Genomic DNA, 72,089 nt, shown 5'->3' on the forward strand with positions numbered 1-72,089 from the left:
TACAACCGATCAAGTACCGAACGCACGGCACCTCCGCGATCTGCACACGTTCAGCTTAGTGACGTCCCTCGAACTCTTGATCCAGCTGAGACCAAGGGAGAGTTTCACCAGCATAACGGCGTGATGATGGTGATGATGAAGTTACCGATGCAGGGCTTCGCCTAAGCACTACAACGGTATGACCGAGGTGTACATATGTGGAGGGGGCACCGCACACGGCTAAAACAATAACTTGTGTGTCTATGGGGTGCCCCCCTCCCCCGTATATAAAGGAGGGGAGGACGGGGCCGGCCGGCCTCATGGTGCGCCCCCAAAGGGGGGAATCCTACTCCTACTAGGAGTAGGTTCCCCCCTTTCCTAGTCATACTAGGAGGAGGAAGGAAGGGGAAGAGGAGAGGAAGGAAAGGGAGGCCAGCCCCCCTCCCAATTTGGATTGGGCTTGGGGGGGCGCCCCTCCTCTTGGCCTTCTCCTCTCTCTTCCACTAAAGCCCATGTAGGCTCATTAAGCCCCCGGGGGGTTCCGGTAACCCCCCGATACTCCGGAAAATGCCCGAACTCATCCGAAACCTTTCCGGTGTCCAAACATAGCCTTCCAACATATCGATCTTTACCTCTCGGTCATTTGGAGACTCCTCGTCATGTCCGTGATCACATCTAGGACTCCAAACTACCTTCGGTACATCAAAACACATAAACTCATAATACCGATCGTCATCGAACGTTAAGCGTGCGGACCCTACGGATTCGAGAACTATGTAGACATGACCGAGACTCATCTCCGGTCAATAACCAATAGCGGAACCTGGATGCTCATATTGGCTCCCACATATTCTACGAAGATCTTTATCGGTCAAACCGCATAACAACATACGTTGTTCCCTTTGTCATCGGTATGTTACTTGCCCGAGATTCGATCGTTCAATACCTAGTTCAATCTCGTTACCGGCAAGTCTCTTTACTCGTTCCGTAATGCATCATCCCGTAACTAACTCATTAGTCACATTGCTTGCAAGGCTTATAGTGATGTGCATTACCGAGAGGGCCCAGAGATACCTCTCCGACAGTCGGAGTGAAAAATCCTAATCTCGATCTATCCCAACTCAACAAACACCATCGGAGACACCTATAGAGCATCTTTATAGTCACTCAGTTACGTTGTGACGTTTGGTAGCACACTAAGTGTTCCTCCGGTATTCGGGAGTTACATAATGTCATAGTCATAGGAACATGTATAAGTCATGAAGAAAGCAATAGCAACAAACTAAACCATCATAGTGCTAAGCTAACGGATGGGTCATGTCAATCACATCATTCTCTAATGATGTGATACCGTTAATCAAATGAGAACTCATGTCTATGGCTAGGAAACTTAACCATCTTTGATTAACGAGCTAGTCAAGTAGAGGCATACTAGTGACACTATGTTTGTCTATGTATTAACACATGTACTAAGTTTCCGGTGAATACAATTCTAGCATGAATAATAAACATTTATCATGATATAAGGAAATATAAATAACAACTTTATTATTGCCTATAGGGCATATTTCCTTAAGTCTCCCACTTGCACTAGAGTCAATAATCTAGTTCACATCGCCATGTGATTTAACACCAATAGTTCACATCACCATGTGATTAACATCCATAGTTCACATCGTCATGTGACCAACACTCAAAGGGTTTACTAGAGTCAATAATCTAGTTCACATCACTGTGTGATTAACATCCAAGAGTAATAAAGTGTGATCATGTTTTGCTTGTGAGAGAAGTTTTAGTCTACGGGTCTGCCACATTCAGATCCGTATGTATTTTTGCAAATTTCTATGTCTACAATGCTCTGCACAAAGCTACTCTAGCTAATTGCTCCCACTTTCAATATGTATCCAGATTGAGACTTAGAGTCATCTGGATCAGTATCAAAGCTTGCATCGACGTAACCCTTTACGATGAACTTTTTGTCACCTCCATAATCGAGAAACACATCCTTATTCCACTAAGGGTAATTTTGACCGCTGTCCAGTGATCCATTCCTGGATCACTATTGTACCCTCTTGCCAAACTCATGGTGAGGTAAACAATAGGTCTGGTACACAAGGAATGACCTTTCATTCTCTTTCTATTTTCTGTCGTGGGTTTTTGAGTCTTTACTCAACTTCACACCTTGCAACACAGGCAAGAACTCCTTCTTTGATTGTTCCATTTTGAACTACATCAAAAACTTGTCCTTGAAAAAACTTATCAAGCATCTTGATCTATCTCTATAGATCTTGATGCTTAATATGTAAGCAGCTTCACTGAGGTCTTTCTTTGAAAAACTCCTTTCAAACACTTCTTTATGCTTTCCAGAAAATTCTACATCATTTTCGATCAACAATATGTCATTCACATATACTTATCAGAAAGGCTGTAGTGCTCCCACTCACTTTCTTGTAAATACAGGCTTCAACGCAAGTCTGTATAAAACTATAAGCTTTGATCAACTCATCAAAGCGTATATTCCAACTCCGAGATGCTTGCACCAGTCTATGGATGGATTGCTGGAGTTTGCACACTTTGTTAGCACCTTTTAGGATTGACAAAACCTTTTGGTTGCATCATATACAATTCTTCTTTAAGAAATCCATTAAGGAATGCAGTTTTGACATCCATTTGCCAGATTTCATAAAATGTGGCAATTGCTAACATTATTCGGACAGACTTAAGCATCGCTACGAGTGAGAAAATTTCATCGTAATCAACACCTTGAACTTGTCGAAAACATTTTTGCGACAATTCGAGCTCTATAGATAGTAACACTACTATCAGCGTCCGTCTTCCTCTTGAAGATCCATTTATTCTCTATGTCTTGCCGATCATCGGGCAAGTCAACCAAAGTTCATACTTTGTTCTCATACATGGATCCTATCTCAGATTTTATGGCCTTAAGCCATTTCGCGGAATCTGGGCTCATCGTCGCTTCTTCATAGTTTGTAGGTTCGTCATGGTCTAGTATCATGATTTTTAGAACAGGATTACCGTACCACTCTGGTGTGGAACGTACTCTAGTTGACCTACGAGGTTTGGTAGTAACTTGATCTGAAGTTTCATGATCATCATCATTAACTTCCTCACTAATTGGTGTAGGCATTACTGGAACTGATTTTTGTGATGAACTACTTTCCAATTCGGGAGAAGGTACAATTACCTTATCAAGTTCTACCTTTCTCCCACTCACTTCTTTTGAGAGAAACACCTTCTCTAGAAAGGATCCATTCTTAGCAACAAAAATCTTGCCTCGGATCTGTGATAGAAGGTGTACCCAACATTTTCTTTTGGGTATCCTATGAAGACGCACTTCTCTGATTTGGGTTCGAGCTTATCAGGTTGAAACTTTTTCACATAAGCAGTGCAACCCCAAACTTCAAGAAACGATAGCTTAGGTTTCTTGCCAAACCATAGTTCATACGATGTCGTCTCAATGGATTTAGACGGTACCTTTTTCAACATGAATGTAGTTGTCTCTAATGCATAACCCCAAAATGATAGTGGTAAATCAGTAAGAGCCATCATAGATTGCACTATATCCAATAAAGTAGGGTTATGACGTTCGGGCACACCATTATGTTGTGGTGTTCCAGGTGGCATGAGTTTGTGAAACTATTCCACATTGTTCTAATTGAAGGCCAAACTCGTAACTCAAATATTCGCCTCTATGATCAGATTGTAGAAACTTTAATTTCTTGTTATGATGATTCTCCACTTCACTCTGAAATTCTTTGAACTTTTCAAATGTTTCAGACTTGTGTTTCATCAAGTAGATATACCCATATCTGCTCAAATCATCTGTGAAGGTCAAAAAATAATGATACCCGCCGCGAGCCTCAACACTCATCGGACCGCATACATCGGTATGTATTATTTCCAATAAGTGGTTCGCTCCATTGTTCCGGAGAACGGAGTATTAGTCATCTTGCCCATGAGGCATGGTTCGCAAGCATCAAATGATTCATAATCAAGTGATTCCAAAAGTCCATCCTCATGGAGTTTCTTCATGCACTTTGCACCAATATGACCTAAACGGCAGTACCACAAGTATGTTGCTCTATCATTATCAACTTTGCATCTTTTGGTATCAATATTATGAATATGTGTATCACTACAATCGAGATTCAATAAACCATTTATATTAAGTCTATGACCATAGAAGGTTTTATTCATGTAAACAGAACAACAATTATTCTTTGACTTAAATGAATAATTGTATTGCAATAAACATGATTCAATCATATTCATGATCAACGCAAACACCAAATAACATTTATTTTAGGTTCAACACTAATCCCAAAGGTAAAGGGAGTGTGCGATGGTGATCTTATCAACCTTGGAATCACTTCAAACTCACATCATCACCTCGCCCTTAACTAGTCTCTGTTTATTTTGCAACTCCCATTTCGAGTTACTACTCTTAGCAACTGAACCAGTGTCAAATACCAAGGGGTTGCTATAAACACTAGTAAAGTATACATTAATAACATGTATATCAAATATACCTTTGTTCACTTTGCCATCCTTCTTATCCGCCAAGTATCTAGGGTTGTTCCACTTCCAGTGACCATTTCCTTTGCAGTAGAAGCACTCAGTTTCACGCTTGGGTCTAGATTTGGGTTTATTCATGGGAATGGCAACTTGCTTGCAATTCTTCTTGAAGTTCCCTTTCTTTCCTTTTCCCTTTTATTTGAAACTAGTGGTCTTGTCAACCATCAACACTTGATGCTTTTCTTGATTTCTACCTTCGCTGATTTTAGCATCACAAAGAGCTCGGGAATCGTTTTCATCATCCCTTACATATTATAGTTCATCACAAAGTTCTAGTAACTTGGTGATAGTGACTAGAGAACTTTTTCAATCATTATCTTATTTGGAAGATTAATCCCACTTGATTCAAGCGATTGTAGTACTCAGACATTCTGAGCACATGCTCACTGGTTGAGCTATTCTCCTCCATCTTGTAGGCAAAATACTTGTCAAAGGTCTCATACCTCTCAACTCGGACATGAGTCTGAAATACAAATTTCAACTTTTGGAACATCTTATATGTTCCACGGCATTCAAAACGTTTTTGAAGTTCCAGTTCTAAGCCGCAAAGCATGGTGCACTAAACTATCAAGTAGTCATCATACCGAGCTTTGTCAAACGTTCATAATGTCTGCATCTGCTCATGCAATAGTTCTGTCACCTAGCGGTGCATCAAGGACATAATTCTTCTGTGCAGCAATGAGGGTAATCCTCAGATCATGGACCTAGTCCACATCATTTCTACTATCATCTTTCAACTTAGTTTTCTCTAGGAACATATCAAAATTAAATGGGGAAGCTATACACGAGCTATTGATCTACAACATAGATATGCTAATACTATCAGGACTAAGTTCTATAAATTAAAGTTCAATTAATCATATTATTTAAGAACTCCCACTTATATAGACATCCCTCTAATCATCTAAGTGATCACGTGATCCAAATCAACTAAACCATGTCCTATCATCACGTGAGATGGAGTAGTTTTCAATGGTGAACATCACTATGTTGATCATATCTACTATATGATTCACGCTCGACCTTTCGGTCTTAGTGTTTCGAGGCCATATCTGCATATGCTAGGCTTGTCAAGTATAACCCCAGTATTATGCATGTGCAAAACTGGCTTGCACCCGTTGTATGTGAACGTAGAGCTTATCACACCCTATCATCACGTGGTGTCTTGGCACGACGAACTGTCGCAATGGTGCGTACTCAGGGACAACCATAAGGCTCCTGCCAGTTGCTGATAACTTTTACAAAACATGATCATCTCATACAACAATTTATATATCATCACGTCTTGACCATATCACATCACAGCAAGCCCTGCAAAAACAAGTTAGACATCCTCTACTTTGTTGTTGCAAGTTTTACGTGGCTGCTACGGGCTTAGCAAGAACTGTTCTTACCTACGCATCAAAACCACAATGATTTTTCGTCAAGTGTGCTGTTTTAACCTTCAACAAGGACCGGGCATAGTCAAACTCGATTCAACTAAAGTTGGAGAAACAGACACTCACTAGCCACCTGTGTGCCAAGCACGGCGGTAGAACCAGTCTCATGAACACGGTCATGTAATGTCGGTCTGGGCCGCTTCATCCAACAATACCGTCGAATCAAAGTATGACATGCTGGTAAGCAGTATGACTATTATCGCCCACAACTCTTTGTGTTCTAGTCGTGCATATAACATCTACACATAGACCTTGCCTGATACCACTGTTGGGGAATGCAGTAATTTCAAAAATGTTCCTACGATCACGCAAGATCTATCTAGGAGAAGCATAGCAACGAGCGGGAAGAGTGTGTCCACGTACCCTCATAGACCGAAAGCGGAAGCGTTTTATCAACGCGGTTGATGTAGTCGTACGTCTTCACAATCCAACCGATCCTAGCACTGAACGTACGGCACTTCCATGTTTAGCACACGTATAGCTCGATGACGTTCCTTGTACTCTTGATCCAGTTGAGGCCGAGGGAGAGTTCTATCAGCACGACGGTATGGCGACGGTGATGATGAAGTTACCGGTGCAGGGCTTCGCCTAAGCACTACGACGATATGACCGAGGTGTGTAACTGTGGAGGGGGGCACCGCACACGGCTAAGACAAATCTTGAGTGCCTTTGGAGTGATCCCCTCCCCCGTATATAAAGGAGGGAGGGAGGAGGCGGCTGTCCTAGGGGGCGCGCCAAGCATAGGGAGTCCTACTAGGACTCCCAAGTCCTAGTAGGATTCCCTTTCCTATTCGGAGTAGGAGAGAAGGAAAGAGAGGGAGAGGGAGAAGGAAAGGGGGGCCGCGCCCCACCCCTTGTCCAATTCGGTTTGTCAGGGGGAAGGCGCGCGCCACATCTTGGCCCTTCTCCCCTCTCTCCACTAAAGCCCAATAAGGCCCATTACTTCTCCCGGTGAATTCCCGTAACTCTCCGGTGCTCCAAAAAAATACCCGAATAACTCGGAACCATTCCGATGTCCGAATATAGCCTTTTAATATATGAACCTTTACCTCTCGACCATTTTGAGACTCCTCGTCATGTCCGTGATCTCATCCGGGACTCCGAACAAACTTCGGTCATCAAGTCACATACTCATAATATAAATCATCATCAAACGTTAAGTGTGCGGACCCTACGGGTTAGAGAACTATGTAGACATGACCGAGACACATCTCCGGTCAATAACCAATAGCGGAACCTGGATGCTCATATTGGCTCCTACATATTATACGAAGATCTTTATCAGTCAAACCGCATAACAACATACGTTGTTCCCTTTGTCATCGGTATGTTACTTGCCCGAGATTCGATCGTCGGTATCATCATACCTAGTTTAATCTTGTTACCTGCAAGTCTCTTTACTCGTTCTGTAATGCATCATCCCGTAACTAACTCATTAGTCACATTGCTTGCAAGGCTTATAGTGATGTGCATTACCGAGAGGGCCCAGAGATACCTCTCCGATACTCAGAGTGACAAATCATAATCTCGATCTATGCCAACTCAACAAACACCATCGGAGACACCTTTAGAGCATCTTTATAATCACCCAGTTACGTTGTGACGTTTGATAGCACACAAGGTGTTCCTCCGGTATTCAGGAGTTGCATAATCTCATAGTCAGAGGAACATGTATAAGTCATGAAGAAAGCAATAGCAATAAAACTAAACGATCATTATGCTAAGCTAATGGATGGGGTTTTTCCATCACATCATTCTCTAATGATGTGATCCCGTTCATCAAATGACAACACATGTCCATGGCTAGGAAACTTAACCATCTTTGATTGACGAGCTAGTCAAGTAGAGGCATACTAGGGACACTCTGTTTGTCTATATATTCATACATGTACTAAGTTTCCGGTTAATAGAATTCTAGCATGAATAATAAACATTTATCATGATATAAGGAAATATAAATAACAACTTTATTATTGCCTCTAGGGCATATTTCCTTCAATCTATTCAACTGACATACAATGCTCTAGTGACTCACAAAGGAGGGATGAATTGCGAACCAACCTATGGTTGGATGGTTAGGTGGACAGTGGTACCCCAGCAGTGTTCAAGTCCCGGTGATTGCATTTATCCTGGATTAATTTCAGGATTTCTGGTGATGCTCGTTCAGTGGGAGGAGTCGTTCCCGTTCTGGTTCCCTTCACGCGTGCCTTCATCTCCATGCTTGTTTCTGCTCCAGTTTTCACCCCTCTTGTCCACGCTAGGCCCTTCATTAGTAATCAACACAAATATATCCAATTTAGGCAGCATCATATTCTCATGAACATTAGAATTGTTACCAACAAACGAAAGTACCTGGTAATTCAATTGGTGTACGCAAGCTCTAGTGATTGGTCCAGTATGTATAGCAACAAGGGATGTGGGCGTAACAATGGTATTGATGTCTTCATCAAGTTGAAATTGAGATGGGCCAGCAGAAGCAGCCGTTGGTGCCCCCACCTGCCGGTTACCGGGTAATGCTCGCCTCAATGGCAGTCACCGGCATGCAATTGTCTTGTTGTGTGACTTTCTTGTTCTAATTAGGTCCATCCCGTGCTCCAGCAGGAGGCCGACCAGGTCCAGCAGCTCCCACCCGCCGCTCCCGCTCCCGCCCCGGCTTGGTACTCGGTACGCTGCCCACTGCCTTCTTCGTTGTGTATGTGCATGGATGTCATGCTATATTTTCCCAATTTCCGTGGATGCCATGCTCTGTTTTCCTAATGGATCGATGTCCATGGATGTATGTTTGATGGATGGATGGGTTCATCACCATCATTCACTAATTTTATACAGCTAGGAACGGCACTTTTCGTTATTCATGCATGCATGCATTGATGTTGTATTATACTGCACATGTGATACCAATTGAAAGAACGAGGATGTCGCCTAGAGGGGGGGTGAATAGGCGCTTTAAAATAATTACGGTTAAGGCTTGAACAAATGCGGAATAAACCTAGCGGTTAATTTGTCAAGCACAAAACCTAAAACAACTAGGCTCACCTATGTGCAGCAACAACTTATGCTAAGCAAGATAAGCAACTATGTGATAGCAAGATATATGACAAAGAACAATATGGCTATCACAAAGTAAAGTGCATAAGTAAAGGGCTCGGGAAAGAGATAACTGAGGCACGCGGAGACGATGATGTATCCCTAAGTTTACACCCTTGCGGATGCTAATCTCCGTTTGGAGCGGTGTGGAGGCACAATGCTCCCCAAGAAGCCACTAGGGCCACTGTAATCTCCTCACGCCCTCGCACAATGCAAGATGTCGTGATTCCACTAAGGGACCCTTGAGGGCGGTCACCGAACCCGTACAAATGGCGACCCTTGGGGGCGGTCACCGAACCCGTACACTTTGGCAACCCTTGGGGGCGGTCACGGGTACCCGACAAATTGCTCGGGGCGATCTCCACAACCTAATTGGGGACCCCGACGCTTGCCCGGAGCTTTACACCATAATGATTGAGCTCCAGACAACACCAATCGTCTAGGGCACCAAGGCACCCAAGAGGAACAAGCTCTAGGGTGTCCAAACACCCAAGAGTAACAAGCTCAAGGGTACCAAGCACCCAAGAGTAATAAGCTTCTCAACTTGTAACTTCCACGTATCACGTGGAGAACTCAAACCGATGCACCAAATGCAATGGCAAGGGCACACGGAGTGCCCAAGTCCTTCTCTCTCAAATCCCACGGAAGCAACTAATGCTAGGGAGGAAGATGAGAGGAAGAACAAGAAGGAGAACAACAAGAACTCCAAGATCTAGATCCAAGGGGTTCCCCTCACATAGAGGAGAAAGTGATTGGTGGAAATGTGGATCTAGATCTCCTCTCTCTTTTCCCTCAAAAACTAGCAAGAATCCATGGAGGGATTGAGAGATAGCAAGCTCGGAGAAGGTCAACAATGGGGGAAGAACACAAGCTCAAGGGATAAGTCTCAATGGGGAAGAAGACCCCCTTTTATAGGTGGGGAGAAATCCAACAGTTATCTCCTCACTCAGCCCGCACGACGCGGTACTACCGCACCGAGCTGCGGTACTACCGCGGTTGGCTACGGTACTACCGCTGCAGATTGCGGCACTACCGCTTGTGCGGCACTAGCCAGATGAAGGCATGTTGCACAGGGCAACGGGCGGTAGAAACGCCGGAGCGGTACTACCGCGCGCCCCTACGGTACTACCGTAAGGCAGGCAACACTAGGCGCAGAGAAAGCACGGACGTAAAAAATTACTTCTGTACCTACTTCCGCTGAGGGAGGACCTGCCCAAAAATCCGGCACGGTACTACCGCACTCGAGGAGCGGTACTACCGCGTAGGGCGCAGATGTAAAAAATTACATCTGTCCCTACTTCCGTTGATGCTGTTGTGCCTGGCCAGAGCCCACGGTACTACCGCGCCCGCGGCGCGGTACTACCGCGTAGGGCACGGATGTAAAAAATTACATCCGCCCCTACAACCGCTCGAGCTGCTGCGCCTGGCCTGAGGCCACGGTACTACCGCTCCCACAGAGCGGTACTACCATGAGCACCAGCAGTAGTACCGCAGGGGACTGCGGTACTACTGCAAGGGCCTGCGGTACTACCGCTCCGGAGAGCAGTACTACCGCATGCCCCAGATCAGCAACACTAGGAGTCCTTCATTTTGCAGAGAAGACAACAGAGGGAAACAATAAAACCAGAACTGCCATAACTTCTGCAAATGAGCTCCGAATTGAGAAAACTCAAGCTTCTTGGATACAAGACAACGAGTAGCATCAAAACAGCGACAGAGGAGGTATGCCTAACAAACAAAGGAGTGCAACCTCCAACAGAGAAGGACCGGCATACCCTCAAACATCGAAAACATCATAGAAGATGCATGTGAACTCCGTTTTCGATGAACTCGAGCTTGTCATAAAAATGACCATAAGCTCCAAATCTCATAAGGAGAAGAACCAAACAAGAACCAATAAAGATGATGCAATGATGCAATGGTTTGAGCTCTCTACGAACGATACGATCAAGCAACTCATCGAGAGCCCCCCTTGATAGTACGACAATCGATCCTAAAACCCGGTCTCCCAACTACCACCATGAGACCGGTTAAATAGAAAACCTATCAAGGGCAAACCTTTGCCTTGCAAAAAGTCCACTTGAGCTAGATGATGACGATCTTGACTCCCTCAAGTTGGACCACCTTTCTTGATTGTGTTGGCTCGATGAAGACAGGATGATTGCTCCCCCATAGACCACTATGGGTGAGCCACACTTTGGCTCATCTTCACAAGTCCATCGTCACCAAATGGACGGCAAGCTTCAAGCACTTGATCTCTTCGTGATGCATCACTTGAACTTGCGCACCGCATCCTAACCCCACGAAGAACTCTCGCGAAGACCATGGGTTAGTACACAAAGCATAATTGACAATGCTTACCATACCATGGGATCACTTGATCCCTCTCGGTACATCTTCTACGCTTTGTGTGATGATCAACTTGATTCACTCTTTGACTTAGTCTTGATCAACCTCTCACAAGACCAATCTTTTAGGTAATTCCTTGAATAGCACCTTGGTCGACACAAACTCTCCTTTAAACCAACACATGTACTCCAAGAAAAGCCTATGGACAAAAACCTTCAAATATAACTCAAGGCAACCATTAGTCCATAGAGATTGTCATCAATTACCAAAACCAAACATGGGGGCAGCGCATGTTCTTTCAACATGGATGATCTACAGGAATGCTTGCTTTAGCTAGGAACGATGATGCTCTACATGGATAATCCTATGTTATGTTATAGATGGAGGATGTTACGTCATTTTAATTTCAATGCATGCGTCAATGCACAACGACATCAAGTTTGATATGCTCTCTTCTCATAGTGTACACCATGGATCATTCTGCCATCAATCCATCAAGTTTGATCATGCTCTATTCTCATATATACCATCATTAATCATTTTGCCGTGAAGGGTCATATGGTGTACTAGATACATATTTGATGGCATACAACATAGTATAGTGTCATGATGGATGAGTTCACTGTTTGATATGCTCTGTTCTCATAGTGTACATCATGGATCATTCTGCCATCTATCCAGCAAGCTTGATCAAATCCCAAGCCCGGCCCTTGTTCTTGTCTGAATTTATAAACTATAGTCCACTGAATTTTTGCTAAGTCTCTGAATCTGGCCAACCCTTCTGTGAGTAGTCTCGTACGTACTGCCCGTGGTTGATTGAACATGTGAGTCTCCATACGCATGCATATATGTATGCTCTGTTCTCTATACTCCACTTGCAATCAATGTGCTTAATTCTGAATTAGAGCATGTACTTACTAAAGTTGGGGCTTTCATTCTTTAGAGCTGCACCACTTACTATCTAGAGCTACACCATCATTTTGACATGAAGAACAATTTTCTCTGGCTTTTTACACGATCAATCCGCTTCTATACATGTGCTCTCTTCTCACGGCGCACATGTATCGAGGGAACGTGTACCATGGATGGATGGATCGATCGATCGATTATACATGTCCTTGATGCTCATGCATTGCTTTGATCTGTTTGTGTACATGAACTAATGCATTGTTATTGCACAACCGAAAGGTGGAGTGGCTCGGTTGGCTTGTTGCCGGAGTTACTCTTCTTGTTCTTGGTGTCGTGCTGGTGGCAGGGCTTGGGGTCGACCTCACCACATGGGCTACGACACTCAAAGGAATGATAGCGGGGAAGTGGAAGGTCGCCCTGCTCCTCGCCATCAGCGACATCACATCGTTAGGCCTCACCTACACACCTGTGTGAGTATCTGTTTGCTCTATTCCATTTTGAGCCCCCTTCTGTCCATGCACAAGAGACTACAATTCAATGGTCTTGCATCTAGATATTCAAGGACATGTGGAGGGGCGAGGGGGAAAGAGCCGAAGCCGGGATTGCCGCCTTGGTGCCACCAGTTTGGAGAGCCAAGTGTAGTAGCTAGTATGTGAACGTGAAGCATCGTGTGTATGTAGTGGAGTTCTGTGTTAGACATCTTTTGTATGTTGCTGGCGAACCGTCACCGAGGACAGAGTATCCATTCTTCGGTAACCACTACGCCATAGCCAAGCCACTTCTCTGGCAACCACCGTGAAGCTCAGGAATGGGCAGACTTTTATTAGCTAGTACTACCAAAATCCTATGCAACATATATCATTTGAACCGTAGTTTCGACCGTGGCGGTCCGGGAAAATTTAGGACTCCGGTTGAAATAAATAAATAGCTTTATACCAAAATTTTATTTTTATTTATTTTATTTTTATCATACTACATTATTAAGGACTATGAATTTTTTATATAGTTGGTCTAATTGTAATGCACATCACTGATCATTTTGTTTACGCTAAATATAAATTAAGTAACATAGCATTAGTTATCTTAAAATTATTTTTGTGGCGATTACACAAATTATATAATGCGCGCGCGCGCACACACACACGCACACACACACACACACACACACACACACACACACACACACAAATTATATAGTGCACACACAGAGAGAGAGAGAGAACTTCACGTTCACATATATATGGTTAATGCATATATATTTGTCTGTATGTGCATATATTCATGTATGGTTAATGCATATATTCATGTTATAAGTGCCTAAAGAATAATGCCCAACAAATATCTTAATAGTAATTTCTAGTGTATTATGTGGCGTTAATATTTATAGAACCTTGTAGAATATAAATTGTACCGTTTGCAAATGTGTTGCAAGTTAGATTCGGTAATAAGTTCATCATATATATGGGATTGAAATAGCACCGATCACCAGATGCACGTGTCATGTCTTGGGTGGTTATCCGTGTCGCATGTGTGGGCGTGGGGAGATAACCTGTGCGAGCGACTGGCCAGTCGGCCGATCAGGATCATTTTCATACTTGGTTTTGATGATGCAAAGGCAATCCCTGACATTCCCCTGCGTAGTGGCAGCAACGAAGATTTCTTAGCTTGGGCTCATGAAAAAAGATGGTATGTAGTCTATTAAAATGACATACAATGCTCTAGTTACTCACAAGGAAGGAGGGGTGAATACTTGGACCTCAAGGAGTTAGGAATGGACGTGGACATTCCCATAGAAACTACAAGTTGTGCCGAAAGTTCGGGTCTTCTGGCGGCTGGTGATTCATGGGATCTTACCAAATGAATGCACCTTGAAGCGATTGCATATCATGTAATTTTGCTGATGAAATGTTTGTATGGCCATGGAGGAGGATCTTGAACATGTCTTGATACACTTTCACATGCCATATGTTTTTGGGATGAGGCGTCGTCTTCGTCTAACAAGGTGTCATCCCGACACTTGGGCCAAAGACAATCTTTGTGACCGGTGTTTCCTGGATTAGGATCAAGCTAAAGTGCTCACAATTATGTAGCTACCTGGCATTTCTGTAGCTGATGAACACATGATCATGAAGGTTCTGATTCGACGAACTCAATGTGACTAACTAGAGAAAGCCTACTCTCAAGTGACTCAAAAAGAGCAATCAACTCGATTTTTTTAAAAAAATACCCAAACAATTTATAAACTTACATGAATATTTTTATAAGTCTATGAATAGTTACGAATTATACAAACAATTTCGAAAAATAAGCAAACACTTTAAAAAATGTGTCATCACTTTTTAACATACATGGACGTTTAGATAAAAATCAGGAACACTTAAATAAGAATATTGGCGTTATAGGAAAAACTTCTATGTGATGATCTGCGGATCCTATATGACCGTTGATCTCCTGCTATGCAGGCAACTAGCTTGCCAGTGCGACCAAAGATAGTTGTTTACTAACTTGTAGTGCCGGATTTAAAGAACTAAAAGGAGTGGCTAAAACTGAACGTTGCTTAAGAAATCACGATTTTTTTTCCAAATTTCAAACATTTTTCCCAATTATGGATAATTTTATGACAAAATGCGGATTTTTGAAAATCTTTTTAAAGTGAAAAATACATTCTAAAATTCCAAAACATTTTACAAAGAAGCAAACATTTTTGAATTTGCACAAAAAAACTTGAAAAGGGTACTTTTTTTTTGTAAAATCGAAGTGATCTGTGGAACACAAATAAATTCCAAATTTGTGAAGGAAATAAAAAAACATTTTGGAAAACCAGGAACATTATTTTTGGAAGGCGAACATTTTTTGAAATTCCACAAAAAACAGGACATGTGAACATATTTTGAAACTCCCAAACAAAATTTGGATTCAAACCTACGACCATCCACTCACTTGCACAAGCTTCTAGCCAAAGCGCCATCGAGTTCCACTGAGGGTAGTACAACACGATACTAGATGACCTAAATACAACCACATAACATAGCACTTGAAGACAGTCACGAACAGATTTCCAAAAAAGGGAGCAAAAAAATGTACTTGCGAACAATCTTGACAAAAACGACCAAATTCTGAAAATTTCTGAATATTACTTAATTTTGAACGAAAATTTAAAATCCCGAACATTTGTTTGAATTAAGAGAACAAAATTTGAACATGAACATTTTTTAAAGCATGAACTTTTTTTAATCTTGAGAATTTCTTTTGAAATGGAGAATCAATTTGAAAGCGCGGACAATTTTTTAAAGCATGAACATTTTTCTGAATCTTGAGAACAAATTTGAAACGGAGAACAAATTTGGAAGCACGAACAATTTCTTAAAGCAAGAACATTTTTTGAATATTCAGAACAAATTTGAAAACGTAGAACAAATTTACAAAATCGCATACAAATTTGGAAGTGTGAACATTTTTTAAAATGTGAACAAAAATTTAAATCTGGTACACTATATTAATTTCCAAGGTTTCGAACCTTTTTGTGTAACGAGAACATGTTTTTGAAAACTGAACATTTTATGGATACACAAGCAAAATTTGAATATTTTGAAAAAAAATAGGACAAAAGAAAAAGAAATAACCAAGCAAAGAAAGAAAACAAACAGAAAAAACGAAAAAAGAAGAAAAGAAAAAAGAAACATAAATAACTAAAAACGAAAACATGAAGAAAAATGCATTGCTAGAAGTTGGACCGGCCCACTGCATCGTTCGCTCGCGCACCGCCCTGTACGAAGCATCGACATTGCGACGGGACCTCCTATTGCGTGCCCTCAGCGTCGCGCAAGGGACTAGCGCCTGCAGCAGTGGCTGGAATGGCCGGCCCACGATCGCCTAGCGTGAAAAATGACCACCAAAATTTCATCGAACTGGCATTCATTCGCACGCGCTCGCGCTTGCTCCCAAAGAGGCCAGCCATGGACTAGCCAAATGCAAGTGAGTATAAACAGCGCAAAAGGTTTAAAGAATATAAATGAGGTTTTTTCATTTTGTTTTTGGAATTTTGGGATCACAACATTCCAACAGTCTTTCATCAGCCAAACAAGACTTATGACTTATTCTAAAATAAATTATTGCATTCAAATCATTGGGCGTGACACGCATTTAAATGTTCTGGTAATTCTAGTAAAAACAGAGGTGCAAGTTCATGTTTTAAGTGTAGTTTATTAGGATACGTGCGTTGCACGTGCACACTTACTAGTAGTAAATAAAAAATGGACAACGAGACGAACGTGTAACACCGAAACAACCGTAAATTACCTGTGTCGACCCACTAAGTAGATAATGGCCTCATGTACATGGGCTTCGACTTCCCTTTGTCCTAGGCTTGGGTGCCGCCCGAGCCCAGTTCGAAACAGCACACAGATACACTAGTTAGTCGTCCCACCTCGCCAAGCTTTCATATAACCAAATCTCACAGAAATAATTGTAAATGATATCCACAACGCGCAGGAAATCATTTCTAGGTCCATGTTGTAAGGCACTAATTCGTCAAAAAGAAAAGGCTCTTGCAAAATAAGTTGGTTAATTATTTTGTAATTGTTTTTTCGAAATAAATTGTATTAGGACATGGAAAATAGAAGTACCTTTTTCTTGGGTATAGGAACATATTACTCGAGATTTCTGTATCGATCATGATAAAGAAATAGAAATTGCCACCGCTCTTACTGCCGAGCTATCCATGTAAGAAGGGTAGCGCTGGTGCCACCAAGCTACAATTGGTTCCAATGACTAGGAGGATGTAAGGGCACGAGTTCTACAAAATCCATGCTTTCACAGTGCGGGGTATAATCCCAAGAGGACACACAATTCTCCCATCATGATCTCGAACAACACTTCCAATCATGGATATCATGCATGATCCTTGCCATCCCAGAGATGCATTACAACTAAACGTCATGCCTAGAGAATCTGGCATGGGATAGTATTTAGCATTTAGTACCCTCGCACATAGACTCTCTAGGTACTCTATGGGTCACCAAAATTTCCTTCTAAGGAGGTTTGGTTAAGAACTTGTTGGTCCTTGAATCTCATACTTCCTTGGCCTTTATGCCGTGTTAGTTTCTCCTAACTTGACCAATGCATGCGTCGTCGGTAACTTTCTTTGCTCCACCAAAAATCTCATGTCAAGTGAGCATCTCCTTACACACGCATGGCAAGAATTTGAACACACTCATTGCATAGGTGGGAATAGTATGCGTCACTAATTTAAAGAGAGTCATTTGGTCTTTTCCTTGTCTTCGATTGGCTGAAATTTACCACTTATCACACCTCCTTTTGGGACCGGCAGACAACATACTTCTCATCGAAAGGGTGTTTAGAGAGATGTCACTTCTTAGCCCTCCTATATATGTTGAGCACTTATTTTCAAGTAGTAGTGAGAATTTTTTTTGGACTAAGCAACTGACCAGTAGTTCTATTGTAATTATTCAGTACTTGCTTCACAATATTAACTTGATCTGGGCTAGCTTTAATAACCAGTAATATATTGTCTGCAAACATGAGATGAAAATTCCTGGGCTTTGGCGACAAATTCTCAGCTCCTGTAATTCACCTGATTCAATTCTTCTCTCTACCAATCGTGAGAGTCCATCTGTAACAAAAAGAAAGAGGTATGGACAGAGGGGTCCCCTGTCTCACATCAAGCGTCGGCAAAAAAACTCTCGAGCAGGTTTCCATTGTAGCGGACAAAGTATTTGACAGACTTAACATATCTCATGATCCATTGCATGCATTTATCCGTAAAACCCAACTTTTCCATATACCCTTCTGGATACGCCCAATCGACTATGTCATAAGACTTTATAGCTATATATTTTTCCTTTTGCATCTGAACTTTTCCGGATAGTATCAATGCATTCAAAATCTATGAGGGCATCATCGTAGTTATTCTCCCTGGTATGAAAGGCATTTTGAGTCGGGGAGATTAAATCATTAAGGAGAAGTCACTTTCTATTAACTAAACACTTCCACCTAATTTTATATATTATGTTACATAAGCTGATGGGTCTTTAGTTAGGGTGTTCAGATTCTTTCTCTTCGGATTAGCACAATGATAGTTTCATTGATGTCCTACAACATTTTTTTTAGAATAATGCCCTACAACATTGAAACATTAGCAAATGGAGTAATTCTTCAATTCTTGTGATCACATCGCTCTTTACGATGCCTCAATGTCTTCGGTAAAAATCTTGTTGGGAATCCATCTGCTATAGGTGCACTCCCAGGTATGATTCTATAACTCATGGAAGAAACATGTAGCCAAAAATGACATCTCCCAACTTCGAAAGCGGTTTAGGGCATCTCCAACATTGACCCCTAAAACGAACATTGTATTTATCTGGGAGCCATCCATCTAACCGTGCCCGCGTACGTTTCAAAGCAGATTTGAACAAACTAGATGATATTCATGTAAATAAGATGGAATTCACTAAAGTTCAAACATAATTTACATAAAATGGATGATATATACTTTGTCTGTCTTAACACCTAAAACAAAAACCCTTCACTAGCTTGTAGCGGGCGGTGATCTCTTACGAGTGGGCGGCCTCACCGGCCGCACGTCTGCCATTGTTGTCGTCATCACTAGAGTGGTCCTTCTAGCGGCAGAAAGGCACGGGGCGCACAGGCGGAGGAGCCGATCTGCTTTCTCCTGCACCGTGCGGAGAGCTAGCGTGGCCAATCCCGACCCCGGCTGCGGTGCCATAGCGGCAGCCTAGCCACTGCCGGCTATGGCGGAGGCTTCGTTGAGCGACCACTCCTCGTCGATCTTTGCAAGCTTCCCATCAAGGTGGCGATGGTACCCCATGGCCGTCTTCATAGTGGTGAGCGATCAGTCATGGGCACAGGCCTCCATGAGGTTGGGGTCCTTGCGGACCCAGGCTGGCACATCGTCGGACTTGGAAAACACAAAGGCATTGCGCAGCTCCCGCGGTGCCGCCTTTTGGCCGCCCTCAGCCGACACGATGGCTCATGATGACGAGGAGCCAATGCCGCCGCCGAGGTAGAGGAGGCGGCGGCCATGCGCCTTCGCGATCACCAGCGGCACCTCCTTCTTGACGACCTTGCCGCGCCAGGTGTGGCGCGGTGACGATGTCGGCTAATCGACGCCGGCCTTCTCAGTCACCGTGTTGACATTAAAGTGGCGCCGTCCGCTTGTCCTGCCGCGCCGCTCTGACCAACATGAATACTATAGAATCACGTCTGCCCTAGAGCAGTGCTAGCTGACATGAATGCGTGACAACCGCTTCATGCAGAGGGGCTTTCCGGCCGAGAGGGTTTTGTGTGGGAGTATGCGGCAGGAGTTTGGATGCTAGCAGAGTTCCTTGGGCTGCCTTTGATTTGTGATAGAAAAAACCAGTTATCCAGACGCTCCATGGACCGATGGGGTACCGATAGATGGTAAAAATGTGTCGGAATCACTCGATGCAGCCGGTTGCGGGTGATTTGAGTGCGCGCGTTGAAGATACACTTATGCCCGGTTAAAAAATGGCATCTAGCTCAGTCCATACCTATTTTTCTAGGAACTGAGCACCGTCCTCTTGCTCCAGGAATGGAGTGTACACGTCATCTAATTCGGTTGCTACCACACCCACGTTTCTTGGCTTCTTATGCATGGCCCATGCTGTTTCTACGTTGTTTCTAGGCTTCTTATGCATGGCTCATGCAGTTTCTACGTCTCCCCCGTAGAGGCATTTTCTTTCTCGCAGAATATTTCCTACCTATCGCAGAATATTTCGTACTCCTCCCTTTACCCCATATTAATTGCCGTTCAAACGGAGTATCTCACCCTAAATACATTTAGATACATTCGACTGGAATACGTCTAGATATATCCATTTTAGTGAAAATTAGTATGGAACGGAGGGAGTAGTTGACTTCCGAACGGGACGAAATAGGATGTATCACCTGGCATTCCAGAAAGATGTTCGAGCTTGGCATTATGTTTGCCACCCCTGCTTAGAGTAACTCTACCAGATCCCGTATATCCCACATTTCCCTAAAATAACATCGTTTTATGGTACCGGGATGAAAACTCGTCCCGACCAGGTCCCGTAAAACGGCCCTTCCCATAATTTTTTTGCGGTGATCTACATATTTCGACCCGCAGCCCGCAAATCTCTAGTTTCCCTCCTTAGTTGGTCCACTTCCTCTATCGCACAAAAGGGTTAGCGCGAGGGAAGTTTCAGTAACCGCTCCTGCCTCTGCGCCTCCGCCGTGGCTAGCCTCGCCGGAAGATCACCGTAGGCCGTCCGCGTCACCATGGAGCAACCGGAGCCTCCCGCCGCTGCCGCCACTCTCACTTCAGCCGCGACCATGGGCTTCAGGTCTTTCCGTGACCGTATGGCTCAGGGCATGCGCTCAGATAAATCATCGTTGACATACCCAGAGTCCTTGAGATCTGACGAGTAGAGGTGGCGCATGGCCGCGTCGATTGCACCCCAGTTGGAGGTCTCGGACGCGACGTAGACGATGGCCCTCCGCGCGGCGGTGAACAGGTAGTTGCCGTCGGATTCGACCTCCCCGCCATGGCCGAGGCAGAAGACATCGGCCGCATGGGGCTCCTCCGAGTCGGCGGTGAACACTGTTTCGCTAGAGCAAAAACTTTGTTAAATGTATCGAAGACATATACGATTGCTTCGAATGACCTTGAGGTGGCTCCCTTACTTGGCCTAGACCAGTTGGCGACGCTGAACCAAGTTAGCCCCACCACCGACAATAGTGTCTTAATTGTTTTGGAGTTGAATGATTGAACTTCTATTGACCGGGAGTTGCAAATTACAGTATATACTATCCGAAGAGACCTAACGCTAGGAAAGGATGCGTCGGTTCTGTAGAGAGATGGGAGTGGTGTCTGTAACCGCACGCCGTTTGGGAAAGAGGAGATTCTCCCCTAATTACAGACTTGTAATTAATCAGAATATTAATCACCGCCTCCATACGTGAAACTTGCTCAAGTCGAGTTGTTTATGGTGGTGCTCTCCTAGATCTTGGTATGACGACTGTTCTCATCTTTTTTCGGCGTTGCCATGGTGGCGGGGAGGATGTTTGTGGACTGCGTTTCGGGGAGGCACGAGTTTCTGCAAAGGTGAAATAGTAGTTTTACTTGTGAAATTTTTTGCGCAAAGTTGCTTGACAAGCATTTGTGTCTCGTATGGCGACCATATATGTAATTTGTATAGTGTCCGGCAGGTTCGGTTTAATTTGTACACATAGGCACCATGGCACGTTGGAGATTTTTTTTTAGTTGGGCACGTTGGAGACTTGGAGTATTCACTATTCAGGTCATGTATCTTCGATTGGTCACTATGCATTTTTTTGTGTGAAACACTATGCATATATACTAAAGAAGCAAACAAATAAACCGGAGTAGTTCCACTAATAGTAATTAAGAAATAAGAAGATACATGTGAAATTTAATTAGTTTGTACTTCCTCCGTTCTTAAATATAAGACCTTTTAGAGATTTCACTTATTTTGCTCCGTATAAAGTCTACAATGAAATATCTAAAAGTTCTTATATTTAGGAACGGAGGGAGTACGTACAATAGTCAGGTTATCTATATCTATATACCTGTATAAAAAGACTTGAAGGGTCATATCCAACAAATCTCAGTTATCAAATCATGTTAATCCAACAACATATATTGCTTCAATGGCGAGCGCTCAACATATTTAGTCTGCAATTAATATCATACCAAATATCAACATATATACTATCCACAAAATTAAAAGGGTAACTGATATGCTACCTAATAGCAGCATGCAATCTATTTTCTCTATAATATCGACGATGCAATGCACGTACACATTTGGTAGTGCAGGCTAAACAAACCATACTAGAAATTTTTTCTTCGAATTTATTGCAACAACCGTACTTGAACTACTACTGGTAGTAAGGACTAGTCCAATTTAGTTAGTTTGTATTACTACGATATAGTACTCAGGTCAGGTCGCCAGGTCATCGCCACGCTGACATATTTTGAGGTAAAGCCGAACTTTATAACTTAAAAGTGCTCGGGTAAAGCCGCCCCAAATAAAAACAACCACTTGGGGCGGTACAATGGTTTTTCAGCCAATACCATCATTTGGCAAACATAAAGACCAATTTACCCTAGTTCATGCGCTACCGAATTCGATGTACGCCTACAGAAAGAAACAGAGTGCTTCGAGAACCAAACTTTGAGCTGGAACTTGATGTTTTCAATGATAGCCGCATCCTCTTGTAACAGCGGTGAGTCAGTCTCAAAGACGACGCGAAGATCACCCATATCAGCTGCCATGGGAAGGGCTTCAGACATGGCAATGACCTTTGCCCTGGAAGGAACCACGACTTGCTTCTTCGTCCCAGCACGGGTAAAAGCATCTACAGACGGCTCCTCAACCCTATACGCCCGGCGGACAGCCCAGTTAAAAAAATTAAACGTGACGCAATTAGACTCCTCATACCGGCCTTCAACGCTTGAGCTGACTAGCACTATCATATCCAATCAGGGACGAATATGGGAAGGCCCAGGCATACCCGTGTCCGCCACGTCAGATCCGGCCCACGCTGCCTATCCGACCCCACATGTATTCATTCCATCCACTCCCAGGACCAAACCCTACCCACTCTACTCTGCCCTTAAGCTCCCTTATGGCAATCTTCAGCCTTCTTCGACATGGCGGGCAGCGGATCCAAGTCATCCTGACCTGATCTGCGGAATGGGAGCTCATCCCATGCGGGTCCAAGGAGGAAATGCCCATTTGCATCGCGCTTCGCCGCACCCGCAAGGATAATACCAGACAACAGGCAGAATCGATCCGGAGGGAATCCATAGCGTCCGCCCAAATGGCGCTTGGATCCGGCGCGAGGCGTGTCGAGCGCTGCCCCTTTCTTGGTGAGTTGACTCGAAGGCCCTCCATGCCCTTCCGCCGAGAATATGATGCGACATGCCTGAAGTATGAGGTAAAGGGTGCGGGAGGCCATTGCAGAGGCCGGCGAGGTGGAGTCGGACACCGTGCCATCGGTATGGGTGACCGGCAACCTGTGGTGCTGCAACTGTGTAGTGGTGAAAGTGTCAGGCTCCGACAACGATGGATCCATCGTCGACCTCACTTCAACCGACAACATGCAGGCCACGGGCTCTGACGAGGAAAAGTAGGGCATGAGAGACGGCGGCGCCTCGAGACCTGTGAGCCGGTCCGTGTCTCATGTCCTACTCAGCATCACCTGACATGCACAGGGGCGAACAACATGGATGATTGCCGGCAAAAAATTAGGCTAGTTTACGTTGCATGTAATCTGCATGTAATTGTACTACTCCAAGGTTTCATAATTGATGTATTGAGTTGCCAAGAAGAAAATTTATGGTGTGACCGACCATTGTACATGAACGCATCCATGAATGTACAGGGGATCGGATAGGCTCCAAATCCGATGTTCTGTGCCTTGCAACTTTGCAACTGCACCCGATGTAGCAAATTTTTCGCCTGGCCTGTAGGCCCTGTCCAAATTTTGACGTACCATCGCTCAGCGGCGCCCATTTATTAAACATTTGTTTCTTGTATACTCCAGCGTACGAGCTCTTGTCCGTGACCGGCAGTTCCCCTTTTGTTATTTTATTCCTCTCATCCACCAGTTCGACTAGAATGTGAGGATTTGGACTCGCACCTTTTCATCTAGCCCCCACAAAAGATCCATAACTGCATGCACAGACGTGATCTCCTCCAGCTCCATACGTACTTTCTCCAAATTCCTAGCCCTCCAGACTTCTTTGATGGCCTTGCATTTCATGAAGAGATGTGAACCGTCTTCATCCACTCTCCCACAAAAGAAACATTTGGTACTTTTAAGTTTGACGCCTCTTTTTACCAAGTTGGTGCGCAAAGCCATAGACTCATGTTTAACCCGCCAAGCAAACATCTGAATTTTGCGTGGGCATGGCAATTTCCAGATATGCCGCCATGGTTGGTCCTCCCACTTATCAAGGTTGCCCGATGTCATTGTGCTACTTTCAGGAGCCCCATTATTTGTTTGCTTCTCAAGCTGTAACTATATATCCAAATCACACAAACATCAATTTTTTATATAAAACATTCATGAACAAGAGGCTCACCACAAGGTGGTGCCAACGACGGGACGGTGCGGGCGATCGACGGTGGTCACGACGGAGATTTAGAAGGCACTAAGTAAACCACACCTACATATGCAAACTAAGTGTTATTTTTTACCTCAAATTGCATATAAATCAAACACTAGCACATATAATTCCTCCCAAATTACTGAACTCATAAATTAATCACTATATAAAGCATTGCAAGAGCTAATCTAGCAATAAGAGATGAAAGAACAAAGTTGCTAACCTTTGTGATCATTTGAATGGATGGGGGCCTTCAAATCTTGACAAATTTTAGGCAAAATGTGTGATGAGCTCGAGAGAAAGAGGGGAAGAACAGAGAGGAGAGGGGAAAGGGGAAGAACAGAGCGAGCTCGGATGGACGAAGGGTTTATGTAGGACGACCTTTAGTACCGGTTCGTGACACGAATCGGTACTAAAGGTGCTGGAAGGGTCCCAGACTGACAACATCCTGCCACCACTCTCATTAGTACCGGTCCGTGGCACGAACCGGTGCTAAACGTTCACCACGAACCGGTACTAATGAGAGCGGCCCGGCTAGCCGTTGGAACTGGCACTAATGGACACATTAGTGCCGGCTCAAATTCAAACCTGCACTAATGTGCTTCACATTTGATCCTTTTTCTACTAGTGTAATCATACTACTACAAGGTTTCATAATTGATGTATTGAGTTGCGAAGAAGAAAATTTATGGTGTGACCGACCACTGTACATGAACGCATCCATAAATGTACAGGGGATCGGATAGGCTCCAAGTCCGATGTTCTGTGCCTTAGCAACTGCACCCGATGTAGCAAATTTTTCGCCTGGCCTGTAGGCCCTGTCCAAACTTTTTACGTCGCTCAGCGGCGCCATTTATTAAACATTTGTTTCTTGTATACTCCAGTGTACGAGCTCCTGTCCGTGACTGACAGTTCCTCTTCTGTTATTTTATTCCTCTCATCCATCAGTTCGACTAGAATGTGAGGATTTGGACTCGCACCTTTTCATCTAGCCCCCACAAAAGATCCATAACTGCATGCACAGACGTGATCTCCTCCAGCTCCATACGTACTTTCTCCAAATTCCTAGCCCTCCAGACTTCTTTGATGGCCTTGCATTTCATGAAGAGATGTGAACCGTCTTCATCCACTCTCCCACAAAAGAAACATTTGGTACTTTTAAGTTTGACGCCTCTTTTTACCAAGTTGGTGCGCAAAGCCATAGACTCATGTTTAACCCGCCAAGCAAACATCTGAATTTTGCGTGGGCATGGCAATTTCCAGATATGCCGCCATGGTTGGTCCTCCCACTTATCAAGGTTGCCCGATGTCATTGTGCTACTTTCAGGAGCCCCATTATTTGTTTGCTTCTCAAGCTGTACATACAGCTTATAAACACTCTTTCACCGCATGGTTCCCTTTGCTACCAAAATGCCACACCACGAAGTCATCATCTCCTTCTCACAAGGGAATCTGCAGAATGTGTCGAGCATCATCCGGCTAGAAGCTATGCCTACAAGCTACTCATCCCATGATCCGGTGACCGGACAAATGAGTTCGTTGAGCCGTGTGATTAGGTTAGGTCCTCGGCGTGATAACACGACGTGACCAGGCTTTTGGGATCCATGGATCCAATCATACGTTCACTTGCGTGCCATCTCCTATCCTCTGGATATAGGTGCTTCTTTCATCAGATCCAGACCATGCAAGATATACTACGCCAGGTCTGCCAGATTCCATCTTTTGGTTCTACCTCCAGTATATGACAATGAGGGAAGTAGTGGGCCTTCAGGATGCGCCCACACAGAGACTCTGGAGAAGGTCACATTGACATTGGTAGGTAGAGAAGGTGGCTCATGTTGACATTGTGTACCATTCATTTCCACTCTATTGAGAGGCAGATGGGCTTCATCCCCACCAAATTTTTCCATGGCGCAGCAGTCATGCATGCGTGCCAACTTTTTTTGTTTTGAAAAACTTGCTGCACCTACCGACTCTCATGAGATTACTTATTTCGAGAACCGAAATAGTAGTACTATATATGTAACATTGCACTGTCACGCGACCTAGATTATTTTGCCTAGTTACATTGTCAGAACGTTGACACCAGAAAGTTGAGGCTGGAGCGAAGCAAAGGACCTATGCAGAGATGGTGACCACTCGAGCAGGGATGGATAAAAGCGCCACCCGAGCAGGAATGGATAAAAGCGAACATCGATAGCGCCATGTTAATGAATGGTGAAAGAGCTGGCGGCGGTGCAGTTTTCAGAGATCATGAGGGAGCTTTTAGGGGGGCAGCGTCCCATGTTTTACCCCATACTTCAAACCCATAACTGGCTGAGCTTCTGGCTTGGATTAGGGCTATAAAACGGGAAGTAGAGATGGACATCCAGAGGCTGCATGTTGAGATGGACTGCAAAGGCCATGTGGCATCGCTGGATGTGGAAGAGAAGCACCTGTCTACGTTGGATGTGGTGATTGGGGAGGTGAAAACGATGTTGTGTACAAGACTGGGGGTGCAAGGTAAGCTGGGTTAGACTCTCAGCTAACAAGGTTGCGCATGCTCTTGCTAGGGATGGAGTTAGTAGTGAAATTTGTCAGATCTCGGCTTTATAGCCAACTGAGTGTATCCTTCAGTTTGTATCTGAAGGAAATATGCCCTAGAGGCAATAATGAAGTTGTTATTTATATTTCCTTATATCATGATAAATGTTTATTATCCATGCTAGAATTGTATTAACCGGAAACTTGATACATGTGTGAATACATTGACAAAACAAAGTGTCCATAGTATGCCTCTACTTGACTAGCTCGTTAATCAAAGATGGTTAAGTTTCCTAGCCATAGACATGAGTTATCATTTGATGAACGGGATCACATCGTTAGAGAATGATGTGATGGACAAGACCCATCCGTTAGCTTAGCATTATGATCGTTGAGTTTTATTGCTATTGCTTTCTTCATGACTTATACATGTTCCTCCGACTATGAGATTATCCAACTCCCGAATACCGCAGGAACACCTGTGTGCTATCAAACATCACAACATAACTGGATGATTATAAAGATTCTCTACAGGTGTCTCCGAAGGTGTTTGTTGGGTTGGCATAGATCTAGATTAGGATTTGTCGCTCCGAGTATCGGAAAAGTATCTCTAGGCCCTCTCGGTAATGCACATCACTATAAGCCTTGCAAGCAATGTGACTAATGAGTTAGTTACAGGATGATGCATTACGAAACGAGTAAAGAGACTTGCCGGTAGCAAGATTGAACTAGGTATGAGGATACCGACGATCGAATCTCGGGCAAGTAACATACCGATGACAAAAGGAACAACATATGTTGTTATACGGTTTGACCGATAAAGATCTTTGTAGAATATGTAGGAGCTAATATGAGCTTCCAGGTTCCGCTATTCGATATTGACCGGAGATGTTTCTCGGTCATGTCTACATAGTTCTTGAACCCGTAGGGTCCGCACGCTTAATGTTCGATGACGATTATATTATGAGTTTATGTGATTTGATGTACCGAAGGTTGTTCGGAGTCCCAGATAAGATCACGGACATGACGAGGAGTCTCAAAATGGTCGAGAGGTACAGATTCATATATTGGAAGGCTATATTCGGACATCGGAATGGTTCCGAATGATTCGAATATTTTTCGGAGTACCGGAGAGTTGCGGGAATTCGCCGGGAGAAGTAATGGGCCTTATTGGGCTTTAGTGGAGAGAGGAAGAATGGCCAAGAGGTGGCGCGCGCCTCCCCCCTGCCCAAACCGAATTGGACAAGGGGTGGGGGTGCGCCCCCCCCCCCTTTCCTTCTCCCTTTCCCTCTCTTTCCTTCTCTCCTACTCCGAATAGGAAAGAGGAGGGGAATCATACTTGGACTGGGGATTCCTAGGATTCCCCACACCTGGCGCGCCCCCCTCGGGTCGGCCACCTCTTCCCTCCCCTCCTTTATATACGTGGCCAGGGGGCACCCCAATGGCACATCAAAGTTTCTCTTAGTCGTGTGTGGTGCCCCCCTCCACAGTTACACACCTCAGTCATATCATCGTAGTGCTTAGGCGAAACCCTGCGCCGGTAACTTCATCATTACCATCACCACGCCGTCATGCTGACGGAACTCTCCCTCGGCCTAAACTGGATCAAGAGTGTGAGGGACGTCACCGAGCTGGACGTGTGCAAATCGCGGAGGTGTCATGCATCGATACTTGATCGGTTGGATCGCGAAGACGTTCGACTACATCAACCGCGTTACAAAACGCTTCCGCTTTCGGTCTACGAGGGTACATAGACACACTCTCCCCACTCATTGACGTGAGCCGGATCCGACGTGTTGAACGTATGCGGGAGTGCCTATATCTGTCTCTGATACAGGGTGGATATTTGAGGTGTCGGTCAGTCCGGACATTTGGACTGTATTTGCTAGGTTGGGTTAGGTGGCATTTTTTGTGTGGGCAGTGCGACCGTCGAGATGTTTAGGGCGGGTATAGGGCTCGGGTTATAGATACTCTTGCTGGTTTGGGAAGTGGCTTGCGCCGCAAGAAGGCAATTTGATGTAGGGAAGAAGAGAGCATGAGGCAGTAGCTCAAGTCACCCGACGGGGTCACGCGTGCGAAGCCACACGCATGTGCGAAGCCAGCGTGGCCGGCGGTTACGTGGTGTGCCGTCTGCCATCTGCCTCCCTGTTTTTACCACCCTCCCCTTCCCTCCCCAGGTTCATTAAAAGGGTGAAGGTGCACTTTTACCACACAAGCTGCAGCGAAGTGATACACGCGCCTAGCGTACGTAAAAAATCTCCACAGTGAAATCGAAGGCACAAGAGACGAGCACGCCGCCGCCACCGCACCGGGATATAAAAGAGGCGGGAGGCTGACTTGCGTGGCCAGCTAACCAAATCACCAGAGAGAGCGAGAGAGGCGGCGAGAGCGAGAGAGAGAGAGCGAGGGGAGGGAGGGAGCGAGCGAGCGCGGGGCGGGGATGGAGGCGGATCCTCCTGTCGGTGGTGGTGGCGGCGGCGGCGGCGGCGGTGGTGGTGGCGCCGCCGCCAACGGCGTGGCCCCACACGTTGCTGCCGGACTTGCTGCCGCTGCACTGGGCGAGCAAGCACCCGCGCCGCTCGCTGCTGCCGTGGTGGGCGAGCATGACCTCGCCGCCATGGAGGTGCAGGAGGAGCACGACGCCGACCAGGTCCGTCTTCTCCTCCTCCTCCTCCAATTTACGGATCGATGCTGTTTCGATTTGGAAGCTCGCGTCATCGTCCCTGGTGAATTTGTGTGCAGGGAGCGCTCGCTGCGGAGGAGCTTGGCCCTGCCGTGGAGGATGAGGAGGGAGGACAGCTCAAGGGCGACGAGCACGACGATGCCGAGGTCGCCGTGGAGGAGGAGGAGGGAGGACAACTCGACGACGACGAGCACGACGATGCCGAGGTCGCCGTGGAGGGTGAGCAGGGACCGCTCCACGGCATGCTCCCAGACGCGGGCGCAACACACCCGCAGCGCAGCAGGTACCGCCTCGTCTCTTCTCTTCTCCTCGTTCAATTCGCGATGGTCGTGGTTGTGGTGATGCTACCGCGTGGCCATGCTAGATGGAGGCTGAATGTGGTCTCGATTTGTAGCTTGGCCCGCTTGCCCTGGCGCCCCAGCAGAACTAGCCCCTCGGCAGAGGCGACGGCGACAACGGCGACGAGATCGACGAGATGGATTTGTCCGAGCAGGATGAGGGGGAGATCGCCGCGCTGGTCCCGCTCGTCCCCGCCCCTGCCCCCGCTGGCACTTCGACGCAGGTAGTTTAGGTTGGCGTTGAGATGGGCAGTTATAACCACCCGCTCGTGCCCCCGCCCGCGGCTGCCGGTCACCAGGTAATGCTCGCCTGCATCTCCATGGCAGACGCCGGCATGCCATTGTGTTGTTGCTTGTTCTAATCGGGTCCATCCCGTGCTCTAGCAGGACGCCGACCAGGTCCAGGTCCAGGTCCAGGAGCTCCCGCCCGCCGCTCCCGCTGCCGCTGCTTGGCACTTGGTACGCCCGCCCGCTGTCTTCTTGGTTGTGTATCTATGTCCTTGGATGTGCTGCTTTGTTTTATTTGATTGGTGTCCATGGAGTATGTTCGATGGATGGATGAATATTCTGCACCACTATGTTTGATGGATGGATGATCTACATGGATACTTCCTTCAGTGTAGCAGTAGCTTCTTACTAGGAACGATGATCCTCTATTTTGATCGACACTAGTCTGCTATTTTTGGATGCACGCGTCAATGCAGAACGTCTTAAGTTTGATGATGCTCAATTCTCAAACTTGATCGATGGATGGCAGAATAATCCATGATGTCGTTCTGCATTTTTGGATCATTCTGCCATCCATCGATCAAGTTCGATCATGCTCTCCTCTCATATACCATCCATCCATCATTTTGCCATCAAGTAGTACATCATAGTGTCATGATGGATGATGGATTCACAGTTTGAATGGGACACGCTCTAGCTCACCGTATGACTAGCTCTCGCAATGCCAAGTGCGTGCACCCGATGAACTCTGGACGCCAGAGCGTGCATCAGTCTAGTTCTGGTGCAAGATCCGGTCGCCCCATGCCTCTGTATTTAGCTGAATTATGAGCATCATTATGAGCTGCCATTATATCTATTCATTTAGCTGCTTGATTCTCTGCTTTTATACAGAATTTATCATCTCTTTTCTTACTGATTGGTACGTACAGTTGCACACCATGTTGACATTAATTTAAAATGTTGCATTTTTGTTAAATCTTAGTTAGTGTTTTTTTGCTATGTTAGACTGTATTTTGTTAACTTATCCACGAATTAGTTTTGACATTTTCATAAATTATTATTATTATTATTATTATTATTATTATTATTATTATTATTATTATTATTATTATTATTATTATTATTATTATTATTATTATTATTATTATTATTATTATTGTGTGTGTGTGTGTGACAGTGTGTGTGTGTGTGTGTGTGTGTGTCCGTGTGTATCTCTATGTGCGTGATTGTGTTCCTTAAATATCCTGCTAGAGATTTCTAAAACATTAACTGAAACAAATATCTTTGTAGTGGTTTCCTGTGCATAATCAGTTAGGTATCTATAAGAAACTTCTCGAATATAAGTGAAACCTTTGGAATTCATTTTGTACTAGTATTTTCGTGGTCAAATGTGTCTTAGAAGTTTTAGTGGTATAATTATAAGCCATTAACATGATACCTAGGATTTATTAACACAACTATAATCTGACAATTTGTGTTCGGGTTTCCAGAAATGAGATGTATCGTTCCAACTCCGTTCCCCACATTATTATTGTTTTTTGTACTAAACGAGCTAAATCATCGGCTCCTCTGCTGGTGCTTCTAAGAATTTTAGCAACATTAAAGCCTTGGAGCAGTTCCAAAAGTCCAACCATATACCTTGCGGGGCCTGCTAGTATGAATTTTGAACCTTTTAAGTTTTATGGATCCTTCACCACCGCTTCGTAGTTGCTTTCTAGGCACACCTGTCACTCAATGGTTGTCGGGATCAACCCCTGTCTCCCGGCGGTCCCGCATAAGGCTCCATGTGTGGTATTTTCAGCTCGTTTGGACTCCGTTTGATATTTCTTTTTTACAAAACTAAAAAACAAGGAAAAAACAGAAACTGACACTGGGCTCTGGGTTAATAAGTTAGTCCTAAAATAATATAAAATAACATATAAATGCATGTAAAACATTCAAGATAGATAATATAATTGCATGGAACAGTCAAAAATTATAGATACGTTGGAGACGTATCACCGGCTTAATCATAATGCATAACTTGTCCAGAAATCCAGAACCTTGTATGACCCGTTTGCAATGTTGGCCGGCTTATATTTATCAACTTAATCATGAACTTGTGATTCACTAGAAAACAGTCTGACTTAAACATGAATTTTATAATTATTAAGCAGTTCAACACCATGACTTTTAACCTGTCATACTTTTATTCCGCCAACAATGACTAGGAGTCCCACTTCTTGGGACTGGGTCGCCTCCCAAGTCTTCGAACTCTCATTACAGGAGTATGTAGACATGGGGATTTTGCCATCCAAAGAGGTCATACACTGGCGGGTCCCTAGTTGTGAAACAACTCCAAAACCTCAAGAAGGCGAAATCGTGATCTTTGCAGACCACCTTCTCCGTGATTTCTCCCCGCCCGGGTCAAAGTTTTTTCGTGACGCTCTAAATTTTTATCGACTTCATCCTCAAGACATTAGCCCCAACCCTGTCTCCAATTTATGTAACCTCCAAGTATTTTGCAAAGTGTACCTTGGAGAAGATCCTACTGTTGACCTCTTCAGAGAGTATTTTTATCTCAACCGGCAAACTGAGATGACTGATGGACCCAACTAGGAACTCGGGGGAATATCTATTTAGCGGTGAAGAGACATAATTTTTCATGAAGCCAAGTTGCCTAGTCACCCCAAGGATTGGATCCTCACTTCGTTCTATTGCAGAGACACTTCTCCGGCCGATGAAATCGTTTACCGGGTTACCGCCCCTTCCGGCTCAACACCCACAACAAACTTCCAGACCATTTAACCGCCGCATAGCACGTGAAATATGCCCCTACCTTCTCAAAAATAAGGGCGTTGGTGGCCAATGGCTTAACTGCAGTGGACCTAACCCGCTGTTGGGTTGCTTGGGGGATAATACCTTTGAGCCGGCGCGGCAGCTTAATGTGTGAATACACTGGAGATACCCAAGATCCGCTGTGCTGAAAGTTCGGGTATTCTGGCGGCGGGTGATTTCATGGGATCTTACCAAATGAATGCACCTTGAAGCAATTGCATATCATGTAATTTTGCCGATGAAATGTTTGTATGGCTATGGAGGAGGATGTCTTGATACACTTCCACATGCCAGATGTTTTTGGGATGAGGCGTCGTCTTCATCTAACAAGGCGTCATCCCGACACTTGGCCAAAGACATACTTTGTGACCGGTGTTTCCTCGATCAGGATCAAGCTAAAGTGCTTACCATTATGTGGGCTACCCGGCATTTCTATAGCTGATGGACACATGATCATGAAGGTTCTGATTCGGCGAACTCAATGTGAATAATTAGAGAAAGCCTACTCTCAAGTGACTCAAAAAGAACAATCAACTCGAAACAATTTTAAAAATACCCAAACAATTTATAAACTTACATGAATATTTTTATAAGTCTATGAATAGTAATTAAAATTATACAAACAATTTCGAAAAATAAATGAACACTTTTAAAAAATGCGTCATCACTTTTTAAAATACATGGACGTTTAGATAAAAATCATGAACACTTGGAAAACAATATTGCCACTATAGGAAAAGCTTATGGCGCGTAGGGCGCCCTTCTAGGGGAACTCCTATCTGCCGCATTTTGCGGCAGATTGGCGAGGCTTCGCATAGGGGCGGTCTTCATCTGGGCCAGCCCACGCGGAACAGCCAGCGGTGAAAAAATACAACAAAAAGAGTTGCCTCAATCGGGAGCAACTAATTAACGAGCGCTTCTTCGGGAGCATCGCAACGATCAGCACCACTTGGCACGCTCACAGTCATTCGCCACGTGCCGCCCTCTGGGCGCTCCCTACGGATTCTTTTTTTATTTTTACGCACGCGTTTTCGGCTTTTTAAAAGGTTTTTTTTCCGGGTTTTTTTACGTTTTGGTTTTCTACCGGTCTTCCCTAGCTTTTCGACCAAAATTTGTTTTTCGAAAAAAATAATTTTTTTGCGCAAAACAATGCATTTTTTTCGCGAGAGGCACGGTTTTTCTTCCGCCAGAGGCACGGTTGTGCTTTCGCGAGAGGCACGGGCATGCCTCTTTCGGAAAGGGAAAAACGCATTTTTTGTTTTTTTTCTCTTTCGCGAGAGGCACGGTTTTGCTTCGGCTAGAGGCACGGTTGTGCTTTCGTGAGAGGCACGGGCGTGCCTCTTTTGGAAAGTGAAAAACTTGTTTTCTGTTTTTTTATATTTCGGGAGAGGCACGGTTTTGCTTCCGCCAGAGGCACGGTTGTGCTTTCGCGAGAGGCACGGACGTGCCTCTTTCGGAAAGGGAAAAACGCGTTTTCTGTTTTTTTTCTCTTTCACGAGAGGCACGGTTTTGCTTCCGCTAGAGGCACGGTTGTGCTTTCGCGAGAGGCACGGGCGTGCCTCTTTCGGAAAAGAAAAAAACGCGTTTTATTTTTTTTCCTTTCGCGAGAGGCACGGTTTTGCTTCTGCCAGAGGCACGGTTGTGCTTTCGTCAGAGGCACGGGCGTGCCTCTTTCGGAAAGGAAAAAAACCCGTGTTTCCGGTTCGGTTTTTTTCGTCCGGTTTTTTCGTGAATTTTTTTTTCGTCAAAACCTATCAACATGGGATCTAGTTTTGAAGATCTGTAGGCGAGGAAACAAATGGCGAAAGTGATTTGAGATTTGGACGCATGGTTTAAGAGATAAAACATTTTGAATAAACGGATCTACGAAAAAAAGGAAAACTCAAGGAGTACTCCTTAATTAGTGATTTTGGCCTCAACCAGGATTCGAACTCCCGACCTAGCGCTTGTAAATACGACACCTAACCACCGGAGCTGATCAGACCTACTGTCAAACATTCAACACCAAATCTATTAGTACTAAAAATACCGACATGTCAAAATATTTTCCATTTTTTCGAACATTGACATAAGAATCTGAATACTTTTAAAAGATATTCTGAAATTTTTTCAAAAACATGAACAAGTATTGAAAAAATGTACAATTTTTAGATTTGTAACAAAAATTTATAACGCAAAGAATGTGTAAATTTGTGAACAAATTTTGGAAAGCGGGAACATTTTTTCAATTCCAATTTTTTGACAAACGCGGACAATTTTTGAATTTGTGAACAAAATTAAAATAGGTCGGAAAATTAGACAATTTTAAAAGTACAAAGGTCGGAAAATTAGACAATTTTAAAACAAGAACATTTTGGACAAAAGGAAACATTTTTTGCATCTGTGAACAAAAATTGAAACTCTGAACAAAATCTAGAAAAAGTGAACATTATCATCATTAATGGAATTTGTGAACGAAAATTGAAAAGCATAACATTTTTTTTAATTTATGAACATATTTTGAAAGGCAAACATTTTCTTAAATTTAGAAACATTTTTTGAATTTATGAACATTTTTTAAAGCTGAACATTTTTTTAAATATGTGCACATGTTGTAAAAATCACTATGTTTTTTGGAATTTCTGAATAGAATAAAAAAGGAAAAATTATTAAACTCCAGAACATATTTTGAAATTTCGAACATATTTTGGAATTCTGGAAAATAAAAATCAAAAGAAAAAATGAGTAGATTAGGAATTACGAAATAAATAGAGAAAAGAAAAAAGAGAAATAAAAAATCAACTAGGCGAACAAAAAATTGAAATCAAGAACCTTTTTTAAATTTGTGAACAAAAATTACAAAAAACATATTTTGAACTTTGGAAAAGTATTTTGAAAGTGTGAACATTTTAAAAAAAATTGGGAACAAAATTTGAAACAGGAACATTTCGTAAAGTTTTGAACAATTTATGAGCAACACAAACTTTTTTTTGAAAAAACGGAAATAGACTTGAAAACATTGAAAATAGAAATGAAAAAAAGAAAAAGAAAGAAAAAGAAACAGAAAAAGGCAAAAAAAAGAAAAAGAAACAAGAAAAGAAAACAGTTCAGTAACCTCGTAGAAAATTCCCAAGACCAGAGAAAACCGGCTGGGAACCAGCTAGAAAGTTCCCAAAACCGGAATGGCTGATAAGTTTCACGGACTGGCCCATCCCGAACGGTCGTCGCTGTCCCCGTGTGCGTCGCTGCAGCAGTTTGCCGCAAGAGCGGCAAATAGGAAAGGGAACTCTTATTGGACGTTCACTACGGCAAGCATTCGGCGCTTCGCACAGGGCAGGTGCGAGGGAGCGACCGAGTGGGCCGGCCCGTTTAGCGTTACAACAGACCCCGGTTTTGGAACCTTCTATGATGTTTCCAGCCGGTTTTTTCGGTTTTGCGAACCTTCTAGAAGGTTCCTGAACCGGCTTTTTTTTCAGTTTCTTTTTCGTTTTTCGTTTTTCTATTTCTCTTCTTTTACTTTTACTTTTTTTCTGTTTCCTTTTTTCTGTTTCTTTTTCTGTTTCTTTTTTATTTTCCTTTTTTCTTTTCAAGTTTATTTAATAAAAAAAGAATTTCAATTTTTTTCCTGTTTTCCAGATTTTGTTCAAAAATTCAAAAAATGTTCCCATTTCACAAAATTTGTTCATAAATTGAAAAAATGTTCCTGCTTTCAAATTTTTGTTCTGAATTTTCAGAAAATGTTCCTGTTTTTTTAAAAATTGTTCAAATTATTTTTATTCATTTTTTGAGAAATTTGAAAATTAATGGCATGGATTTAAAAAAATGCCTGTTTTCAAAAATTGTTTACAAATTTCAAAAAATGTTCTTATTTTTCTAATTTTTGTTCATGTATAAAAAAATGTTCTTCTTTTTCAATTTTTTCAAAAAATGTTTTTATTTTTTAAATCATGTTTAGTTTATGCAGCTGAAAAATGTTCACCTATATATAAAATGTTCGCACTTTCAAAAAATGTTCGAAGCACTAGAAAAAAGTTTCCGTTTCAACTGTTTGGTCATGTATATAAAAAATATTCTCCTTTTCAAAATTGTTCTCAGTTAAAAGAAATTTGTTCTGAATTTAAAAAGTTGTCCCCATTTTCAAATTTTGTTCACCAATTCCAAAAGAATAGTTCACAAATTTCAAAAAATGTTCTTATTTTCAAATTTTTGTTCATGTATGAAAAAATGTTCTTGTTTTTCAAAAAATGTTCTTAGGTTTTTAAATCATGTTCAATTTACGCAGCTGAAAAACGTTCACCAATATAAAAAATGTTCGCACTTTCAAAAAATGTTCGAAGCACTAGAAAAAAGTTTCCGTTTCAACTGTTTGGTCATGTATATAAAAAATGTTCTCCTTTTCAAAATTGTTCTCAGTTAAAAGAAATTTGTTCTGAATTTAAAAATTGGACGCTCGTTGTGGGAAGCAGTCGGCATTTCGCACACAAGCAGCTTGGCTGGGCCGGCCCATATTGTGGGTGCGCCACATTCGTAGGTTAAAAATCGCAAAAAAGGAAAAGGGGTACTGGAATCAAACCTGAGACTTCCTATTGCTAAGCGCGATGAGCTAGCCGCCCCAACTAGCTACTTCTTATGGTAAATTGGCAGCGCAAACCTAAAGAAATTAACAGTAGCGAGAAAACATAAAAATCTGAATACGCAAAATTACGATGAACCAAGGTGTGAGCGAGGCACCTGTCAACACAAGTAGGTAGCCACTATAGTTTCTAAGATTTCGTGTCAAAAAAGGTAGCCCAACAAATATGAACTATAAACCGCGACAAAGGCTACACTTAAAAAAAATTCAAACGTGAATTCTTTTGGCAAAAAGTAAATATTTTCTGAACCGCAACCATTTTATAATTTGTGAACAAAATTTTAAAAATTAGAACATTGTGTGAAAGCGTAAACATTTTTTTGGAATAAAAAAGGAAGAAAACTGAAATTGCGAACATTTTGTTTAAATGCGACCACTTCAAAATTTGTGAACAATAATTTTAAAATTAGAACATTTTCGTAATTTCATTTTTTAATGGACAAATTAATTGAATACGAGAACATTATTCAAATTTGCGAACACTTTTTTGAAAAACAGAATAGGATTGAAAACTCAAACATTTCGAATTTTCCAAAACATTTTTCGAAGACATGAACATTTTTGGAATTTTTGAACAAATTTTTTAAAGCACGAACAATTTTGAATCTTGAAAACAAATTTGGAAGCGCCAACTATTTTTTCAACCACGGACATTTTTTGAATCTTGAGAACAAATTTTAAGGTAAGTAATGTTTCAAAGTTTGAACATTTGTTAAACAACGCGAACATGTTTTGAAACTCCAAACAAATTTTTTGAATACATGAACAATTTTAAGAACAGGAACATTTTTTTAAATTTCTGAACAAAAAGTTGAAAAGATGACCATTTATTGAATCTGCGAACAATTTTTTGAAAACACAAACAAATTATAAAAAAACATGAACAACTTTTGAAAAATGGGAACAAATGTGAAATCCCACAATTTTTTGAAAAAATGAACAAACTTGGAAATGTGAACATTTTTTGAAAATCACGAACAAAATTTGAAACTCCGAACAAATTTTGGAAACACAAACAAAATTTTGTACATTTTTTGAAAAGAATGAAATGTTTTTTGAAACCTGAACAAAAAAATTCGAACATCTTTTTTGGGACCGAACAAAGTATTGAATATACCAAACTTTTTTTAAAATTGCGAACAATTTTTGAAACCGAAACATTTTTTGAAATTCCGAACATTTTTTTAAAAGTTGTCAAAAGGTTGAACAAAAATATTCTTTACAATTTTGTTAACACATATTTTTTTTGAAAATTCCGAATTTTTTAAAAAAATGCATACAGTTTTTGAATTTGTTACAAAATTTGAAAACACGAATTGTTTTCAAGTTCTGAACATTTTTGTAAAAGTGCAAACATTTTCCAAAAAAGGCGAACATTGTTTTGAAAAAGAAAACATAAACTTGAAAAAGAAAAAGGAAAAAAATAAAATAAAAACGAAACAGAAATGGAAAAAGAAAGGAAAATAAAAAACTGATTCAGGAACCTTCTACATGGTTCTCAAAACCGGAAGAAACCAGCTGGAAACCTCTAGAAGGTTCCCATAACCGGAAACCGGGAGCGCTGGAACGGGCCGGCCCGTTGCGTCGCTGCTCGGTCGCTCGCCTGTGCGAAGCGCTGGCAGTTTGACGCAACGAGCGGCAAATAGGAAATTCCAATAGGAAAACCCCCCTTCTATCGCCATAGCGATGACCATTGCGCGCCTTCTGGGCCGGCCCATGTTGGGCGCGAGGTCCCCCAGTTTTTTCTTTTGTATTTAACATTTTTTTCCTGTTGTTAGTTTTTATTTTATTTTTCCTTTTTCACTTTTAGTCTTTCATTTTTCAATTTGCGAAAATCTATTAAATTAGAGAATATTTCTAAATTGGGAAAAAAATACTAAATCATGAACACTTTTGGATTCACGCTCATTTTTCTGAAACCGTAAATATATTTTTTACAAATTCTTGAGTAATTTCAGAAATTATGCACATTTTTTGAAATCGTGAATATTTCTTAAATTCATGAACAACTTCTTGTAATAGTGATTTTTTTAAAAAATTCTTGAACATTCTGTTCAACCGTGAACACCTTTTGAATTCGTTGAATTCGCAAAAGGTTTATTTTTAAATCACGTACATTTTCTGAAACCATGATATTTTTGTAAATTATTTGACATTTTTTAAAATTCGTGAACCTTTTTGAATTTTTGAACATGTTTTTAATTCTTTAACATTTTCTAAAACCATAGAATTGTTTTGAAATAACAAATTGTTTTAACCATGGAAACATTTTTATAGTTTTTTATTTTTTTGTTTGAAATGTGTATTTTAATTTCGGATTTTTTCTTAATCGGCAATTATTTAAATAGATAAAGATTGATAATAAAATGAAAATTACAAAAAGAAAAAGGAACTAAAAAATAGTCTGCTCGGAGCCTCACGGGCTACGCCAAGCGCTCAGGGAAACGTTCTTCCGCGGGCAGGGCATATTGGTGCTTCATGCAGGTCCATCCAAATACGGTTTTCTTTCACAGCCTTTTTTTGTCCTTATTTTCTCTAATTTAAATTTTTCCTAAAAGCCCGCTGCAAGATTTTATAGATTATAAAAAGCATCAGTTGAGAATTTTTAAAAAGTTGCCCTCAAAATTTAAAAATTATTATGGTTTTGTCAAATGTGCATGAGCTTGAAAATTAAGTCTTAGTTATATTTTATAAAAAGTACTTAAATAATTTTTAGAAAATATTTAAAATTCCAAATCTTGTTGAATATAAAAGGCATTGACGAATTTGCGGATGCGTTCTTAATGGGCCTTACACAGTGGGTCATTATTGGGAAAATGTCTATGTGACGATTGTTGCGTAGTCGAGCAAATGCATGAAATGTTCCTCCGCTGGTGGGCCCACATTAGCGCTTCATTCAAATGCGGTTTTCATTCATAACCTGTTTTCGCATAGTGTTTTTTCTTGTTTTCCCAAAAGACCGATTGCTTGAATTCTTTTATAGATTTATAAGAAATATCAATGCCGAATTCGAAAATTTGTTCACAAAATGTTAGTAGAATTTTTTTAATGTTCAGAAATTTTAAATTATATTCCCAATTTTTTTTAAATATGTTCGTTCATTTATAAAATACTCAGAAATTTGTAAAATGATCACAGATTTCAAAATATTGTCGAATATTATTATGCATTCACGAATTTGAAAAAGTGTGCTTAATGGGCCAAACGGACTGGGTCGCTATTGGCAAAGCTTCTATGTGACCATCGTTGCTTCTTATCGAGCAAATGCGCACAAGGTAACGTAGGAGACATCCCTATTTTCAATTTGCCTCTGACCATCATACACACACAAATTTGCAATTATTCATCTACTACTGTGCATACTTTTACTATTCTTTAAAGAAAAAATTTTGTTGCAGGCTGCTTCAAAATGCGTTTTTCATAACATTTTTTGCTTACTATTTTTGTTTTGGTCATGTGCATTTTGTTTCACAACATGTTTTCTTGAAATGTCACATACATTTTTTGGTGGTCCTATTTTTTAATTACTTGATTTATTTACATTGTATAATTTTTTTGATGTCACGAAACACATTTTCTGAAACCTGTGAACATTTCTTAAATGCTATCAACATTTTTTAGAAGTTCAATTTTTAAGTAATTGATATTTTTACATTGTATAATATTTTTAAGTGTCAAGAAACACATTTTTGGAAAACTATGGACATTTTTAAATGCAAGAATCATTTTTTGAATATTATCAACATGTTTTAGAAGTTCCATGAACATGTCTTAGCACTGCATCTACATTTCCTGAATGTGCTATGAACTTTAAAATATAGTATGATATTTGCATTATAGAAATAAAAATAAAAATTAACAGTAAATAAAAAATGAACGACGAGACGAGCGTGTAACACCGGAACAACCGAAAATTACCTGTGTCGGCCCACTGAGTAGATAATGGCCTCATGTACATGGGCTTCGACTTCCCTTTGTCCTAGGCTTGGGTGCTGCCCGAGCCCAATTCGAAACAGCACACAGATACACTAGTTAGTCCCCCACCTCGCCAAGCTTTCATATAACCAAATCTCACTGAAATAATTGTAAATGATTTCCACAACAACACGTAGGAAATCATTTCTAGTTCCATGTTGTATGGCACTAATTCGTCAAAAAGAAAAGGCTCTTGCAAAAAAGCTGGTTAATTCTTTTGTAATAGTTTTTATGAAGTAAATTGTATTAGGACATGGAAAATAGAAGTACCTTTTTTCTTGGGTATAGGAACATATTAATCGAGATTTATGTATCGATCATGATAAAGAAATAGGAATTGCCACCGCTCTTACTGCCGAGCTATCCATGTAAGAAGGGTAGCGCTGTTGCCACCAAGCTGCAATCGGTTCCAATGACTAGAAGGATGTAAGAGCACGACTTCTACAAAATCCACGCTTTCATAGTGCGGGGTATAATCCCAAGAGGACACCACAATTCTCCCATCATGATCTCGAAAAACACTTCCAAGCATGGATATCATGCATGATCCTTGCCAACCCAGAGATGCATTACAACTAAACGCCATGCCTAGAGAATCTGGCATGGGATAGTATTTAGCATTTAGTGCCCTCACACATAAACTCTCTAGGTACTCTATGGGTCACCAAAATTGCCTTCTAAGGAAGTTTGGTTAAGAACTTTTTGGTCCTTGAATCTCATACCTCCTTGGCCCATATGCCTTGTTAGTTTCTCCCAACTTGACCAATGCGTGCGTCGTCGGTAAGTTTCATTGCTCCACCAAAAATCTCCTGTCAAGTGAGCATCTCCTTACACACGCATGGCAAGAATTTGAACACACTCATTGCATAGGTGGGAATAGTATGCGTCACTAATTTAAAGAGAGTCATTCGGTCTTTTCCCTTGTCTTTGATTGGCTGAAATTTACCACTTATCACACCTCCTTTTGGGACCGGCAGACAACATACTTCTCATCAAAACGGTGTTTAGAGAGATGTCACTTCTTGGCCCTCCTATATATGGTGAGCACTTATTTTCAAGAAGTAGTGAGAAATTTGTTGGACTAAGCAGCTGACCAGTAGTTCTATTGTAATTGTTCAGTAATTGCTTCACAATATTAACTTGATCTGGGCTAGCTTTAAAAACCAGTAATATATTCTTTGCAAACACGAGATGAGAAATTCCTGGGCTTTGGCGACAAATTCTCAGCTCCTGTAATTCACCTGATTCAATTCTTCTCTCTACCAATCGTGAGAGTCCATCTGCAACAAAAAGAAAAGGTATGGAGAGAGGGGGTTCTTGGGGAACGTGGTATTTCAAAATTTTACCTATGATCACGCAAGATCTATCTATGTGATGCATAGCAACGAGCGGGAGAGTGTGTCCACGTACCCTCGTAGACCAAAAGCGGAAGCGTTAAGTAATGCGGTTGATGTAGTCGAACATTTTCGCGATCCAACCGATCAAGTACCGAACGCACGACACCTACGCGATCTGCACACGTTCAGCTCGGTGACGTCCCTCGAACTCTTGATCCAGCTCAGTCCGAGGGAGAGTTTCGTCAGCACAACGGTGTGATGACGGTGATGATGAAGTTACCGACGCAGGGCTTCGCCTAAGCACTACAACGATATGACCGAGGTGGAAATATGTGGAGGGGGCACCACACATGGCTAAAACAATAACTTGTGTGTCTATGGGGTGCCCCCTCCCCCGTATATAAAGGAGGGGAGGAGGGGGCCGGCCGGCCTCATGGTGCGCCCCCAAAGGGGGGAATCCTACTCCTACTAGGAGTACGTTCCCCACTTTCCTAGTCCTACTAGGAGGGGGAAGGAAGGGGAAGAGGAGAGGAAGGAAAGCCCCCCCCCCCCCCCCAAATTCGGATTGGGCTTGGGGGGGGGGGCTCCTCTTGGCCTTCTCCTCTCTCTTCCACTAAAGCCCATGTAGGCCCATTAAGCCCCCGGGGGGTTCCGGTAACCCCCCAGTACTCCGGAAAATGCCCGAAATCATCTGAAACCTTTCCGGTGTCCAAACATAGCCTTCCAATATATCGATCTTTATGTCTCGACCATTTCGAAACTCCTCGTCATGTCTGTGATCACATCGAAGACTCCAAACTACCTTTGGTACATCAAAAAACATAAACTCAAAATATCGATCGTCATCGAACGTTAAGCGTGCGGACCCTACGGGTTCGAGAACTATGTAGACATGACCAAGACTCATCTCCGGTCAATAACCAATAGGGGAACCTGGATGCTCATATTGGCTTTCACGAATTCTACAAAGATCTTTATCGGTCAAACTGCATAACAACATACGTTGTTCCCTTTGTCATCGGTATGTTACTTGCCTGAGATTTGATCGTCGGTATCTCAATACCTAGTTCAATCTCGTTACCGGCAAGTCTCTTTACTCGTACAGTAATGCATCATCCTATAACTAACTCATTAGTCACATTTCTTGCAAGGCTTATAGTGATGTGCATTACAGAGAGGGCCTCGAGATACCTCTCCGATAGTCGAAGTGAAAAATCCTAATCTCAATCTATGTCAAACGGTTCTCTTCTTGGTCTTATTCCTAATAGAAAACTTGTGCTTATCTTGATTTCTTGGCTATGACATGCACTATTATTTTTGGTCAGATTCTTCCAGCAACTTCTAATGGAGATGGCATAATAGTTCCAGGATAAAGAAGAGGTATGAGCATGGACTTCTAATACTGCTCTATATGTTTGAATTTTTTGACACTTTCTCAAAAAAGAAAGTAAATCTGTCATTGCTGAGATGTAGTCTAGGAGAAATTATACTTTTCAGTTCTGTAAACCTTGTGAGAGTTTTGCTTGATTTGTAACTGAAATTTGATAGTCTTGTTGTGTTTATTACGCCATTCTGAATGTGGAATAGTCTTGTTCTGATGGATAGGCGCGGGGGCTGCCATCGGTGAAGACCGGGTCGGATGGGGTGGAGAACAACGAGGTCACACGGACGGCTATAGCAGCACATCAGAGTTAACTTCCCATTTCTCGCTGACAATGGTTTTGCTTTTGCTTAGTATCCCACATCGTGTTAGTGCTGCATCTATCTTATTTGTTTACTGAAATTAGGAGTAGTAGTACATCATAGTTGTTGCTGAAAATATTCCTACGACAGGTCATATTGCCCGGGTTTTGCAGAGAATGCAACTTGCTTTTCGTTTTTCTTCCATATCCATATTTTTTTGCTGTAACAACAATTCAATACCAAGGTTAGGACTCTTGCAAGTAAATACATGTAGGCTGTAGCAATACATTATACATGTAGGCTGTGGCAATGTAGGATAAACTAAGGTGGAAGAGTTTGTAAGCTCCACGTTGCTGAACCTTTTGGTGACCCTTTCTTTGCTCTGTTTACGTCTTCTGACTATTCATATATCCTGAAATTATCCTGAAATTACCCTTTCTTTGGAATACTAAAATGCTGTAGTCAAGAGCTTTCTATACACACCTATCTAACAGTTAATGTTGGAAATATGAGCAATTTACCGAATGATTTTATTAACAGAAATACTGGATAAAGCATGACTAAAATAGCAAATATAAAGCAAGTCATGCAATCTGACAGAGAGAAGGTAAACATGGTCTGCATATATGAACTTGAGCTAAACACATCTAGAACAGACACTAGATGAAGTTGCTTATACGACATAGAACCTAACATACGTAGGGCAGAAACTAGAGCCAAGAACTGTAGCAGGACTTCTAATAGAAAGGGAAAGAACACGTACGACACAACAGCAGCAGAAGCGCTGGACTTGGGGTCGGTGTCCTCGCCTGCCATGTCGTTGAGGAGGTCGTGGACGTCGGGGAAGTAGTCGTCAGCGACCGGATCGTCCGTGATGAAGCAGCCAGTAGTCGCGCTGAGCGCTCCCCAAAAACCTTATCACCCTTCTCCCGTACAGGACTCAAAAGGTGCGGTTCCGGAGGCCTACTGTCCCGACTCACGGTGCACGCCGCAAGCCGAGATGAGGAAGACAGCAGCAGCACAGAGATTGGAACTGTGTGGCGAGAGGAAGAGGACCTTCTGATGTGTCTCTCTGGAGAGGAGTGACCTCTCTTATATAGGCATAGGAGGGGAACGCGAACATGCTGCGACGGGAGGTGAAGCAACGGAGGGAGGCGACTACCGCAAAAGCTTTTCAGCTCCTAAGTGACCTTTCGTATACCCGTAGTGCGTGGCAAAAATTAGACATCGGCTCGGCTCATTCCCGCAACCCGCAGCGCGGCGCGACGTGGCGAGGCGGGCGGCGGAGGAGGAGCGCGCGTGGATGTCCCTCTTATTATCATGCTCATACAAGTAGGGAAAGAACCCCCCCCCCCCTTATAAGGAGGTCCAACTCCCACTAAACTAGCAATGTGGGACTAAACTTTTAGTAGTATCCCTTGCCTTGCACAAATGGGCTAAGTGGGCCTCTAGGATTTATTAGGAATTTCTGAAATAGTTATTGGGCTGCCCAAAATAGACTAAATTCCAGCAATCCCCCACCAGATCCCAGAGGCACACAGAAATTTGCCTTTGGTTCCAAAACACTGTTTTATATACCGGTACTGCAGTGGAGACTGTTAAGTTGAACTTCCACCTAGAACTCTATGCTACACTAGTAAGCAACTTGAACAGTGGACTGGGCCTTGAACTGCAAGTTTTCTGCGAATCTAGCTTCACATAAAGCCTTGACCGATACGTGGCTACCGTGGGTCTTCCCCGCGGGTGGAGCTTATGCGTCATACTCCGTGACCTTTCATAAGTTTACTATAGAGAACCCTACTCTCATAGATTGCGACATTTGACAATCAGACTCATATAGCCGTGTTCTTCAAAAGATGTTCTGCAGGACAACATCTGTGCTTCAAAGAGCCACTTAGAACACATTAAGATATACATCAACCTGCCATGCAGACTAGGAGAGTATTGCATCTTCATGGAGTGGTATTTTTAATAGTAAGGGTACTCTCCTCCCAGTTGACCAACATCTTCCACATCTAATTCACGGGATCTCTGATCACAAAGAATAGGTTACCACTGTGAATAACTCATATTGTTAGTCTCATACCCATCTCCCTCGATGCATTATCTATCACATTACGTGATAGACCCTTAGTAAAAGGATCTGCCAGATTTTTAGACGTTTGGATATAATCCAATGCAATAACTCCGGAGTTTCTCATTTTTCTGACAGACTTTAACCTTCTCTGAACGTGTCTTGATGACTTCATACTATCCTTAGAACTGTTCACTTTCGTGATCACAGTTTGATTGTCACAGTTCATAAGGATACCCGGTACAGGTTTCTCAACTACCGGCAAGTCATTCAAGAGCCGACGAAGCCAATCTGCTTCGAGCGTAGCTGTATCTAGTGCTGTGAGTTCTGCTTCCATTGTTGACCTCGTTAAGATGGTCTGCTTGCAAGACTTCCAAGAAACAACACCACCTCCATGAGTGAATACATATCCGCTCGTGGCCTTTATCTCATCAGCATCTGAGATCTAGTTTGAGTCACTATACCCTTCAAGCACCTTTGGGTGCCCGGTGTAGTGAATTCCATAATTTGCAGTGCCTTTCAAATAACGCAAAACTCTCTCTAGAGCTTTCCAATGCACATCTCCTAGTTTTGAGACAAATCGGCTCAGCTTGCTAACAGCAAAAGAGATGTCAGGTCTTGTAGCACTGGCTAAGTACATAAGCGAGCCAATGATCTGAGAATATTTCAATTGGTCTCTAGCAATTCTTCGATTCTTTCGAAGCAACACACTAGCATCATATGGTGTTGGAGATGGCTTGCAGTCACTGTAGCCAAAGCGACTCAAGATCTTTTCCACATAGTGGGATTGAAGCAATGTAATCCCACCATCATCGTCTCTCAACAACTTGATGTTCACAATGACATCAGCCACTCCTAAATCCTTCATCTCAAAACAGTGAGATAGGAAATCCTTGACCTCCTTAATAACATTCAGATTTGTTCCGAAAATCAGTATGTCATCAACATACAAGCAAAGCATAACTCCCTCGCCCCCACCATGGCGATAGTAGACACATTTGTCAGCTTCGTTCACAACAAAGCCTACAGCTGTTAAAGTTCTTTCGAACTTCTCATGCCACTGTTTGGGTGCTTGCTTGAGTCCATACAAAGACTGCAGCAACTTGCACACTTTCCCTTCCTGACCATCTATTACAAACCCATCTGGTTGTTCCATATAAATTTCCTCATCCAACTCTCCATTTAGGAAAGCAGTCTTAACATCCATTTGATGAACGAGAAGACCATGTGAGGCAGCTAGTGAAAGTAGAACTCGAATAGTGGTCAGTCGAGCCACAGGTGAGTAAGTATCAAAGAAGTCTCCACCTTCCTTTTGGGTATAACCCTTAGCCACGAGCCAAGCCTTGTACTTTTCGATAGTACCATCAGGCCTAAGCTTGGAATGAAGTTTGGTCTTGAGGTGACTCACTTGGCCTAGATCAGCTGGCGATGCTGAACCAAGTTAGCCCCACCACCCACAATCTCTATGATTAAAGGGGATCGAAAGTCGTGATGGTTCGACCTCTTTCGATGGTCCCACCTTGCTCGATACCCCTCCCTCTCGTACGTAAAAAAAAGAAACCCCTCGCACGGAAGAAAAATAAAAAAAAAACAGCCCACGTATGCACGTGGTCCCACCTCCAAGGCCCACGCGCCCCTTCCCCCAATTCCATCGCTCTCGATCTCGTGGCTCTTTTTAGGTGTGATTCCTAAAAGAGAACTCGAGTAAAAATATTCATCTTGGTTTCTTAGTTATGATCTGCACTAATAGTACATATGCATATTCTCTCAAACGGTTCTCTTCTTGGTCTGATTCCTAATAGAAAACTTGTGCTTATCTTGATTTCTTGGCTATGGCATGCACTATTATTTTTGGTCAGATTCTTCCAGCAACTTCTAATGGAGATGGCATAATAGTTCCAGGATAAAGAAGAGGTATGAGCATGGACTTCTAATACTGCTCTATATGTTTGAATTTTTTTGACACTTTCTCAAAAAAGAAAGTAAATCTGTCATTGCTGAGATGTAGTCTAGGAGAAATTATACTTTTCAGTTCTGTAAACCTTGTGAGAGTTTTGCTTGATTTGTAACTGAAATTTGATAGTCTTGTTGTGTTTATTACGCCATTCTGAATGTGGAATAGTCTTGTTCTGATGGATAGGCGCGGGGGCAGCCATCGGTGAAGACCGGGTCGGATGGGGTGGAGAACAACGAGGTCAGACGGACGGCTGTAGCAGCACATCAGAGTTAACTTCCCATTTCTCGCTGACAATGGTTTTGCTTTTGCTTAGTATCCCACATCGTGTTAGTGCCGCATCTATCTTATTTGTTTACTGAAATTAGGAGTAATAGTACATCATAGTTGTTGCTGAAAATATTCCTATGACAGGTCATATTGCCCGGGTTTTGCAGAGAATGCAACTTGCTTTTCGTTTTTCTTCCATATCCATATTTTTTTGCTGTAACAACAATTCAATACCAAGGTTAGGACTCTTGCAAGTAAATACATGTAGGCTGTAGCAATACATTATACATGTAGGCTGTGGCAATGTAGGATAAACTAAGGTGGAAGAGTTTGTAAGCTCCACGTTGCTGAACCTTTTGGTGACCCTTTCTTTGCTCTGTTTACGTCTTCTGACTATTCATATATCCTGAAATTATCCTGAAATTACCCTTTCTTTGGAATACTAAAATGCTGTAGTCAAGAGCTTTCTATACACACCTACCTAACAGTTAATGTTGGAAATATGAGCAATTTACCGAATGATTTTATTAACAGAAATACTGGATAAAGCATGACTAAAATAGCAAATATAAAGCAAGTCATGCAATCTGACAGAGAGAAGGTAAACATGGTCTGCATATATGAACTTGAGCTAAACACATCTAGAACAGACACTAGATGAAGTTGCTTATACGACATAGAACCTAACATACGTAGGGCAGAAACTAGAGCCAAGAACTGTAGCAGGACTTCTAATAGAAAGGGGAAGAACACGTACGGCACAACAGCGGCAGAAGCGCTGGACTTGGGGTCGGTGTCCTCGCCTGCCATGTCGTCGAGGAGGTCGTGGACGTCAGGGAAGTAGTCGTCGGCGACCGGATCGTCCGTGATGAAGCAGCCAGTAGTCGTGCTGAGCGCTCCCCAAAAACCTTATCACCCTTCTCCCGCACATGACTCAAAAGGTGCGGTTCCGGAGGCCTACTGTCCCGACTCACGTTGCATGCCGCAAGCCGGGATGAGGAAGATAGCAGCAGCGCAGAGATTGGAACTGTGTGGCGAGAGGAAGAGGACCTTCTGATGTGTCTCTCTGGAGAGTAGTGACCTCTCTTATATAGGCATAGGAGAAGAACGCGAACAGGCTGCGACGGGAGGTGAAGCAACGGAGGGAGGCGACTACCGCAAAAGCTTTTCAGCTCCCAAGTTACCTTTCGTATACCCGTAGTGCGTGGCAAAAATTAGACATCGGCTCGGCTCATTCCCGCAACCCGCGGTGCAGAGGCGGGCGGCGGAGGAGGAGCGCGCGTGGATGTCCCTCTTATTCTCATGCTCATACAAGTAGGGAAAGAACCCCCCCCCCTTATAAGGAGGTCCAACTCCCACTAAACTAGCAATGTGGGACTAAACTTTTAGTAGTATCCCTTGCCTTGCACAAATGGGCTAAGTGGGCCTCTAGGATTTATTAGGAATTTCTGAAATAGTTATTGGGCTGCCCAAAATAGACTAAATTCCAGCAATCCCCCACCAGATCCCAGAGGCACACAGAAATTTGCCTTTGGTTCCAAAACACTGTTTTATATACCGGTACTGCAGTGGAGACTATTAAGTTGAACTTACACCTAGAACTCTATGCTACACTAGTAAGCAACTTGAACAGTGGACTGGGCCTTGAACTGCAAGTTTTCTGCGAATCTAGCTTCACATAAAGCCTTGACCGATACGTGGCTACCGTGGGTCTTCCCGCGGGTGGAGCTTATGCGTCATACTCCGTGACCTTTCATGAGTTTACTAGAGAGAACCCTACTCTCATAGATTGTGACGTTTGACAATCAGACTCATATAGCTGTGTTCTTCAAAAGATGTTCTGCAGGACAACATCTCTGCTTCAAAGAGCCACTTAGAACACATTAAGATATATATCAACCTGCCATGCAGACTAGGAGAGTATTGCATCTTCATGGAGTGGTATTTTTAATAGTAAGGGTACTCTCCTCCCAGTTGACCAACATCTTCCACATCTAATTCACGGGATCTCTGATCACAAAGAATAGGTTACCACTGTGAATAACTCATATTGTTAGTCTCATACCCATCTCCCTCGATGCATTATCTATCACATTACGTGATAGACCCTTAGTAAAAGGATCTGCCAGATTTTTAGACGTTTGGATATAATCCAATGCAATAACTCCGGAGTTTCTCATTTTTCTGACAGACTTTAACCTTCTCTGAACGTGTCTTGATGACTTCATACTATCCTTAGAACTGTTCACTTTCGTGATCACAGTTTGATTGTCACAGTTCATAAGGATACCCGGTACAGGTTTCTCAACTACCGGCAAGTCATTCAAGAGCCGACGAAGCCAATCTGCTTCGAGCGTAGCTGTATCTAGTGCTGTGAGTTCTGCTTCCATTGTTGACCTCGTTAAGATGGTCTGCTTGCAAGACTTCCAAGAAACAACACCACCTCCATGAGTGAATACATATCCGCTCGTGGCCTTTATCTCATCAGCATCTGAGATCTAGTTTGAGTCACTATACCCTTCAAGCACCTTTGGGTGCCCGGTGTAGTGAATTCCATAATTTGCAGTGCCTTTCAAATAACGCAAAACTCTCTCTAGAGCTTTCCAATGCACATCTCCTAGTTTTGAGACAAACCGGCTCAGCTTGCTAACAGCAAAAGAGATGTCAGGTCTTGTAGCACTGGCTAAGTACATAAGCGAGCCAATGATCTGAGAATATTTCAATTGGTCTCTAGCAATTCTTCGATTCTTTCGAAGCAACACACTAGCATCATATGGTGTTGGAGATGGCTTGCAGTCACTGTAGCCAAAGCGACTCAAGATCTTTTCCACATAGTGGGATTGAAGCAATGTAATCCCACCATCATCGTCTCTCAACAACTTGATGTTCACAATGACATCAGCCACTCCTAAATCCTTCATCTCAAAACAGTGAGATAGGAAATCCTTGACCTCCTTAATAACATTCAGATTTGTTCCGAAAATCAGTATGTCATCAACATACAAGCAAAGCATAACTCCCTCGCCCCCACCATGGCGATAGTAGACACATTCGTCAGCTTCGTTCACAACAAAGCCTGCAGCTGTTAAAGTTCTTTCGAACTTCTCATGCCACTGTTTGGGTGCTTGCTTGAGTCCATACAAAGACTGCAGCAACTTGCACACTTTCCCTTCCTGACCATCTATTACAAACCCATCTGGTTGTTCCATATAAATTTCCTCATCCAACTCTCCATTTAGGAAAGCAGTCTTAACATCCATTTGATGAACGAGAAGACCATGTGAGGCAGCTAGTGAAAGTAGAACTCGAATAGTGGTCAGTCGAGCCACAGGTGAGTAAGTATCAAAGAAGTCTCCACCTTCCTTTTGGGTATAACCCTTAGCCACGAGCCGAGCCTTGTACTTTTCGATAGTACCATCAGGCCTAAGCTTCTTCTTGAATACCCATTTGCATCATATAGGTTTGCACTCATAAGGACGATCAGTTATCTCCCAAGTTTCATTCGCCAAGATGGAATCCATCTCGCTACGAACTGCTTCCTTCGAGTAGTCAGCATCTTCAGATGCATAGGCCTCTAAAATAGAACCGGGAGTGTCATCTATGAGATACACAAGAAAATCATCACCAAAGGACTCTGCAGTCCTCTGTCTCTTGCTCCTAATAGGAACTTCATTGTTCTCCTCCGCTGGACTTTCAAAGTGTTCCATCGAAATGGCAGGTTCGGTAATTGTAACTGGTTCCTGATTCGATGAACCAGGCATCTCCTGATTAGATGAGGTAGCCATATGTTGGGGAACGCAGCAGAAATTCAAAATTTTCCTACGTGTCACCAAGATCTATCTATGGAGAAACCAACAACGAGGGGAAGGAGAGTGCATCTACATACCCTTGTAGATCACTAAGCGGAAGCGTTCAAGAGAACGGGGTTGAAGGAGTCGTACTCGTCGTGATCCAAATCACCGGAGATCCTAGTGCCGAACGGACGGCACCTCCGCGTTCAACACACGTATAGCCCGGTGACGTCTCCCACGCCTTGATCCAGCAAGGAGAGAGGGAGAGGTTGAGGAAGACTCCATCCAGCAGCAGCACAACGGCGTGGTGGTGATGGAGGAGCGTGGTAGTCCAGCAGGGCTTCGCCAAGCACCGCGGGAGAGGAGAAGGGAGAGAGGTAGGGCTACGCCAGGGAGAGGTCAAAACTCATGTGTTGGCAGCCCCAAAACCCTCAAGTATATATAGGGGAGAGGGAGGGGGGTGCGCCCCCTCTAGGGTTTCCACCCCAAGGGGTGCGACAGCCCCAATCCCATCTAAGGGTGGCGGCCAAGGGGGGAGAGGGGGGAAACTTGCCCCCCAAGTTAGGTGGAAGCACCCCCTCCCCAAACCCTAGGCGCCTTGGGCCCTTGTGGGGGGGGGGGCGCACCAGCCCACCTGGGGCTGGTCCCCTCCCACACTTGGCCCATGCAGCCCTCCGGGGCCGGTGGCCCCACTTGGTGGACCCCCGGGACCCTCCCGGTGGTCCCGGTACGTTACCGATAAAACCCGAAACTTTTCCGGTGACCAAAACAGGACTTCCCATAAACAAATCTTTACCTCCGGACCATTCCGGAACTCCTCGTGACGTCCAGGATCTCATCCGGGACTCCGAACAACATTCGGTAACCACATACAAACTTCCTTTATAACCCTAGCGTCATCGAACCTTAAGTGTGTAGACCCTACGGGTTCGGGAATCATGCAGACATGACCGAGACGTTCTCCGGTCAATAACCAACAGCGGGATTTGGATACCCATGTTGGCTCCCAAATGTTCCATGATGATCTCATCGGTTGAACCACGATGTCAAGGACTCAATCGATCCCGTATACAATTCCCTTTGTCTGGCGGTATTGTACTTGCCCGAGATTCGATCGTCGGTATGCTGATACCTTGTTCAATCTCGTTACCGGCAAGTCTCTTTACTCGTTCCGTAACACATCATCCCGTGATCAACTCTTTGATCACATTGTGCACATTATGATGATGTCCTACCGAGTGGGCCCAGAGATATCTCTCCGTCACACGGAGTGACAAATCCCAGTCTCGATTTGTGCCAACCCAACAGACACTTTCGGAGATACCTGTAGTGCACCTTTGTAGTCACCCAGTTACTTTGTGACGTTTGGTACACCCAAAGCATTCCTACGGCATCCGGGAGTTGCACAATCTCATGGTCTAAGGAAATGATACTTGACATTAGAAAAGCTTTAGCATACGAACTACACGATCTTTGTGCTAGGCTTAGGATTGGGTCTTGTCCATCACATCATTCTGCTAATGATGTGATCCCGTTATCAATGACATCCAATGTCCATGGTTAGGAAACCGTAACCATCTATTGATCAACGAGCTAGTCAACTAGAGGCTTACTAGGGACATGGTGTTGTCTATGTATCCACACATGTATCTGAGTTTCCTATCAATACAATTATAGCATGGATAATAAATGATTATCATGAACAAGGAAATATAATAATAACTAATTTATTATTGCCTCTAGGGCATATTTCCAACAGTCTCCCACTTGCACTAGGGTCAATAATCTAGTTCACATCGCCATGTGATTAACACTCACACGTCACATCGCCATGTGACCAACATCCAAAGAGTTTACTAGTGTTATTAAACTAGTTCACATAATCATGTGATTAAGACTCAATGAGTTCTGGAGTTTGATCATGTTTTGCTTGTAAGAGAAGTTTTAGTCAACGAGTCTGCAACATTTAGATCCGTATGTACTTTGCAAATCTCTAGGTCATATTGTAAATGTTGCTTCCACGCTCCACTTGGAGCTATTCCAAATGGTTGCTCCACTATACGTATCCGGTTTGCTACTCAGAGTCATTCGGATAGGTGTTAAAGCTTGCATCGACGTAATCCTTTACGTCGAACTCTTTATCACCTCCATAATCGAGAAACATATCCTTATTCCTCTAAGGATAATTTTGACCGCTATCTGGTGATCCACTCCTTGATCACCTTTGTACCCTCTTGCCAGATATGTAGCAAGGCACACATCAGGTGCGGTACTCAGCATAGCATACTGCAGAGCCTACGTCTAAAGCATAGGGGATGACCTTCGTCCTTTCTCTTTTTTCTGCCGTGGTCGATCTTTAAGTCTTAACTTCATACCTTACAACTCAGCCAAGAACTCCTTCTTTGACTGATCCATCTTGAACACCTTCAAGATCATGTCAAGGTATGTGCTCATTTGAAAGTACCATTTAGCGTTTTTGATCTATCCTCATAGATCTTGATGCTCAATGTTCAAGCAGCTTATTCCAGGTTTTCTATTGAAAAACACCTTTCAAATAACCCTATATGCTTTCCAGAAAATTCTACATCATTTCTGATCATCAATATGTCAACAACATATACTCATCAGAAATTCTATAGTGCTCCCACTCACTTCTTTGGAAATACAAGTTTCTCATAAACCTTGTAGAAACCTAAAATCTTTGATCATCTTATCAAAGTGTATATTCCAACTCCGAGATGCTTACTCCAGTCCATGGAAGGATCGTTGGAGCTAGCATACCTTTTAGCATCCTTAGGATCGACAAAACCTTTCTGATTGTATCACATACAACCTTTCCTTACGAATACTGGTAAGAAACTCGTTTTGACATCCATCTGCCAGATTTCATAAATGTAGCTAATGCTAACATGATTCTGACGGACTTAAGCATCGCTACGGATGAGAAAACCTCATCGTAGTCAACTCCTTGAACTTGTGAAAAACTCTTCGCCACAAGTCGAGCTTCATAGACGGTGACATTACCGTCCACGTCCGTCTTCTTCTTAAAGATCCATTATCTCAATGGCTTGCCGATCATCAGGCAAGTCCATCAAAGTCCATGCTTTGTTATTATACATGGATCCTATCTCGGATTTCATGGCTTCTAACCATTTGTCGGAATATGGGCCCACCATCGCTTCTCCATAGCTCGTAGGTTCATTGTTGTCTAGCAACATGACCTTCAAGATAGGATCACCGTACCACTCCGAAGCAGTACATGTCCTTGTCGTCCTACGAGGTACGGTAGTGACTTGATCCGAAGCTTCATGATCACTATCATAAGCTTCCACTTCAATTGGTGTAGGTGCCATAGGAACAACTTCCTGTGCCCTGCTACACACTGGTTGAAGTGATGGTTCAATAACCTCATCAAGTCTCCACCATCCTCCCACTCAATTCTTTCGAGACAAACTTTTTCTCGAGAAAGGACCCGATTCAAGAAACAATCCCTATTGCTTTCGGATCTGAATTAGGAGGTATACCCAACTATTTTGGGTGTCCTATGAAGATGCATTTTATCCGCTTTTGGTTCGAGCTTATCAACCTGAAACCTTTTCACATAAGCGTCGCAGCCCCAAGCTTTTAAGAAACTACAACTTAGGTTTCTCCAAACCATAGTTCAAACAGTGTCATCTCAACGGAATTACGTGGTGCCCTATTAAAGTGAGTGCGGTTGTCTCTAATGCCTAACCCATGAACGATAGTGGTAATTTGATAAGAGACATCATGGTACGCACCATATCCAATAGGGTGCAACAATGATGTTCAGACACACCATCACACTATGGTGTTCCAGGCAGTATTAATTGTGGAACAATTTCCTCAATGTCTTAATTGCGTGCCAAAGCTCGTAACTCAGATACTCATCTCTATGATCATATCATAGACATTTATCCTCTTGTCACAATGATCTTCAACTTCACTCTGAAATTACTTGAACCATTGAATAATTCAGACTTGTGTTTCATCAAGTAAATATACTCAACATCTACTCGAATCATCTGTGAAGTGAGAACATAACGATATTCACTGCATGCCTCAGCACTCATTGGACTGCACACATCAAAATGTGTTACTTCCAACAAGTTGCTATCTTGTTCCATCTCACTGAAACAGAGGCTTTTCAGTCATCTTGCCCATGTGGTATGATTTGCATATCTCAAGTGATTCAAAATCAAGTGAGTCCAAACGATCCATCTGCATGGAGTTTCTTCATGCGTATACACCAATAGACATGGTTCACATGTCTCAAACTTTTCAAAAACGAGTGAGTCCAAAGATCCATCAACATGGAGCTTCTTCATGCGGTTTATACCAATATGACTTACATGGCAGTGCCACAAGTAAGTGGTACTATCATTACTATCTTATATCTTTTGGCATGAAAATGTGTATCACTACTATCAAGATTCAATAAACCATTTAGGTGCAAGACCATTGAAGGTATTATTCAAATAAATAGAGTAACCATTATTCTCCTTAAATGAATAACCGTATTGCGATAGACATAATCCAATCATGTCTATGCTCAACGCAAACACCAAATGACAATTATTTTGTCTTAACACCAATCTCGATGGTAGAGGGAGCGTGCGATGCTTGATCACATCAACCTTGGAAACACTTCCAACACATATCGTCAGCTCACCTTTAGCTAGTCTCCGTTTATTCCGTAGCTTTTGTTTTGAGTTACTAACACTTAGCAACCGAACCGGTATCTAATACCCTGGTGCTACTAGGAGTACTAGTAAAGTACACATTAACATAATGTATATCCAATATACTTCTATCGACCTTGCCAGCCTTCTTATCTATACCAAGTGTCTAGGGTAATTCTGCTCCAGTGGTTGTTCCCCTTATTACAGAAGCACTTAGTCTCGGGTTTGGGTTAAACCTTGGGTTTCTTCACTAGAGCAGCAACTGATTTGCCGTTTCATGAAGTATCCCTTCTTTCCCTTGCCCTTCTTGAAACTAGTGGTTTCACCAACCATCAACAATTGATGCTCCTTCTTGATTTCTACTTTCGCGGTGTTGAACATCGCGAATACCTCAAGGATCATCATATCTATCCCTGATATGTTATAGTTCATCACGAAGCTCTAGTAGCTTGGTGGCAATGACTTTGGAGAAACATCACTATCTCATCTGGAAGATCAACTCCCACTCGATTCAAGTGATTGTTGCACTTAGACAATCTGAGCACAAGCTCAATGATTGAGCTGTTCTCCCTTAGTTTGCAGGCTAAGAAAATCGTCGGAGGTCTTATACCTCTTGACGTGGGCACGAGCCTGAAATCCCAATTTCAGCCCTCGAAACATCTCATATGTTCCGCGACGTTTCGAAAACGTCTTTGGTGCCTCAACTCTAAACCGTTTAACTGAACTATCACGTAGTTATCAAAATGTGTATGTCCGATGTTCGCAACATCCACGAACGACGTTTGGGGTTCTGCACACTGAGCGGTGCATTAAGAACATAAGCTTTCTACTGTCCGCATAATCGCTACTGTCAACTTTCATCTATATTTTCTCTAGGAACATATCTAAACAGTGGAACTAAAGCGCGAGCTTATGACATGATTTGCAAAGATCATTTGACATGTTCAGGATAATTAAGTTCATCGTATGAACTCCCACTCAGATAGACATTCCTCTAGTCATCTAAGTGATTACATGATCCGAGTCAACTAGGCCGTGTCCGATCATCACGTGAGACGGACTAGTCATCATCGGTGAACATCTTCATGTTGATCGTATCTACTATACGAGTCATGCTCGACCTTTCGGTCTCTTGTGTTCCGAGGCCATGTCTGTACATGCTAGGCTCGTCAAGTTAACCTAAGTGTTTCGCGTGTGTAAATCTGGCTTACACCCGTTGTATGTGAACGTAAGAATCTATCACACCCGATCATCACGTGGTGCTTCGAAACGACGAACTTTCGCAATGGTGCACAGTTAGGGGGAACACTTTCTTGAAATTTTAATGAGGGATCATCTTATTTACTACTGTCGTTCTAAGAAAATAAGATGTATAAACATGATAAACATCACATGCAATCAAATAGTGACATGATATGGCCAATATCATTTTTTTGCTCCTTTTGATCTCCATCTCGGGGCTCCATGATCATCATCGTCACCGGCATGACACCATGATCTCCATCATCATGATCTCCATCATCGTGTATCCATGAAGTTGTCTCGCCAACTTATTACTTCTACTACTATGGCTACCAGTTAGCAATAAAGTAAAGTAATTGCATGGCGTTGTTCAATGACACGCAGGTCATACAATAAATAAAGACAACTCCTATGGCTCCTGCCGGTTGTCATACTCATCGACATGCAAGTCGTGATTCCTATTACAAGAACATGATCAATCTCATACATCAAATATCATTCATCACATTCTTCTTGGCCATATCACATCACATAGCATACCCTGCAAAAACAAGTTAGACGTCCTCTAATTGTTGTTTGCATGTTTTACGTGGCTGCTATGGGTTTCTAGCAAGAACCTTTCTTACCTACGCAAAAACCACAACGTGATATGTCAATTGCTATTTACCCTTCATAAGGACCCTTTTCATCGAATCCGTTCCGACTAAAGTGGGAGAGACTGGCATCCGCTAGCCACCTTATGCACCAAGTGCATGTCAGTCGGTGGAACCTGTCTCACGTAAGTGTACGTGTAAGGTTGGTCCGGGCCGCTTCATCCCACAATACCGTCGAAACAAGATTGGACTAGTAACAGTAAGCATATTGAACAAAATCAACGCCCAGAACTACTTTGTGTTCTACTCGTGCAAAGAATCTACGCAATAGACCTAGCTCATGATGCCACTGTTGGGGAACGCAGCAGAAATTCAAAATTTTCCTACGTGTCACCAAGATCTATCTATGAAGAAACCAGCAACGAGGGGAAGGAGAGTGCATCTACATACCCTTGTAGATCGCTAAGCGGAAGCGTTCAAGAGAACGGGGTTGAAGGAGTCGTACTCGTCGTGATCCAAATCACCGGAGATCCTAGTGCCGAACGGACGGCACCTCCGCGTTCAACACATGTACAGCCCGGTGACGTCTCCCACGCCTTGATCTAGCAAGGAGAGAGGGAGAGGTTGAGGAAGACTCCATCCAGCAGCAGCACAACGGCGTGATGGTGATGGAGGAGCGTGGTAGTCCAGCAGGGCTTCGCCAAGCACTGCGGGAGAGGAGAAGGGAGAGAGGTAGGGCTGCGCCAGGGAGAGGTCAAAACTCATGTGTTGGCAGCCCCAAAACCCTCAAGTATATATAGGGGAGAGGGAGGGGGGTGCGCCCCCTCTAGGGTTTCCACCCCAAGGGGTGCGACAGCCCCAATCCCATCTAAGGGTGGCGGCCAAGGGGGGAGAGGGGGGAAACTTGCCCCCCAAGTTAGGTGGAAGCACCCCCTCCCCAAACCCTAGGCGCCTTGGGCCCTTGTGGGGGGGGGGGGCGCACTAGCCCACCTGGGGCTGGTCCCCTCCCACACTTGGCCCATGCAGCCCTCCGGGGCCGGTGGCCCCACTTGGTGGACCCCCGGGACCCTCCCGGTGGTCCCAGTACGTTACCGATAAAACCCGAAACTTTTCCGGTGACCAAAACAGGACTTCCCATATACAAATATTTACCTCCGGACCATTCCGGAACTCCTCGTGACGTCCAGGATATCATCCGGGACTCCGAACAATATTCGGTAACCACATACAAACTTCCTTTATAACCCTAGCATCATCGAACCTTAAGTGTGTAGACCCTACGGGTTCGGGAATCATGCAGACATGACCGAGACGTTCTCCGGTCAATAACCAACAGCGGGATCTGGATACCCATGTTGGCTCCCACATGTTCCACGATGATCTCATCGGATGAACCACGATGTCAAGGACTCAACCGATCCCGTATACAATTCCCTTTGTCTGGCGGTATTATACTTGCCCGAGATTCGATCGTCGGTATGCCGATACCTTGTTCAATCTCATTACCGGCAAGTCTCTTTACTCGTTCCGTAACACATCATACCGCGATCAACTCTTTGATCACACTATGCACATTATGGTGATGTCCTACCGAGTGGGCCCAGAGATACCTCTCCGTCACACGGAGTGACAAATCCCAGTCTCGATTCGTGCCAACCCAACAGACACTTTCATAGATACTTGTAGTGCACCTTTATAGTCACCCAGTTACGTTGTGACGTTTGGTACACCCAAAGCATTCCTACGGCATCCGGGAGTTGCACAATCTCATGGTCTAAGGAAATGATACTTGACATTAGAAAAGCTTTAGCATACGAACTACACGATCTTTGTGCTAGGCTTAGGATTGGGTCTTGTCCATCACATCATTCTGCTAATGATGTGATCCCGTTATCAACGACATCCAATGTCCATGGTTAGGAAACCGTAACCACCTATTGATCAACGAGCTAGTCAACTAGAGGCTTACTAGGGACATGGTGTTGTCTATGTATCCACACATGTATCTGAGTTTCCTATCAATACAATTATAGCATGGATAATAAACGATTATCATGAACAAGGAAATATAATAATAACTAATTTATTATTGCCTCTAGGGCATATTTCCAACACCATATCCTTCATGGGAAAGATATCTTCAAAGAAAGTCGCATCATTCGACTCCATGATCGTACCGACATGCTTGTCAGGTACCTCAGATTTTACAACCAAGAATCTATAGCCAATGCTATGAAAAGCATATCCCAGGAAAACACAACCACAATCTTTGGTCCAAGTTTCCGCTTCTTTGGAACTGGAACATTAACTTTCGCCAAACAACCCCATGTTCGCGGATAAGAGAGTTTTAATCTTTTCTTCTCCCATTCCTCGAATGGAGTTATCTCTTTGTTCTTTGTGGGGACTCGATTTAGGACATGACATGCTATCAATATCGCCTCCCCCCACCATGCCTTGGAGAGACCCGATGTGTCTAACATGGCATTAACCAAATCAGTTAGAGTACGCTTCTTTCTCTCGGCCATCCCATTTGACTGAAGTGAGTAGGGAGGCGTCCTCTCATGAATTATACCATGTTCCGCACAAAAAGCATCAAATTCATTGCAAAAATACTCTCCACCACGGTCGGACCTAAGCCTCTTGATTTTTCGATCAAGTTGGTTTATAGATCTTGAAAAAGTTCAAAGCCTCATCCTTAGATTTCAGAAGATACACACGGCAATATCTAGTGGCGTTGTCAATTAACGCCATGAAATATTTCTTTCCAGCTTTTGTCAAAACACCATTCATTTCACATAGATCTGAATGTATAAGTTCTAGTGGTGCAAGATTTCTCGTCTCCGCAGTCACGTGAGACTTACGAGGTTGCTTAGCTTGCACACACACTTGACACTTAGATCCCTTGACAGTGGTGAAACTAGGGATTAAGTTCAACTTCGCTAGTCGCGACATGCAACCAAAGTTAACATGACAGAGACGTGAATGCCACACATTTGATTCACTATTGTTGCAAATATGATTAACAACTTTATTGCAAACGTCTGATAAGGATAAACGAAACAGGCCCCCTGACTCATAGCCTTTACCAACAAAGGTTCCATACTTGGATATTACAAATTTATTCGACTCAAAGACAAGCTTATAGCCATCTCTACACAGAAGAGATCCGCTAACAAGATTTTTATTGACGGAGGGGACATAATGCACGTTCTTCAGCCGCATGATCTTCCCCAAAGTAAACTTCAGATCGACCGTGCCAACACCATGAACAGAAGCACTTGAACCGCTGCCCATCAGCACGGTTGAAGTCCCTGCGGTCTGATAAGACGAAAACATGGAAATATCACCGCATACATGCACATTAGCACCCGTGTCAATCAACCAATCAGGAGAATGACATACTGAAAGAATAGTGGGAAATATACCATACCCAGCATCCTTCATGTCAATGTCTCCGATGACAACATTAGCGGTCTTGCCGCCTTTCCCAGGATGACGCTTGTCATAGTGATTGGGGCAACTAGGAGCCCAATGATCAGGATCTCCACACACATGACAAGCACCTTTCTTCTTGTCACTCTTCTTCTTGAAGTTCGTGTGTTGTACAGCCTTGTTCTTTCCATCAAACTTTGCTTTACCATCAAGCTTGCCCTTGTTCTTGAATTGTGGGACTGGAAGTTTTTCTTCTGTACCAGATTGGCACTAGATCCTCCCTCAATACCTCGAGCACGTGTGTCCTTTGATCTCGCCTTTTCTTCCACATCAAGAGTATCAATGAGATCCGGAACGGAAAACTCCTGTCTCTTATGCTTCAGTAAGGTAGCAAAGTTCCTCCATGAAGGAGGAAGCTTAGTGATGATACCCCCGGCAACAAACTTTTCCGGTAGGATACAATTGAAGTGCTCAAGTTCTCTAGCAAATGATTGTATCTCATGAGCCTGCTCAACCACGGAGCGCTCTTCAGTCATCCTGTAATCATAGAATTGCTCCATGATGTACAGCTCAGTGCCAGCATCCGAGACCCCAAACTTGGCCTCGAGTGTGTCACACATATCTTTTCCATTGTCAATTGACGCATAAGCATCAACTATGTTCTCACCAAGAACACTCAAGAGAGCAGCCTTAAACAAGGTATCCATTTTCTGAAAGGCTTGTGCCTGTTGGGCATCTTGCTCTCCTTCAGGTTTGCCAAGAGTGACGTCATAGCAGCTTATGGTTTGAAACCATAAGACTGCTCTCACGCGCCACCTCTTATAGTGGATACCCTCAAACATAGGAGGTCTCATGGAAGCAGCAAAACCATTCGAGGTAAATTGCCTATAATAAGGTTTTTGGATTGTTGGAAATATGAGCAATTTACCGAATGATTTTATTAACAGAAATACTGGATAAAGCATGACTAAAATAGCAAATATAAAGCAAGTCATGCAATCTGACAGAGAGAAGGTAAACATGGTCTGCATATATGAACTTGAGCTAAACACATCTAGAACAGACACTAGATGAAGTTGCTTATACGACATAGAACCTAACATACGTAGGGCAGAAACTAGAGCCAAGAACTGTAGCAGGACTTCTAATAGAAAGGGGAAGAACACGTACGGCACAGCAGCAGCAGAAGCGCTGGACTTGGGGTCGGTGTCCTCACCTGCCATGTCGTCGAGGAGGTCGTGGACGTCGGGGAAGAAGTCGTCATCGGGGAAGTAGTCGTCGGCGACCGGATCATCGTCGAGTAGGTCGTGGACGTCGGGGAAGAAGTCGTCGTCGGGGAAGTAGTCGTCAGCGACCGGATCGTCCGTGATGAAGCAGCCAGTAGTCGCGCTGAGCGCTCCCCAAAAACCTTATCACCCTTCTCCTTTACAGGACTCAAAAGGTGCAGTTCCGGAGGCCTACTGTCCCGACTCACGGTGCACGCCACAGGCCGGAATGAGGAAGACAGCAGCAACGCAGAACAGGCTGCGACGGGAGGTGAAGCAACGGAGGGAGGCGAAGTGAACAGGCAGCACACGAAGGTGCGCCGTTCGTATTAATTATCCACTACCGCAAAAGCTTTTCAGCTCCCAAGTGACCTTTCGTATACCCGTAGTGCGTGGCAAAAATTAGACATCGGCTCATTCCCGCGGCGCGGCGGGCGGCGGAGGAGGAGCGCGCGTGGATGTCCCTCTTGTTCTCATGCTCATACAAGTAGGGATAGAACCCCTCTTATAAGGAGGTCCAACTCCCACTAAACTAGCAATGTGGGACTAAACTTTTAGTAGTATCCCTTGCCTTGCACAAATGGGCTAAGTGGGCCTCTAGGATTTATTAGGAATTTCTGAAATAGTTATTGGGCTGCCCAAAATAGACTAAATTCCAGCAGTTAAGACTAGCTAAATATCTGTGTGTTGCTACTTAAGATGATGCTGGATGTAGTACGTGCCTTCTTGTTAATTCCATCCGGAAGATGTTGCTCTCAAATTTATATTATAAGTTAGTTCTGGAAAATTGTAAGTGTATTTCAGAATGATCTTCATAAATGTAGTTGATCATAAAATTGCCTACGGAGTATTTTAAGGGTTCTAAAAAGTATATGTGTTGAATCCAATAACACTAAGTATCTTTAGATTTTTGTCCATGCCGATTGGTGTATGCCTAATTGTTGCATTTTACAATGAGGTAGTGCCACTTGCAAGTATCAGATGTGCCTTGTGTTCAGATAAGCTTTTCCCAAGATGTAAAATACTACAAAGGTCTTAGTGCTAACGCCGTGGCCGAGTGCTCTTGGATACGTCAGCTGCTCCAGGAGTTGCTTTGTGATGTTCACAAGGCCACTCTTGTCTACTGTGGTAATGTCAGCACGGTCTACCTCTCCGCCAACCCGGTGCACCATCGACGAACGAAGCATATTGAGCTCGATATTCACTTCGTGCGCGAGCAAGTTGCCCTTGGCCGTGTTCGGGTTCTTCACTTGCCCACGACACAACAGTTTGCTGATGTGATGACTAAGGGATTGCCTACTCCCGTCTTCGAGGAGTTTCGGTCCAGTCTCTGTGTCTCCGGCGACGCTTCGATTGCGGGGGGGTGTTGAGTATGTATTTTGTACTGCACATGTATTGGAGTTGTGGCCCACCTCCTAGTCTTGTATAGTTGAGGTAGAGGCCTTCCCTTGTATTATATATACGTGCATCAGCATCCATCAATACAACGATCATTGTATTGGCAAAACATCTCTTCTACACACATTTCATTGACCCTTTTCTTGTTCAAAGTTGACCCTTTTCTTGTTCAAAGTTGATCCACAATAATTAGTTGGCTATTAAGTCCAACTGCCTCGGGTAGTGTCTTTTTGAGGCAGGTTGGGCTTAACCTCATGGTTGCCATTGCATTGGACTCTGTCTTTTCGAGTAGGCTTGCCTTAACCGCATCTGATGGCTTTTCATGGGTAAGTGGTTTTGAGCTGCCATCCGAAAACATCCAACCCGCACGAGCTTCTGTTGTTCCGACGAGCATTGGAGGCTTAACTGAAACTCAGAATTTTTTTCAGGACATCAACCCTAACTTCCGGATAGGCATTGGCTTAACAAATGCACTGACCAATTCCGGAACCTGGTCCAGAATCCAAGCAGTGTGGAACCTATGGAGACTTGTTTAATTTCTTGCAATTTAGACAAACATGTTCAAAACATCTCTGTGTTGTAGGTTGTTAACATTCAGAGATATTACCGGATTAAAATTGATGATGTCATGTTATTTTGAAATTGTACTAGGAGATATGTACTCCCTCCTATCCATAACACGTGTCGTGGACATTGTGTAGCAAATCATTATGTAGATGAATGGAGTTCCAGTATAAACATTCAGAGTAAAGCATGAATACAAACTAAGGCTTAATGTTGACATTGGGGGAAATAGAACAAATGGAATTCCAGTGTCAACGTTTTTTTATGTCAACTCATGCATGCATTTTATTAAAATGGTCCAGGCCGGATCTCCAAAGATACAAACTGAAGGATACACTCAGTTGGCTATAAAGCCCAGACCTGACAAATTTCATTATTAACTCCCTCCCTAGCAAGAGCATGCGCAACCTTGTTAGCTGAGCGTCTAACCTAGCTTACCTTGCAATCCCAGTCTTGTACGCAGCAGCGTGTTCACCTCCTCAACCAATACACCCAGCGCGGACAGGTTCCTCTCTTCCTCATTCAGCGACGCCACAAGGCCTTTGCAGTCCATCTCAACATGCAGTCTCTGGATGTCCATCTCTACTTGCCGTTTTACAGCCCTACGGCAAGCCAACAGCTCAGCCAGTTCTGTGTTTGAAGTATGGGGTAAAACACGCCGCTCCCCTAAAAGCTCCCTCGTGATCTCTGAAAACTGCACCGCAGCCAGCACTTTCACCATTCATTGACTTGGCGCCATTGACGTTCGTAGTATACCCCCCCCCCCCTCTCCCCCCGGCATTGGGAGCCACCTCAATTCCGAGAAAATATTGAACGGGACCAAGATCCTTGACAGGGAACAAGGTGCCGAGTTAATGAAGAAGGCGAACGACTGCACTGCAGTAGAACATGAGGCCGCAATGACGATGCCTTTGATGTTGATAAGCATATAAATGGAGGGCATAAAGCCGAGCTCCTGTAGACGATCACTAAGATGTGAGTACCAGGAACGAGGCGACTGCTTGAGACCACAAAGCACCTTGTGTAGCTTGCACACATAGGTCGGATGACGGACATCGGTGAAGCCTGGGGTTGCTGCATGTAGGCGGTGCCGGTGAGCAGTCCATGGAGGAAGGTGTTGCTGATGTCGGTCTGACAAATGCACCATCCGCGGGAGACTGCGTGAGAGAGGACAAATCACACAGTGGCTGGTTTGATGACTGAGCTATAGGTGTCGAGGTAGTCGAGAGCACCATGGCGTCGTGTGAACCCCATGGCGATGAGGCGAGCTTTATACTTGTCGATGGAGTTCTCCTTAATCTTGGAGACTCGCTTACAACCAATGATGTTCAGGCCGGGTTGTCGGGTCATGAGTGTCCAGGTTTCATTCTCCTGGAGAGCAGAGAATTCAGCTTGCATCACGTCACGCCAGCATGCATCATCGAAGCCTACACGATACGAGGTTGGTGTGGTGAGGAAGGCGCAACGCCACGGGTTGTACAAGATGGTGCCATCCGTCGGGATCCGGGGCGTGCGAGCCTGAGTACAGGCGCACGCAGGAGGTGGCAGTAGTGGTGCGGGAACGTCGCCGAAGATCTCTGGTGTAGGAGGCGTGGCTTCTGTTTTTTTGAGAGAGACAACCTCGTCCCGTGCTGGTGGCCGGCCTGTAGAGTCAGAGTGGGCCGTAGGAGCCGGCCCACCCTGCATGCAAGGGCCATCATGCATGTGACGCTTGAGGGAAATTGAGCGTCCTCGAGCCCCCGCGTGAGTAACTCATCCGATCACGTTATAGTTTTAAATAGCGCGCTAAGCATCTTAGCGGCGGACCTCTTCCAAATGCTATAGCGTGCTATAGCGGAGCTATAGCGCGCTATTTAAAATGTTTGTTCATTTGTTTGGACCAAAGTCTCTTAGCGCAAGACCTTTTGTAAATGCTATAGCGTGCTATAGCGCAGCTATAGCGGGCTATTTAAAACAGTTATATATGTTTCAGTTTGCAACGATCGTCCATCCAAAGCCAATCCCGTTTTGTGTTGCCGGTGAAAGTTCAGGGGCATTTGGAGAAGGGAGGGAGAGGGAGTCGGTTCCGGAATCGCTACGATGCTGCCCCTGATTGCCGACTTCATAAACTCGGGCGTATTTGTTTTCTACGGAGCGGCGGTGGCAGGCAGGAACTAGTCCGTCATCATCATCAACTGGGACGGAATGGTGTTTCAGGTGGTGTACGCGATAGCCTTGTGTGCATGCTGGGAGGCCGCTTGGCGGCACAAGCTGCTGGTGCTGATGCTTGGAACCAGCGTCGGCGTCGTCATCGCCATCGTCGACTTCTTCCTCCTCCACCTTACATTGGGCCTCGAGATGGACATCACCATCGGCTGGTCCGGCGCGGCCACCAACAGCTGCACGTACGTCTTGGCGGTGTGCGTGGTCAACTTGGTAAGTCTAGAGTAGATGGGTGCATCATTGATTGTATGATGCTATGTATGTACTGACGCGTGGACTGTGTTCTACTTCTACTCCAGTCCGCTGCTACCGCAGGTATCAGCTCTTCTCTTCTCCCTTCCTCCGCGTTCAATTGAAGTGATGGTCATGGTGCTGCTGCCGCGCGGCCGTGCTAAATTGGATGTATGGATGCGTCGATGCAGACTGATTGTGTTTTGGTTTTGCAGCTTCCGCCGCGTCCCGCGCAGGGGCCTATGTAACCATCCAGGAAAATTTGGGACTCGGGTCGAAATAAATAAATAGCTTTATAACAAAATATTGGTTTTATTTATTTTATTTTTATCATACTACAGTATTAAGGAATATAATTTTTATTGTTTAGTTGGTATAATTAACAACATAATTTAATTGGTATAGTTAAGGAGTGTTCTTTGTTATCAATTGTAATGCATATCACTAATCATTTTGTTTATGCTAAATATAAATTAAGTGATGTAGCATAAATTATCTTAAAATTACTTTTGTGGTGATTACATAAATTATATAGTGCACATATACATATTTGTCTGTATGTGCATTTATTCATGTATGGTTAATGCATATATTGATGTTATAAGTGTCTAAAGAATAATGTCCAACTAATATCATAATAGTAATTTCTAGTGTATTATCAGGCGTGCATATTTATGGAACCTTGCAGAATATAAATTGTACTATTTGTAAATGTGTTCAAGTTAGATTCGATAATAAGTTCAACATATATATGGTATTGAAATAGCACCGATCACCAGATGCACGTGTCATGTCTTGGGTAGTTATCCCCGCCACATGCGTGAGCGACTGGCCAGTCCGCCAATCAGGATCACTTTCGTAGTTGGTTTTGATGATGCAGAGGCAAGACCTAACATTCCCCTGTGCAATGGCGGCAACGAAGATTTCTTAGCTTGGGCTCATGAAGAAATATGGTGTGTATTCTATTAAAACGACATGCAATGCTCTAATGACTCACAAAGGAGGGACAAATACTTGGACCTCAAGGAGCGAGGAACAGACGTGGACATCCCATAGGAGACTACAAGCTGTGTCGAAAGTTTGGGTCTTCTGGCGATGGGTGATTCATGAGATCTTACCAGATGAATGCACCTTGAAGCGGTTGCATATCATGTAATTTTACCGATGAAATGTTTGTACAGCTCTGGAGGAGGATCTTGAACATTTCTTGATACACTTGCACATGCCATATGTTTTTGGGATGAGGCGTCGTCTTGGTTTGCTTTTCGTCTAACAAGGCGTCATCCCGACACATGGGCCAAAGACATACTTTGTGACCGGTGTTTCCTGGATCAGGATCAAACTAAAATGCTTACCATTATGTGGGCTACGTGGCACTTCTGTAGCTGATGGACACATAATCATGAAGGTTCTCATTGAACGAACTCAATGTGACTAACTAGAGAACGCCTACTCTCAAGTGACTAAAAAAGAGCAATCAAGTCGAGAGGGAGGTACGGATGCTAAGATCTCAATAAGTGAAGAACAAATGTGGGCATCCCTTTGGAAGTAGGAATAAAGATGTGCCGGAACTTCGGGTTTTCTGTTGGTGAGTGATTCGGGGGATCTTGCCAAGGCTTCATCCAGACACTTGGGCGTAACAAAAACTTTGTGACTAGATTTTCTCATATCGGGATCATGCAAAAATGATTACCATGCTATCCGGCACTCTTGTAACCGATGGAACAGGCACATGCTAATGCAGCTTTTGATCCAGCAAACTCATTGGGACTGACAAGAGAAGACTACTTTGAAATCCCAATGAAGCCTGCTCTACTCTACTAGGCCAGGGCTTGCTCCCCCTAATTCCGAGTGGGTCAAAATATATATTGGCGATGTCAGCAACTCAAAATATAGCAAAGCGGCGACGGTGCTATCATCTCTGATGTCAACAAAGGGGTGAGGGCTCGTAAAAAATTCCAATGGCTTCAAGCAGGTTTTTAGTTTGTCCACTCGGCTTGAACAACCTCGGTCAGAGCTTCCTCAGAACCGTACTGAACGATGTCCTCAGATTTATAACCGACTGCATGAAGCAACCGACAAGCTGACAATCAATGTTGCTGGTGGATCTCGAGAACCTAGAGCATGGATCGGACCGATGAAGCTGTGAATATCTCAATTGTTACAACCTTGTTGTGTTTTCTTGAGGTATTGATGAGGTCTATGAGAGAGGATTTGAACTTGGGGAAGAAAATAAGAAAGATAATATAATGAGGAGACGTCAATCCCATTTCATCGTTGATAAGAGCCATGGTCAGCCCAGGTCTATGGAGAGGATATGAAGTTGTGGTTAATAGAAAAGAATCATAGTCCGGCTACTTACTTTTGGCGGAAGCAAACTAGTCCGCTACTGTGTTTGGCGGAAGCTAGCTATACGTAGTATAATTAGAGCTTGTTCTTGGTGCAAAAAATCCTTGTTAGCAGTAGTAGTCTGGCTAGGAGTACAATTAGCTATGTTACATACTACATATGTGTTTGGCCGAATGCTATATTTTTAAGTTAATAGAAGCGGACATATGAGGTATATCATTGGATGGCAGCCTCCCGCATCACTGTCTGCGGACTGGGTGTCTGATTTGGCAGTCAGCATTAGAGATGCCCTTATCCCCCTTGCGCATGGTGCTATATCCAAGAAAAATGCATTGCTGAGACCAGAACTCGAGTTTGTTGTCATTATATGGATGTAAATTGGGCCACCATGTGCAACCAAAGGTACAAAGAAGTGTGTGATCAGTCTAGGACTTGAAAGGCGAGGGATAGGCATGGTGTTATGGGTTGCGCGGCTAGGGATACGTTTGCTGAGATAACGTGCAGTGAGGAAGGCTTCATCCCAAAAGCGAATGGTGGGGGGGGGGGGGGGGGGGGGGTTGCTAAAAGAGCAATACCCATTTTGACCACGTGGCGATGTTTTCGTTCAACCATACCGTTTTGCTGTGAGGTGTAAGGGCAAGTGACTCGATGAGCAATGCTGGTTTTTTGGAAGTAGCGACTAATACGATGGTACTCGCCACCCAATTAGGACTGCACAGTGCGGATCTTGGTGTTCAGGAGACAGTCGACATTAGTTTCAAAGGAGTAAAATACCTGCTTAACATGTGATTTGCGCCTAAGCAGATAAACCCATGTAAAATGACTATAATCATCTAAAAAACTCACATAATATTTAAAACCTCCAATCGAGGGACGAGTAATGAGTTGGTCCCCAAACATCTGCACGGACAAGTAAGGGGGGAGGAAGTTACACGAGTAGAAATATTGAACGGCAATCAATGAACCTTTGCACGTTGACATGCATTATATACTAATGACTCGAGAAGATGCACAAGCAAGTCCGTTTAATCTAATGATAGACTGAACGACACTAGATGAAGGGAGTCCGAGTCGACGATGCCATTGTTAAGATGTGACCTTGGTACCGAAGAGACCTTGGCGACTTGATGCTTAAGTGGACAAACGAAGGTTGGGCACTGGGGTAGAGGCCACCGCGACTCCGACCATGAAGAAGAACCATCTTCGTGGACTGATCCTTCACAAGAAATATGCCAGGCCAGAATTCAGCGAAAGCATGATTATTAGTAACAAGCTTGTGCATGGAAAGAAGATGTTTGTGTTAAATTAT

Source organism: Triticum aestivum, chromosome 2B (assembly GCF_018294505.1).
Source record: "Triticum aestivum cultivar Chinese Spring chromosome 2B, IWGSC CS RefSeq v2.1, whole genome shotgun sequence".
Lineage (NCBI taxonomy): Eukaryota > Viridiplantae > Streptophyta > Magnoliopsida > Poales > Poaceae > Triticum > Triticum aestivum.